The following is a 69171-nucleotide window of genomic DNA, read 5'->3' as shown; positions in this document are numbered from 1 at the left end:
GGCGAGGGCCGTCGCACCGCGGTTCTTCGGTCAGACGCACTCCGAATGTCCTTGGACGTTGTTTCTGTGGTGAAACGGCCCCTGCCGTTCAGGATCCCTCCAGGGCTACTCAGGGCCGCGTCAGGTGATTCCAGCTCCGGGAGGGGTTGGAGGGGGCCTGTGAGCTCCTTGGGAGATGACTGACGTCAGCTCCCGAGTCCGTTTTAAAGTCAATAGCCGTGCCATGAATATTCAGGTTCGTTCTCCGGGCAGGCTCCGTGTCGTCACACGTGATAGATCCCAGAAACGACGACTCGTGATTGTCTGGACTATTGCTTCCACGCAGCAAACGGCTGGCAAATGTCGCTAGTTTGCCCAGTTTTTATGACCTGTGCCTTTGGCGATACCTCCATCCACCAGGCTCTGGTTTTTTCCCACACCTTGGGCACAGAGGCGGAAAGTCTTTCATTGTTGCTTGGAATTTGTCCCTCTTAGCGTCAGAGAACTCACGACAGTTATTTTTAGCAAGGAGCGCCCCCCCCCCCCCAGAGCTGGGGAAAGTGCCCCAGGTGAGACAGAGCCAGGGGGCTGAGGAGCCAGCGGGCAGGGTGGGGGGATGCCTAGCAGGGCTGGTGTGGGGGCAGCGTGGCCCAGGTTATCCACGTCGGGTGACGAATGTCACTGCTACATGACGGTGGATGGGATTAGGGTGACCAGATGAGAGATGTGAAATACTGGGACATGGGAGGGAGGTACCGGTGGAGCAACAAAAAACAAACCCACCAAGAGCCACCGGAGCATAGGAAAAGTTGGTGGGGGCTGAGCACCCCACCGGCAGCTCCACGCCCCGCCCCCCCCACAGCTCGCCTTCACTCTGCCTCCACCTCCCCTGAGCTGGCTGCCGCGTCCTGCTTCTCCCCCCTCCCTCCAGTGCTTGGGCCGCCATACAGCTGATTAGTGCAAGCCTGGGAGGGACGGGGGAGGAGGAGGAATGTGGCGTGCTTGGGGAAGAGGTGGGGCCAGGGCGGGGATTTGGGGAGGGATCCAATCAGGGCCGCCCGGGGTTTTTTGGGGGCCCTGGGGCAGGGTCCTTCACTCATTCCAAGGGCCCCGGAAAACTCTTGCGGGGCCCGGGCCCCCGGAGCTTCTTCCGCTCTTGGTCTTCGGCAGCAATTTGGCGGTAGGGGGCCCCCGCCGCCGAAGACCCCAGACCCACTGAATCCTCTGGGCAGCCCGAAATGGGGGAGGGAGGGGTGGAGTCGGGGAGGGGCCGGGTGGAGTTGGGGCGGGGGGAGCGAGCCCCCTCCGCCTGTGCGCTGGAGGGTAAAATATCGGGACAATTCATGTCCTGGCCGAACATCACTCGGGACGCGGGACAAACAAGTAAATATCGGAACAGTCCTGATAAAATCGGAACGTCTGGTCACCCTACATGGGACAGACAGGGGCATGGGAGGGGGAGGGAGCTGCCATGTCAATGGGCACAGGCCCATTGCCAGCAGGACGCTCCCTTGGGAGGGGTGACCGGTGCCTGGAAGGGTCACACTGAGCATGCCACGCTCAGGGCAGACCGCAGCCAATCCCCAAAACTGGGGGGTTAGTCTATAAGTAGAATCACCAAGTCAGTAACAAAACAGCTTCTGCAGCACCCCACTTGATTAACCAGAAGCCGAATGCAGCCCCCCCATAGGCATTCCAGCCCCTGCCTCCCATCCAGATGAACAAGGCTAATATAGTGAGAGGTTACTGAAAACCCAATTCGCCATATGTGAGGTTCTTACTAATCCCAAAGGATTAGACACTTACCCCCAGGTCAATACGAATCTCAGATCTTACCCAACCATCATGCCGTCGGCCCAGAGAATTAGAGCAGGAGAGAGGCAAAATGGAGGGGAGTCGAGGGTCTTTTGTATCCTGTGCCATGTGCATGGAGCTGTACTGTCCCAAACAGGACAAATTGCTGGAACAATGTGTATAGTGGAGGTGCTGTGAGCCATTGAACCAAACTGTCAACCCTGGGTATGATGGAAACCACTTCAAGCCAGCGGGTGCGGCTGCCGCACCCTCAGTACCCCTAGTTCCAGCACCTCGGGTCCCAAACAAAGCCCACAGCCCAGGTGCATGGCTGTATTTTAAAGAAGCCTTATTGGGGGCACAGGAACAAACCATCCCGATGTGCAGAAAGAACAGCAACTATGGCAGGCGACCAGCTTGGCTTAACAGAGAAATCTTCTGTGAGCTTAAACTCAAAAAGGAAGCTTACAAGAAGTGGAAACTTGGACAGATGACTGGGGAGGAGTATAAAAATATTGCTTGAGCAAGCAGGGGGTGTAATCAGGAAGGCCAAGGCGCAATTGGAGTTGCAGCTAGCAAGGGATGTGAAGGGTAACAAGAAGGGTTTCTACATGTACGTTAGCAACAAGAAGGTGGTCAGAGAAAGTGTGGGCCCCTTACTGAATGGGGGAGGCAACCTAATGACAGATGATGTGGCAAAAGCTGAAGTACTCAATGCTTTTTTTGCCTCGGTCTTCACAGACAAGGGGAGCTCCCAGACTGCTGCACTGGGCAGCACAGTGTGGGGAGGAGGTGAGCAGCCCTCAGTGGTGAAAGAACAAGTTAAGGACTCTAGAAAAGCTGGACATGCACAAGTCCATGGGACCAGATGTAATGTATCCCAGGATGCTGAGGGAGTTGGCTGATGTGATTGCGGACTCATTGGCCATTATCTTTGAAAACTCGTGGTGATCGGGGCAGGTCCCGGATGATTGGAAAAAGGCAAATGTAGTGCCCATCTTTAAAAAAGGGAAGAAAGAGAACCCGGGGAACTACAGCCCTCACTTCAGTCCCCGGCAAAATCATGGAGCAGGTCCTCAAGGAATCCATTTTGAAGCACTTGGAGGAGAGGAAAGTGATCAGGAACAGTCAACATAGATTCACCAGGGCAAGTCATGCCTGACCAACCTGGATACCTTCTATGATGAGATAACTGGCTCTGTGGATTTGGGGAAAGTGGCAGGGCCACCCAGAGGATTCTGGGGGCCTGGGGTCTTCGGCGGCGGGAGGCCCCGGCTTCGGCGGTAATTCGGCGGTGGGGGGTCCTTCCTCTCCGGGACCTACCACCGAAGTGCCCTGAAGACCCGCGGCGGGGACCCCCTGCCGCCGAATTACCGCCGAAGCGGGACCCGCCACAGAAGTGCAGCCCGGTCTTGGGGCTGCTGTGTGTTGCAGGAGGCAGAGCATGGGGCAGGGGGACCCTGCAGGGGTGGAGCCTGGGGCAGGGGGGCACCCTGGGGGCGGTGCCTGGGGCAGCCGGGTGTTGCAGGAGGCAGAGCATGGGGCAGGGAGGAGCCAGGCAGCAGCCAAAAGCCAGGTCAGCTTCCTGCTCCAGGCCGCGCCCAGCCCCTCTGAGCCAGAACCCGCCTGAAGCATCGGAGCTGTTCGGAGTCACATCCTGGTGGGAACAATGGGCCATGAATCACTGGTATCCCTGGGAGGACGCCCTGCCGGGAACCTTCTGCTGTCTCATGGGACCCACTGCGGGTGAATACAGGCTCGTCCCTTCCGGTTCTGCTGCATCGTGGTGCTGGACGAGGGTCTCTGTATAAACACCCCATGCGCCCTACCCCAGAGGTGGCTGCATCAGGGCGTAGGGTCCCTATATAAACAGCCCCACCCCAGAAGTGGCTGCATCTCAGCACCATGCCAGTGGCTGTATATCAGATATCAAAGCCCTTTGATGGAATGGGGAGATCCTGAGATGAAATGTCTGAGACCCTTTGCCACGGCCCTTCCGGGGGGTGGAGGGGGCCAGGGAACAAGCCTCACCCCAGGGACTCCCCCTCCCAATGTGGCCAGGCCTAGAGAAATGCTGTTTAATAATTAGCAGTGAAGCTGACGGTGGTGGGGGAGTCCCTGACAAGGCCTCAGCACCCGCTGGGCTGGAGCCGGATTTGTGGTGCCGAGCGGTCTCCGGCTCAGAGGTCACCATCATGGGGCTGCCCCGGCCACTTAGCACCGGGATCAGCACGCGGCAGCATGGCCTGGCGTTCCCTCGGCCAGCTCTGCCTGCGCGGGCATGGGGAGCAGGCAGGCGAGAGTGGGGCGCAGGTGCCACTGATGGGCTCCGATGGGTCTAACAGCCCCTAAGGGCGTGTGGCGCTGGGAAAGCGAGTGCGGGCTGAGGGCGGGTGGGAATCGTCAGAGCTCCGGGCGGCTGCTCCTGCTCTGGGATCCGCGTGGGCTTTCCTGGGTCGTTTTCATGCAGGGAGCTGGGGCTGGGGGCGGCGCTGGCTGGGATTGTGTTCAATGAAAGGGGTCTGGGGTTGGTTTGTTCGCTCAGCAAACGACGTGACACTTTTCACACGCACACAAGCCGCACTTTGCGTCCAATTTGTCAGGTTCGGAACCAGTTTCTACATGAGAATTTCTGGGGGACTTTTTTTCTAAGGTTTGTGAGGCAATTTCCAGGCTCGCTTGCTCCTTTTTGCTTCCTGGCTGAGATGGACGGGGCAGGCCTGACTTTTACTGTCCAAAGGGGAAAAGAGCCGCGGGGGGGGGGGGGGGGATTCATTTTTTGTTTGAAATGAGTGTTTTATGCAGCACTTTTTTGGCCTGTGTCCTTGTTTGCGTGGGACGACCAGTTTCACCAGGACTCTCGCGCTTTGGAGGGTCTGTGCCGCAAACAGAGCTGAAGAACTGGTCGCTACGGGCACTGGGCTGGGAGCCAGGACCCGGCTCTGGGAGGCACGTCCTGGTGCAAGTGACCGGCCCGTAGCCCTTGCACACAAATGCCACCCCGGGGCTGCGAGTTCGGGTACCACCCTGCGCCGGTGACTGTCAGCAGCGGCTGGGTGACGAGGGGCTGAGCGCAGAGGGGGTCTGTGGCAGTGACAATCTCCGAAAGTTGCTCTAAACTCCGCACACTGTTGTGACAATGGGTGGGTCTTGACAGGGCAGGGTGTGTGTGTCAGTAATGGGGACGGGGGATGGATTTGGTGAAAATCTTCCTCATGCACAGACTGTCCCGGCCACTTCAACCTATGGAGCACTCAGAAATCCCCATGCTGCGGGGGATTGGCTTGGAAATTGGTTTGGCGCCCCAAGGCCAGGGCGCGACTCCGTGGAGCAAATGTTGTGGCATCTACTCAAGGAGCTCCTGAGAACCAGCCCCCTCCGCTGAGCGGCCCCCGTGCTCTCAAAGCCAGTTGCCTAGTAGCCGGGCTTGCAAAGGGGCAGGTTGCTGGCCGCAGCTGGTGCCATAGAGGTCATTTGGGGCCAGGCTTCCCCAGACACAGCCCAGCCCCATGTCCTGTGCAAAGCACCTGAAACAGCCACACGCCTCGGGAGATGGACCAGGAAACCCGGGGGGACGGTCAGAGCACGGGCTGGGTAAGTGTTTGGGGTGCACATTTGACACTCTTTGGTCAAGGGGCTGCTGAAAGACCCCCCCCCCCGCTGATTTGAAAATATTCAGTCTTTCGATGCAGGAGGAGGGGAAAATGCAGCCCCCCTCCCCCAATTGCTGTCCCCGAGCGCGTCACCGGCCCAACGGGGCACGTTAGAAATATTGCCTAAGTCACTGCCCCACCCGCATGTGGGCCCCTCTGCCAGCCACAGCCCACCTCTGCCAGCTGCCCGTCTGGGGCCCAGCCCGGCCTGGGCTCACGCGGTGGCTGAAGGGGGCTAGAGCTGCCCTCCCCCCACAGGAGATCTAGGCTTGTGGCCCCCTGGGCAGGGTGCGCAGGTCTCACACTGGTCTGAATGTCGGGGGTCTCTCATCACCCCCACAGCTGCCTGCCCCCTTGCCCAGGAAATGCTTCTGCCCCACTGCCCCACCTCTACCGCCTGGGGCTCCTCCCCCCAGGGGCGGCTCTACAAATTTGGCCACCCCAAGCAGTCATGCCCGGGAGGCGCCCCTGAGCCGCGGGAGCAGCGGACCTCCCGCGGGCATGACTGCGGAGGGACCGCTGGTCGCGCGGCTCGGCTGGACCTCCCGCAGCTACGGGCGGTTCGCTGGTCCGGCGGCTCCGGTTGAGCTGCCGCAGGCATGCCTGCGGGAGGTCCAGCCGAGCCGCGGGACCAGCGAACCGTCCGCAGTCATGCCTGCGGGAGGTCCACTGGAGCCGCCGGCCGAGCATCCCCTCCGCAGTCATGCCTGCGGCAGGTCCGCTGCTCCTGGGCCTCCGATGGACCTCCTGCAGGCATGACTGCGGCAGGTCCGCCGGCCCAGCCTGCCGCCCCCCCCGGGAAAGGGCCGCCCCAGGCGGGTGCTTGCCCCGCTGGGCTCTGGAGCCGGCCCTGCCTCCCCCTCCAGTGGGCCGAGGGGCTGCCCTGCTCCAGGGGAACAGGCGGGGACCCCTGTGCTGGGGCCAGCTGGGTGCGTGTACGGGGGAGCTCTCGCCCGGCGGCACTGGGGCTCCTCACCGAGGGGCCGTCGAGAGGAAGCTGCCCGGGTCCCAGCCGTGGGCCGTGCTGCCCCGTGGTATCCTGCTGGGGGTGACCCCGCCCGAGCCTCGGGGCAAGCAGCGATTCATGCCATGGCGCTGCCAGCGGGTGGGAACGGGGAGCCCACAAGGGCTGGGCAGGACGGGCTGCAGCCGAGCGCCTACGCTCCCTTCGCGGATCCCTGGCGGGGACTGGATGTGGCTACACGGTGCCCCTTGCACTCTTCCGCCTGCCCAATGCCCATGGCACTGCCAAGGGCAGGGGCAGCTGGTGCAGATGTTCCCTGGGGGGCAGAGGGGTACGCGGCACCTGCTCTGTGCTCTGAACGGCCCTGGCAGGGCGGGCTGGAAGCCGGCTGGCAGCACAGACAGTAAATCGCCACCGTCCCGAGATCTTGTGCCTCAAAACCACTGCGGGTCCCTGGGGTTCATGCCAGGGCCCATCACCAGGGTCTCTGGGCAGCACCGGCCAGGAGCCGTTTCCCACCACCCTACTGGTTTGTGTCTCACAGGCCTGGCAGGACCCGGGGGCTGCGATACCATAACCCCCTGCAAGGGGGTGGCACCATCACTCAGCTGCCCCCGCCCCCCAGAATCACCATACAGCCCTGGTCACACTCCAGAGGGGCCCGGTCCCTGCTCTTGGACGGGACCCAGCCCCCTCTGGGTTTTGGCTGTGTGGGGTGCCACGGCCGGAGGGTGCCAAGCACCCAGGTGGCCGGGCTGCGGGTACCATCTTGTGCCCCCCCAGCACTGAGCCCCAGAGGGGCTGGCCCTGCAGGTCTGGGCCATGGGGGTGCCGGAGGCTTTGTTCCCCTCTAGTGGCTGCAGGCTCAGCTCCATCCACCCCCTGCCCCAGCCCTGAGCCCCCTCCTGCGCCCCAGCCCAGTGACAATGAGTGTGAGTGGGGGGGGGGGGAGAGCAAGCCATGGAGGGGGGAGGGGGATGGAGTAAGCAGGGGCGGGGCAAGGGCGTTCGGTTTTCTGCAATCAGAAAGTTGGCAACTCTACCCCCCAGGACAGATGCCCCCCACCCCGGGTTGCCCCCCTGGGTTCTCAGGGTCTCCCTGGCAACAAGGGGCCTGGATTCAAGTACAGGGTGTGCGGGGGGGGGGGGGGAATCACCCCTCTCCCCCCAGGCCTGGAGGCCTCCACGGGTGCAGCCCCTGGGCCCCTGCCAGCGAGGGCATCGCCCACGGCCGCTCCAGCTCTGTTCCCCCAGTGCCGCTGCTGTGGGGCCTCACCCCGTTTCCTGTCACCAGGGCACCCCCCATGTGAGGGGCTTGTGAGCAGGGGGGCGACTGACCCCCCCATGTGAGGGGACTGTGGGCAGGGCCCCCCCGGCAGCCCCATGGCCGGCAGGTCGCGTCCCTCCCCGAGGGGGTGCAGGCCAGTGCTCTGCCGCCAGCTCTGCCCAGCCCCTCACCCCACAGCCGGGGGGGCGGGGGTGAAAGCTGCCCCGGGGTTTTTTCTTTTCTCGGAGGGGAGTCGTGCAGCTCAATGGCACCACCTGGGGGCTGCGGCTGGGACGTCGCTGCTCGGCTCAGGCTACAATGGGATACGCACCGGCAGTTCCACCCCCACCCACCGCGGTGCATGGACCCGAGTGCGTCCCCCCCAACACACACACACACACAGAGCCGGCCCCTGAGTGCGTCCGCCCAACACACACACACACACACAGAGCCGGCCCCTGAGTGCGTCCCCCCCAACACACACACACAGAGCCGGCCCCTGAGTGCGTCCCCCCCAACACACACACACACACACACACAGCCAGCCCCTGAGTGCGTCCCCCCCAACACACACACACAGAGCCAGCCCCTGAGTGCGTCCCCCCCAACACACACACACACACACAGAGCCGGCCCCTGAGTGCGTCCCCCCCAACACACACACACAGAGCCGGCCCCTGAGTGCGTCCCCCCCAACACACACACACACACACAGAGCCAGCACCTGAGTGCGTCCGCCCAACACACACACACAGAGCCGGCCCCTGAGTGCGTCCACCCAACACACACACACACACACAGAGCCGGCCCCTGAGTGCGTCCCCCCCAACACACACACACAGAGCCGGCCCCTGAGTGCGTCTCCCCCAACACACACACACACACACACACAGCCAGCCCCTGTGTGCGTCCCCCCCAACACACACACACACACACACACACAGAACCGGCCCCTGAGTGCGTCCGCCCAACACACACAGAGCCAGCCCCTGAGTGCGTCCCCCCCAACACACACACACAGAGCCAGCCCCTGAGTGCGTCCCCCCCAACACACACACACACACACACACACAGAGCCAGCCCCTGAGTGCGTCCGCCCAACACACACACACACACACACACACACACACACACACGTTCAATCACTTGGCCTTTATTGGCTGGGCCGGGGTAGAGGAGCCTGCAGCCCCACCCCCGCTCTTTGGAAATACAGGTTCATGCTTTGCCCCCCCCACCCCGCCCCCCCAGCGACACCAGGACCATCCCCACGTCCATCCCCACGTCCGCTGGCCGGGGAGGGGGGCGCGACCCACAGGCCCAGCAGCCTGGTGGGGGTGGGGAAGGGCAGAGCCAGCCCCAAGCCTGGCTGGGGGGTAGAGTCTGTGTCCCTCTCCCATCCCCCGCAAGAAGGGGGACGTGTGACCCTTGATCCCCCCCCCCCCACACGCAGCCTCCTCCCCGGTCCTTGGGGAGCCTGGCCCCCTAAGAAAGGGCAGCGCCAGGCACCCTCCCCCACAAAGTGCCCCCCAGGCCCTGTCCCGCCCCAGCCTTTCGATATAGCTCTGGATATAGACTCAATACATATATAGATCTCTCGAAAATACAGCCCCCCACCCCGCCCCCCCTGCCGGCCCCCCCCCCGCCGGCCCCCTAGACGAGGCGCCACTGCAGGACGCTGGTGTCGGTGCCGCCGGTGGAGAGCAGCCGGCCGTCGTCGGGCAGGAAGGCAACGTTGGTCACGTGGCTGCTGTGCCCGCCGGCCGCGTGGCTCGGGGCCTGCCAAGGAGACGGGCGGGGGTCAGGGCCGGGAACCTGCGGCAGCCGGGGCCGTGGCTGGGGGGGGCCCACGGGTGCCGGAGGGGCTGGGTTGTGGGGGAGGGCAGGGAACGACCCAGAGGAGCCTCAGCCTGGAGAAGGGGCCCCCCACAGCTGGGGCAGTGAGAGATGGGGGGGCACTGCTGCGGCACAGGGGACAGGGCTGGCACTGGGGGGCCAAGGGCACTAGGGATGTGGATGCCACCCACCCACAGCTGGCGTGGGGCACCAGGGGGTGGGGCACAGGCTGGCACTCACCCATGCCTGGCATGGGGCACTGGGGGGGTAGGTATGGGGCTGGCACTCACCCGTGGCTGGCATGGGGCACCAAGGGGTGGAGCACTGGGGGGTGGGCATGGGGCTGGCATTCACCCACAGCTGGCGTGGGGCACCAGGGGGTGGACACGGGGCTGGCACACACCTCCAGCTGGCGTGGGGCACCAGGGGGTGGACACAGGGCTGGCACACACCTCCAGCTGGCATGGGGCACCAGGGAGTGGGGCACCAGGGAGTGGGGCACAGGGCTGGCACACACCTCCAGCTGGCGTGGGGCACCAGGGGGTGGGCACGGGGCTGGCACTCACCTCCAGCTGGCATGGGGCACCAGGGGGTGGGCACGGGGCTGGCACACACCTCCAGCTGGCGTGGGGCACCAGGGGGTGGGCACAGGGCTGGCACTCACCCGCGGCTGGCAGCAGGGGTAGGAGAACAAGTGCACTTTGCCGAAGTCGTCGGCGGAGGCCAGGAGTTTGCCGTCGTGGGAGCGGCACACGGCGTTGATGTCTGTCCCGTCCGCGCCCTCCGGCCAGATCCCTGCCAGGGCAGCCAGGGCAGGTCAGGCCTGGCCTGAGCACGGGGCCACCCAGAGCCCCCACTTCCGCTCCGACTGAGCCCCATCCACTCCCAGCCCTGCTCCCCGACCAGCCCCCCCAGCCTCACCCACACCCCAGCCCCACTCCCCGACCTTCGGCCCCACACCCCCAGCCCTCTGCACTGCTCCCCAACCTGCCCCCCGAGCCCCACTCCCCGACCAGCCCCCCAAGCCCTGCTCCCTGACCCCACCCCCCAAGCCCCCTGCACCGCTCCCCAACCTGCCCCCTAAGCCCTGCTCCCCAACCAGCGACTCCAGCCCCACCCCCCACCTCCTGACCAGCCCCCCAATCTGCTCCCCAACCTTTTACTCACCTGCCACCCCCAGCCCCTACAGCCACCCCCAGCCCTGTTCCCCAAACAGCCCCCCAGCGCAGCCCCACAGGCAGGGGGGATGTCCCCGGAGTGGGGCTGGCCCCCAGCTCCCTGCTCCCCGGCACTCACCGAAGACCCCGAAGCCCAGCACGCAGCTGGCCGTGGCCCACTCCAGGTTGCGCACGGCCCCGGCGTTGGGGATCTGCCGGCAGGTGGTGGGGTCCCCTGGAGACAAGGGGGCCGGATGAGCAGGGGACCCTGCCCCACAGAGCAGCCCCAGAGCCCCCAACCCCAACAGCCGAGGATACTTCCCTGGCCGTGGGGGTCTCCCTGTGACACCCTGGGGGGACAGTCCCATAATCCCCCCATTATGGGGGGGACACCAGGGTGCAGCCTTGTCACCAGCCAGTGCCAGGAATGGAACCCAGGAGTCCTGGCTCCCTGCCCCCTCCAGGTCAGCCCAGAGCTGGCTGCACCTTGGGCCCCCCAAGTACCTTCCTGTATTAACCATTTACTCCCCAGGCTGAGGATGTGGGTGTCTCTGGGCCCCGCAGGGAAATGGGGGGCCCTGGGCTACCCACAGCAGAGAGGCCCCACTGGGGACACGGGACTATTTCTCTCTTCCCGGGGGGAAGAACACACCTGCCCCTGGTTTGATCGGTCACTGCCACCTTGAGGCCAAAGCACCCCAGCCTTTACCAGGGTGGTGCCCAGCAGGACCCAGCTCCTGGCATGGTGCCCAGTCGGGCCAGGCTCCTGGTACAGCCCCCAGCAGGGCCCGGCTCCCCAGCCGGATGCCCAGAGCCTGGCACAGTGCCTGGGGGGGGGGCTGGCCCCCTGGCCCGATGCCCAGAGCCCGGCATGGCGCCCAGGGGGCCCGGCTCCCCAGCCCAATGCCCGGAGCCCAGCGGGGGCCCAGCAGGGCCCGGCTCCCCGGCCCGATGCCCAGAGCCCAGCCCAGCGCCCGGGGGGCCCGGCTCCCCGGCCCGATGCCCAGAGCCCAGCCCAGCGCCCGGGGGGCCTGGCTCCCCGGCCCGATGCCCAGAGCCCAGCCCAGCGCCCGGGGGGCCTGGCTCCCCGGCCCGATGCCCAGAGCCTGGCATGGCGCCCAGGGGGCCCGGCTCCCCGGCCTGATGCCCAGAGCCTGGCGTGGCGCCCAGGGGGCCCGGCTCCCCGGCCCAATGCCCAGAGCCCAGCGGGGGCCCAGCAGGGCCCGGCTCCCCGGCCTGATGCCCAGAGCCTGGCGTGGCGCCCAGGGGGCCCGGCTCCCCGGCCCAATGCCCAGAGCCCAGCCCAGCGCCCGGGGGGCCTGGCTCCTCGGCCCGATGCCCAGAGCCCAGCGGGGGCCCAGCAGGGCCCGGCTTCCCGGCCCGATGCCCAGAGCCCAGCGGGGGCCCGGCTCCCTGGCACACCCCAGGCCACACTCACAGTACAGGATCTCGTAGTCCCCAGAGTTGGTGACGAAACAGCTGCTGTCAGCTGCCCAGTCTAGGTGAGTGATGAAACTGGAATGACCCTGTGGGGGGAGAGGCAGAGGGGGTTAATGAGGGGGGGAGGGTGACTGACCCTGGGGGGCAGGGCAGGGGGCTAGCGGGGGGTGTGACCGACCCCAGTGGGAGATCGACCTGGGGCTCTGGGGGTGCCCGTGCTACAGAGAGAACGAGCGTCTGGTTCCAGAGGGTCCCCGAGAGGCCCCCGGCTCGCTCCCCGCCCCCCGCCTGTGGTGAGCCTCGTAGGGCACACGCTCGGCAGCGCCCCCCGTTGGCCGCCCCCTGCGCTGCAGGGCGAGTGGCTCCGCCAGCCCCATGGGCGCCCCTCCAGCAGAGCCCCGGCGAGGGCCCCTCCTTCCCTGCCCCCCGCCGGCCCCCACCTACCGAGCACTTGCCCACGCGGCTGTACTTCCTGCCGCCCTCGGAGACGCCGTACACATAGACGAAGTTATCGTGGGAGCCCACGGCCAGGTAGCTGCCATCTGGGGGCACAGAGAGGGGGAGCTGGGCAGAGCCACACGGGCTGCGGAGCAGGGCCCGGGCCAGGGACGGACGGCGGGACGCCCCTCACGGGAGCCGAGGGGCTACTGGAATCGGGGACGGGAAGGGCTGAGGATGTGGGGTCAAGGCAGGCACGACAGGGTCCCCTCCCCCAGCTCTGCCGGTGCCTCTCACTCCCGACCCGCAGCCCCCTGCCTGCCCAGCCCTGGGCTCCCCTCCCACAGCTCTGCCAGTGCCCCTCACTCCCGACCCACAGCTCCCTGCCTGCCCAGCCCTGGGCTCCCCTCCCACAGCTCTGCCAGTGCCCCTCACTCCCGACCCACAGCTCCCTGCCTGCCCAGCCCTGGGCTCCCCCCAGCTCTGCCAGTGCCCCTCACTCCCGACCCGCAGCCCCCTGCTAGCCCAGCTGTAGCTGCCCCCTCAGCGTGCCGGGGGTCCCGTACCTGGTGAGAAGCTGACGACGGAGATGGGCTCGCTGCCGTCCGTGTGGATTGTGACCAGGTCCCGTGTCTCCGTGTCCAGCACCAGCCACCTGGCGGGGAGAACGGGACTGTGGCCCAGGGACCCTGCACCTGCCCAGCATCTGTCCGATGGGTGACAGATACCCGGGGGTGGAGGGAAGGGCCTGGCACCCCCTCCTCCAATAATCCATCTTGGGGTCTGGCCCTCTGTGGGGCTGGGATCTCGGGAGGGCAGGCGCGCTAGGCTGCAGGCCCCCGAGTTGGAGCAGCGGCAGCGCGTCCTGCCCGCAGGCAGCACGGCCAGAGCCGGCTGGCGAACCCCACCCTGGGGGTGCCCAGGGACGGGGGGTCACTAGAGCGCCGTCTCCCAGGCCAGGCCTGAGCCCCGCCATGCACACCCGGCTCCGCCAGGCACTTGAGCTATGCGGGGCGCTGCTACCGCCAAGGGGCTGCCAGCTCGGGGGCAGCGGCACGGACCCTGTGCCGTTCCCCACCCCACAGGAACGAGGCTCTGTGCCCCACTCCTCACCTTGCCCTGGGCTCCCCATAGGGCTGCAGTGCCCCCCGCCCCCAGAGCCAGCCCCTTCCACGCCCCACCCCCATACCTTCCCGTCACCGTCCCCACCGCCAGCACGGAGCCGCTGGGATGGAAGCCAGCCGAGCGGGCCGCGTCCTGGGGGGCAGAGAGAGACAGGTTTACTCCAGGCCTAGGACAGCTGCAGCCAATGCCCCACCCCAACCCTGTGGGACCCTCCCAGCCGGTGGGGCCCCCCAATCCGCTCACCTCGATGGCTTTGCTCCACAGTGGCCGCCGGGTGGCCACGCTCCACAGATGAACCTGCCTGTCCTGGCCGCAGGTCAGGAACTGGTCCAGGCTGGGGTGGGTGGCCAGGCCCCAGAGCTCCTCCGTGTGACCCTGGGGAGAGAGAGGCCTGCTGAGTGCCCAGCCCTTCCCACCCAGGGCCCCCCGTGCCTCAGCAAGGGGGGCATGATCCCCTCAGAGATGGGGAGAGAACCCAGGAGTCCTGGGCCCCTCCCCTCCCAGAGCTGGATAGAACCCAGGAGTCCTGACTCCTGACCCACAAACCAGGTTGCAACTGTTTTCTGTGTGTCCTGTGTATGTCACTATGGCTGCGACCCCCACCTTGCCCTGCTCCCAAGTGCTCACCCCCACACCCAAGGCCCTCATGCACCCTCCCCTCCCCCCAGGTGACCACAGAATCACAGAAGGGTAGGACAGGAAGGGACCTCGAGAGGGCACAAAGTTCAGCCCCCTGCACTCACGGCAGGACCAAGTAATAACTCGCCCGCCCCTGCCAGCTGCTCGTCCAGCCTGCTCTTAAAAACCTCCAGGGACAGAGATTCCAACCCTCCCTGGGCGATTTGCTCCAGGGCTTAGCTACCCGGACAGGAACCTGTTCCTAATGTCGTACATGAACCGCCCTGGCTGCAGTTTAAGCCCATTGCTTCTTGTCCTGTAAGATCTGTCCCCACGAGCCTAAACCGTGGCTCGCGGACAGGGAGGCGAAGGATCTGCCCAGTGCTGGCTGGCAGAGCGGGGGGTGGGCAGCAGGGCTGGATATGGAAAGAGACCCCAAGGGGCCTGGCCTGAGCATGGGTCTGGGGAAAGGGAACCAACGGCGGCATCCCAGGAGGGGGACTCGGGGAAAGCCACAGCTGAGGGAGTGTCTTGGGGGGGCGGGTCAGACCTCCTCCAAGGGACCTCGCTGACCTGAGGGTAATGCCTGCAGGCGGACAGGGTGTAAGGGGTTTGGCCAGGCCAGAGGCTGGTTCACACGCCGGCAGCCCGGCCCCCAGACTGATGCCCTGTGACTGAGCAGGGGAGGAAGCGGTGACCCAGCCAGCCCCTGGGGGCACGGACAGGCTCCCACTCCACCCGTCCGGCTGTACTCCCCGCGGGCTCACACACGCCGGGGTGGTCGAGGGAAAGACATTCCCGGGGTGGAGAGATGCTGGGACAGAGAGAACCCTACTCGAGCCCTGTGTGGTGCAACCCCACCCGACGCTGAAGGGCTGAGACCTGGGGCAAAGGATCCAGACGTGACCCCGTTCGCCCTGCCGATGGCTCAGCTCCCCGCAGCTCGGGGGGGGGGGGGGCTGGTCCTTGGGGCTCTCCAGGGTATCAGGTTTGAGGCCCTCGAGGGAATGACTGTGTTGCTTTAAGACAGGATCCAGGCCCAGCTTCTGTAACCGCCAGAGCTCTGAGTCACGCCAGCCAGGTGAGATGCAGCTATGGAGAACAGCAAACAGCTGGGCTCGCGGGGGGGGGGTCCCCCCTGGCTCAGGACACCTGCCGGTCTGTAACCAGACACCTGGATCCGGTCCCTGCCCAGCTCCACACAGGCTCTGAGGCCAGCTCCCAGGAGACCCCAGCTGAGCCTGGGCACACACAGGCGGGGCAGGGGGCAGCCAAACCGGTTTGCCTTGTCCACGGGTGAGAGAAGCCCCAGGGAAGGGGGAAGCAGCTGGAAGGCTCTGGCTGTGGCTGGGAAATCCCAGCCCTCCAGAGGGGGTGGGGGGAGGGACGGGACAGGACAGGACTGGACTCTGCCCTGGGGGCAATGGCAACAGGTTACCCCAAGAGGTGGGACGGAAACCTTGCAGATGAACAGCCCTGGGGTTGGGACCCAGCTCCAAAGGGGGAGCCCCCTGCATCCTGGCCTCACCAGCCCCTGGGACACCAGAGCCCCCAAGATCCGGCTGGGGCAAGGAGTCCCACCTCAGCTGCCCCGGAGACGGCTGCACATGGCAGAACAGGGGTCACTGCCCTCCTTGCTCGCTGGCAGACGAGGGGGGCAGGGAGTGGCAGGACCCCAGACCAGTTTCAAACCCGAAAGGTCCTGGCAGGGCAGCCACCCAGGGGCGGAAAAGGTGGGGCTGAACTTCCCCAGGTCACTGGCTGAAGCGACCCCGATCGGTTCGGTCTCGAAGCGGGAAGAGACGTGACCAAGTGGGAATTTTCTGCAAACATTTGGTATGAATACTGTGCGTGCCTCAGTTTCCCCCCTACGCTGCATTGTCACCGAGGGGGTGGGAACGGGCTGGTCACTCTCGGTGGAGGCCTAGAGATGCCGGTGTGAATGGTGCCGGGCTGTCTGGGGGCCCTGGTCCATGGAGAGTCCCCGAAGACAACGGCCAATCCAATCAGCAGCACATTTGCTACCTAGCACCTAACGACCATGGAGACCTCCCACTGCAGGACCCCAGCCTGCTCTGAGCAGCTGGGAACAAAGGACTGAGGAGAGGCCGGGTGGGACGCCTGGAAACGTGAACAAAGATGACACACAAAGGGGGTCGCACGGCTGGGGCTGTGACTTGCTCCTCTGCTGACCAAGGACTTTCTACGCTGGGGCCGGTTGCCTAATAACCCTGCCTGTGCCCGCGCTGTACGAGTCTTCCCCAGGGCCTGCCTCAGTGGGTCTCGCTGAGCGGAGCTCACAGTGGGGCTGGCAGCCCAGGGGTCCAGCCTAGACAGGCGGTGAAGCCGCGGGGCCTGTCCCGGAGGAAGGGTGAGACCCCCGGGGTCCGGCGCACTGATGGGGCCTCCCAGAGACTCTTCCAAAGCTGGGGCCAGAGCCCTGACCCTTTGGGTCTGTAATGATGAGTCCTTGCACTGGGGGAGGGGAACCTGCACGGGAGAGGGGGGAGGGGTACCTGCACCAGGGAGGAGAAGCCGGTGGCCAGAGAGCCCTGCAGCACGGAGTTGCGGGTCGTCCCCACGAAGAGGGTGTCGTCTTTGCCTTCTGCGATGGTGCGCACGGGCCCGAAGCTCTCTGGGACCTGGGGGAGTGAGAGCACTGAGCCACGGGCATAGCTGGGGAGAGAACCCAGGTGTCCTGGCTCCCAGCCCTGCCCCCACTCAATGCTCTGACCCACCAGACCCCACTCCCCTCCGAGAGCTCGAGGCAGAATTCCAGAGTCCTGGCTCCCAGCTCTCACCTGCTCTAACCCAGTAGCCCCCCACTCCCCTCCCAGGGCTGGGGAGAGAACCCAGGAGTCCTGGCTCCCAGCCTCCCCCTGCCCAAGCTGGGGAGAGAACCCAGGAGTCCTGGCTCCTGGGATTCTGCCCACCCTCCCTCCTGCCCCGTGGTGCCTGCGTGGCGGCAGGAACACTGCACCCTAATGGGGACCCCCCACTGACCCCCCTCACCTCGTTCTCCTGCAGCTTCTGGTAGTCGCGCCCCCAGAGCACGACCCGGCGGTCCTTGCCGCCACCCGAGACGATGGTGCCGTTGCGCAGCACACAGAGCCCGAAGACGCCACCCTCGTGGGCCCCCAGCACCGCCTGGCTGATCCGGTTCCCCCCTGCCGGCAACGGCACAGTCAGCAGGGAGACCCCCCCGCTGGGACCTACCACCCCCCCACCCCTGCAGAAACACCTCCCCCCCGCTGAGACCCCCCACACCCCCGCCCCTGCAGAACCCCCTGCTGGGACCCACCCCCCACTGGGACCCACCACACCCCCGCCCCTGAAGAACGCCCTGCTGGGACCCCCCCCACTGGGACCCACCACGCCCCTGCAGAACCCCCCCAGCTGGGTCCCACCATGCCTCTGCAGAACCTCCACCCCCCCAGCTGGGACCCACCACACCCCCGCCCCTGCAGGACACCGCCCCCCCACTGGGACCCACACCCCTCTCCCCCACCCATGACCCAACACCCCCCTCCCCCACCCTTGCAGAGGGAAGGCAGCTGTAATTTAGGGTCCCCAAGGGGTGGTTACATGGTCACTTGTGCTGCTATGACTCCAGCCCCCACCCACCCCCATCCAAATCCAGATGCTCTTTCTGGTAGCCCCTCCCACCTGGAATTCTCCCTCCCCCAGCCAGCTCCCACTGCCCCCCCCCCCGGCGCTGACCTTTGCCCCAGATGTAGAGGTTGCCCCCGGAGTCCCCGGTGACCACGTCCCCGTTCTCGGTGAAGGCCACGCACAGCACGTACTTGGGCTTCTCGTGTTTCTGGGAGAGGAGGAAAACGCAGGTGACCCACCTGTAACCGGCCTCTGCGGGCTCGGGACCGAGTCGGAACTGACCAGCAATGGGTGGGGCCCTCTGCCAAACCCAGCCCTGACGCACAACGTCTCGTCTAGTGGGAACTGTACCCCATGGAGCAGCCCGGCCAAGCTCAATAAGGGGCCTGTGCTGCCGGTGTAGCTGTCCCTCTAACCAGCGAGCTCGGAGAGGAGCGGGAGCGGAGCGCCAAGCTGCCTGAGAACACTCAGACTCATAGACTTTAAGGTCAGAAGGGACCATTATGATGATCTAGTCTGACCTCCTGCACAACGCAGGCCACAGAATCTCACCCACCCACTCCTGTAACAAACCCCTAACCTATGTCTGAGCTATTGAAGTCCTCAACTTGTGGTTTAAAGACTTCAAGGGGCAGAGAATCCTCCAGCAAGTGACCCCATGCTGCAGAGGAAGGCGAAAAACCTCCGGGGCCTCTGCCAATCTGCCCTGGAGGAAAATTCCTTCCCGACCCCAAATTTGGTGATCAGCTAAACCCTGAGCATGTGGGCAAGACTCACCAGCCAGCACCCAGGAAAGGATTCTCTGTAGTAACTCAGATCCCACCCCATCTAACATCCCATCCCAGACCACTGGGCATACTTACCTGCTGATAATCAGAGATCAATTGCCAAATTAATTGCCAAAATTAGGCTATCCCATCATACCAAAGCCCAACCCTTCTAGCCAGGAAACAGCCTGACCCTTCAAAGCACCTGTCATAAACATACAGCTAAGGGTAGCATAAAATACCTTCCTTTACCTGTAAAGGGTTAAGAAGCTCAAGTAATCTGGTTGGCACCTGACCAAAAGGACCAACAAAGGGAGAAGATACTTTCAAATCTGTGGGGGAAGGTTTTTGTTTTGTGTTCCTTTGTGTGTTCTCGAGGAACCAGGGCAGGGAAAACACATCCCCCAAAGCCGTACCTGAACTAAAGGCCTCCAAGATTACAAATTGTAAGTATTAGGAAGGAAATGCGTTAGATTATCTTTGGTTTTAGCTTGTGAATTTCCCCTGTGCTAAGAGGGAGGTTTATCCCTGTTTTTGGAACTTTAAAGTTTTGCCTAGAGGGGAAATCCTCTGTGTTTTGAATCTTTTAGTTACCCTGTAAAGTTATCTTCTGTCCTGATTTTACAGAGGCGATTTTTTTATCTTTTTTAAAATAAACTTTTAAGAACCTGATTGTTTTTTAGTGTCCTAAAGGCCCGGGGGGGTTGATCTGTGCTCACTTTGTAACCAATTGGTTAGGATGTTATTCTCAAGCCTCCCCAGGAAAGGGGGTGTAGGGGCTTGGGGGGATATTTTGGGGGAGGCAGGGCTCCAAGTGGCCCTCCCTGAATCTTTGTTTAAATCACTTGGTGGTGGCAGCCGTACTCATCCAAGGACAAGGAAGGATTTGTGCCTTGGGGAAGTTTTTAACCTAAGCTGGTAGAAATAAGCTTAGGGGGTCTTTCATGCAGGTCCCCACATCTGTACCCCAGAGTTCAGAGTGGGGAGGGAACCCTGACAGCACCCGTATATGAAATAACCCAAATTCTACCTAGAGAATACAAAGAGCGCTCTTTCCGCATCCACAGAGCGTGATTTAAAATCCATTCACTGGTACGAGGTTTAGGAAAAAACCCAAGTAAGGTTACACTTTGATTAACCCGGAAATCCGAAGCTGCCTTCAGAAGGGATGTAGGATGTGGTCTAAGAACTTCTTTGTCTGGGGAGTGCACCATCAATGCATGCAGAACAAGGAGTAATGGTCTCAAGTTGCAGTGGGGGAGGTTTAGGTTGGATATTACAAAAAACTTTTTCACTAGGAGGGTGGTGAAGCACTGGAATGGGTTACCTAGGGAGGTGGTGGAATCTCCTTTCTTAGAGGTTTTTAAGGTCAAGCTTGACAAAGCCCTGGGTGGGCTGATTTAGTTGGGGGTTGGTCCTGCTTTGAGCAGGGGGTTGGACTAGATGATCTCCTGAGGTCTCTTCCTACCCTAATCTTCTACGATTCTGTGCAGCTCACTGATTCTCCTGGTGGAAGCGATTGCTCATATAAAGGCTGTCTTGGCAGAAAGATGAAACAGGGAACAACCGTAACAGCTCACACGGGGGAAGACGTGAGCCGAGTTAATACCCAATTCAGCTTCCACGTAGGGACAGGAGGATAAAGATTCAATAAACCTTCTACAACGCCACACACCAGCTTGTGTGAGAACACGGATTTACCCTGAAGAGGAATATGGACTGATGCAAAAACTGCTAGATGTACTTTCACAGGAGAAAGATAAAAGAGAGAGTCTAAGCGCAACAGGTATTCTAAGATCAACTGAACATGGATTGAAACTGGGTCCGCATTTCTATTAGCTGCTCGTATAACAAATCTTTCCCATTTAAAGTCATAACTTCTCCTAGTAGCGGGTTTTCCAGCATTAATGAAAATTCGCTGGCCGTCAATGGAACGTAACTTTTCTAGGTCCCTCAAATTCCTATCGCCCTGGCTGTTAGATGTCCGATTTGAGATCTAGAGATAGGACTCTCCTCTCCTGCTGTCGGAGCGGGTCTGCTGAGAACTGCGGCTTTGTGTATTTGCCGTTGGCTAAGTGGAGTAGCTCGGGGTACCACTGTTGTCCCCATCACGCTGCAGCAATCAAGATAATCCAGGCAGAATCCTGTGTCCTTCTCTCTAGAACTTTGGGAACTGGAGGGCAGATGCAGACACAAGACCTTTCCCTCAATCTAAGAGGAACCGATTTGCCAATGATTGTCTGTCCAGACCCGTTCTTGAGCAAAAACAGGGTCATTTCTTATTGAGTCTGGTGGCAAACAGAGCAATGTCCAGAAATCTCCAGTCGTTGAAGATACACCAAAATACTGAATCCTTTAGAGATTAGAGTACTTAGAGAGGTGATAGTCTCTTGTGGGAAGGATCCTGAAAAGGCATGGGATGCATGAGGAAGGCTGCAGGGAGGAAGTGATTTGAACGGGATGGTATAGCCTTCCCTCGCTGTATCTAATGCCATCTGTCCGAGGTGACAGCTGCCCATGCGTTGTCAAATTTGGACAGATGGTCTCCAAAACCATAGGTGAGACCTTCCGACTTTGCTTCGAAGCTCTCGACTAACACGTCGAACCTGTGTCCTGTTGTTCAATAAGGAAGATGTGACTGAGGAAATCTTTGTTCTCAAAAGGGGATTGCTGGGTTTCTTTCTGTCTTGGTTCTGAAAAGACATTCGCTGTTGACCGTAAGGCTGTCTCCTCTGATTCGGGCGAGAGGAAGATGGTGAGATATGTTGCCTGAGATACATGCACTTGAGTGTAGACATTCTCCTTCTATAAGGAGGTAGAAGTTCTTATCTTCCTGTGCATCAAGTCTCTCTCAGTCTTGCCACTGTCTCATCTGTTTTTGCACCAAATATGCCATCCCCTGCAAAGGGTAAGGCCTCTATTTTCTATCAAATGGGACAGAAGATGAACATAACCAAGGATGTCTTCAGAGAGCTACTGCAGATGCCACCGAAGTGGAAGTGGTATCGGAGACACAAAATGATCATGCCCTCATGATCTTTGGCCTCGTTTTGGCCCTCCTTAATAGGGGCTGAGGTTAATTTCCTCTGCCATTCTGGTAAATGTTCAATAGACATCTGCTCCCGTAACTGAAACTGACGCCGAGCCATCACGGCTTGGTAGCTAGCTACGCGCGTGTTTAAGGATGCAGGAAGAAAATGATTTTTTGCCCAGAGTCTCCTATTTCCCCCCGTCTTTATCCATGGAGGTGGAAAGTTGAAAACCTCGATCTAGATGTTCAAGAGCTGCTGCTATAACCAAAGAGTCGGGCTGAGGGTGCACATGCAAACAAGGGAGAGGGAGTTTGTTGTTACAGAGGGCAGATGAACGGCCTGGAGAATGGATACCCCAGCGACTGGTGACCTGCTGACCAGGAGCCCAGCTCCAGCCGATTCTGGTCAGTGGGAGGACAATGTGCTGCGAAGAGAGGACCCCAGTGACCTGACCAGCCGGTTCCAGCCAGAGGGGAAACAAAGGATGGATGAGAGGAGAGGCTGGGAGGAGAGGAGGCCCGGTATGTTTACCTGGGACAAAAGACAAAGGACAGAGGCGTGACTTGGGGGATGGTGATATCGGCTGCCCAGCTGGAAGGAGGCGGTCCTGGGCTGGGAGGAGGGAGCAGCCAGAGCCCACCCGGAGGCTGGACAGATGTAGATGTCCTGTGCTGAGGGAGGCCAGGCCTGAGGCCCAGAGAGTTTCCTATGCTGGGTTCAGATGCTCAATAAACCCTCCTGTTTTACGCTGGCTGAGAGTTGCTCCGGTCTAGAGATCGGGGTGGCATTATTCCCTCTGGGAGTGGAGGCCCTGGGGGTCCAGAGTGAATGGACTCCCTGAGGGGGCTCACGGCGAGAGACGGGCGTGCTGAAGGCTCAGAGAGGTGCGGTTCCAGGAGGCAGAGGGGCTTAACCCCCGAGAGAGAGTGGACCCCCGAGAAGGGCTGTCGCACTGAAGCGGGCTCCCCCCAGGGACTGTACGGAGCCAAGAGAGAGCATGAATCCTGTGAGTCTGTGACAGTAGGACCCAGAATATTTAAAACTCGATGGGAGGTCTCCTCGAATGCTACTGATGCCATCCTACCAACCAATTCGTAAAGCTGAATTGCATCCTCAGAGGGAGACAATGCTGTCGCTACTCCAACGTTGTCATCAGCTGAGCCCCTCTGAGTCTGGAGTATGATGTCGCGTTCAAGGTCACCCCGTGGAGATCCCTCCCAGGAACCCTCTTCCGAGAATACCTCCTGGTCTGGGGTGGGGGGTGAGGGAGCTGTGATGAAGTGGGGGATTTTCTCAGGTGCTTTGCATGAATACTGTGTGTGTCTGATTCCCCTGTGTGCTGCGTGTTTAACAAGGTGGTGGGAGAGGGTTTGTTGTTGCAAAGGACCAGGTGTGACCTTGCCTAGCATCCGAGACCCTGGACAATGGCCCGGAGATTTGGGACCCCAGCAACTGGTGACCAGGAAGCCCACCCCAGTTTGGAAGTCAGCCGGTTCTGACCAGTGGGATGACAATGGGCTGAGGAGAGAGGACCCCGGTGGCCGGTTTCAGCCAATGGAGGAACAAAAGATGGAAGAGGAGGCCCAGACGGCCTGTTTACCTGGGACCGAAGACAAAGGCTGTTGCGGGAGGTGATACAGGATGCTCGGCTGGAAGGAGGGGGCTTCTGGACTGGGAACAGAGAGAGCAGCTGGAGCCCATAGGGACGGAGACAGACCCAGTTGGACTGGGCTGAGGGTTGCTAGGCCCCAGGGCCCTGAGAACTTCCTGTGCTGGGTCAGTCGTTCAATAAATCCTTCTGTTTTACACTGGCTGAGAGTCACTGCAGGCAGAGAACAGGGTGGCATTACTTCCTCTGGGCGTGGAGGCCCTGGGGGTCCAGAGTGCGTGGACTCCCTGAGGGGCCCACGGCAGAGACAGGAATGCTGAGGGCTGTTCCAGGAGGCAGCGGAGCCCAGGGCTTAACCCCAAGAAGTGCTGTCACACTGAAGGGGGTTCCTCTCATACGGAGCTGAGAGAGCCCAGGCCTGTGAGTCCGTGACAAATGTTCTGAAACTCTGATCCGAACGGCCTAGATCCACAGACTGCTTTCCGGCACCGGAGAGTCTGGCCTTCTAGTCTGGTAAGGGGGGAGAGAGGAGTTGGCCAGTGCGGTCAGGCCATCCGAGGAGGCCAGTCCTGCCAACATCCCCAGTATGACACACCGGCAATCCAGTATTACCTCATGCATGAAAACTTCGCTTGGGGAAAGACCGTCTCTTCGGCATAGGCACACAACCTCGTTCCCCGTCTGACAGCTGATCCAATCCTGAAGCCGATAGTGTTGGTGAGTGCTGTGATGTAGGGATCCTAACCACAGAACGGTGGAGGAAAGGTCTCTCCTGGCAGCCCAGGAAGGATGCAAGGCAGTGGCGGTAATAACCCTGGAGACCTCTCTCTCGACACCTCTCCTCTCGATCTTTTGCCCGGCAGGAAATACAATCCGATTGGATCTGAAGAGGGGCGAGAAGCCAGATGAATTTAAGCCATAACCTTTATCGTTGGCTTTGTCCAACCAGACCTGAAAATCTCTCCTGAGTCTTCAGATCTGTGAAATGTGAGTGATCCAAGGAGCTGCTGGAGACAGGCTGCAGACTGGCCTCTCTCTTCTGGGGAACGGAGGGAGATGTTCCGGAGACGCTCCGAGGATCCATCAGTCGCTTGTCCAGACCCGGGCCAGTGGAGAATGTACCGAGGTTAAAGCCAGATTTGAGGATGTGAAAGTAGAATGAATTAAAGAAATGCTGTATGTTCCTTTAAGCAGGAATGAAGAATGCTGAGATAAAGTTGTATGGAACAATGGGTCCACTTAAGCTAATGGTGGGACATTAACAGGAGAGCCATATGAGTTAATAAGGTATGTGTGTCTAGCCCCAGGTAAACTTATCACTTCTGTTCCCTTTGTTATCTTGTTAAGTTCGGCCCTTTTTATCTGTATAAATAAAGCAGTTTAAGCCTTGCATGGCACTCACACACTGTCTGGGTGTATTGGCAGAGCGCTTTGCTAATAAAACAGAGTGGTCTGACCAATTGTGAGTCCTGAGTCTAACTTTGACAAGGATGAGCTGGGACAACAGCTTGGCACCGGAACCAAGCTCTTGTTTCTGATCCGGAGGGTTTCTTGGCGCCGGACATGGTCAGAGCCAATTCCAGTCTCCTATTCTTAGCCGCAGATCCCTTAGAGCTATCGGGTCCCAACGTGTTAGTGACCGAGGCCTCTTGTAAACGCAAGGGCCTGCCGCGTGTTCTGCCTCCCGCTCCTGGCACGAGGCGCGAACGTGCTGCACACCTGACAGCCTGCAGGGAAATGATTTTCACGCCAGAATTTCAGGCACCCGGCGTGGGTGTTAGAGGATGGGAAGACCACAGGGCACGATAAACGTTTCTTAAACCCTGCTTCTTCGCAGGGACCTGCCTCGCCCGGCTGGGGGCAAACACCCCCCCGGCCTGGGACCAGGGACCTGCCCCCCAGGCCAGGTCCCCCAAGTCCCCATTATCAGCAACTTGACGCGCTAAAAAACCCCATTACTAGGACACAAGCCTCAGTACCCCTGACCTCCAACCTTGAGGGCAGAGAAACTGAACCCCCTCACCCGGGCAAAGGCCTCCCGACTCCCTCTGGCGCAGCCCCAGTGGTCCCCCAATTCCCAGCCCCGGCTCAGCTCCCCCGGGCTCCCTCACCTCGAAGATGCCCTGCCGTTTGCTCAGGCTGCCCCTGTCCAGGCTCCAGAAGTAGATGTGCGACTTCCCGCAGGTGATGAGCAGCGTCGGCTCCGTGGGGTGGAAGGTGGCGGCCAGGACCGACTCGTTTGAGCACTGGAGGGGAGAGAGAGCTTGAGGGGGGGCAGGTGCCGGGGGAGAGGGGGAACGTGGGGGGAGATCTCAGAGGGGGGGTGGTTACCTTGACGTCAGCGATTTTCTGCTCCTTCTGCCAGTCCCACACTGACAGCACGTGCTCGTTGGACTCATCGACGGCACACAGCAGCCCCCCGCCGTTCTGCGGAGAGGTGGGAGGCTCAGATGGGGGTCAGCCCCCACTGTACAGATGCCCCCTGCTTGCTGACCCCTCCCACTGTGCACATAGCCCCCCCACCCACTCCCCCCCCCACTGAGCCCTCTGACCCCTTCAATGCTGCCCCCATCCCGCTCACCCGCCATTCTCCTGTCCCAGCCACTCCCAGCCTTCAGATCCAGCCCCCTTCCCTGCTGGGGGGGGGAGGTGCAGTTGGATCATTGGCTCCCTTTTCAAGGGGGGAAGGCGGAATCCCCCCCTCTAGTGCAAGGCAGTTGCCCCTTGTGTCCCCCCAGGACCCTGCAACCAGGAGACTCACCCAGCTGAGCACCAGCAACTGCCCACCAGGACTGAGAGACAGAAGGGAGCCCCCCATTCCTTGCACCCCGGAACCCCCAACCCAACAGACTCCTCCTGCACCCCCAGAACCCCTAGCCTCATGCATCCCCTGCCGCGCAATGCAGTCCCTTGCACCCCCAGACAGGGGGCAGAGGGAAAGGGACGGCCCGATGGGGCAGGCCATGGGGGAGGGGTCTGCAAGGGAGGGGGGAGTGGCGAAGGGGCCAAAGGGAAGGGTCAGGGGAGGTCGAGGGCACAGCTGAGGTGATGGGGCAGTGTAGGGCCAGGTCACCGGCAAAGGGGGTGGGGCCAGGTCACTTACAGACTTGGAGAATCCCACACAGCTCACGGCTCGGTCGAAGACCCCCAGGCCCAGCACGTGCAGCGTGTTCAGGCTGACCGAGTCCCAGACCCGCACGTGGGGCGGCAGCGGCTGCAGGGGAAGCCGGGGTGGGGGAGACCATCAGCCTGGCCCAGCCCCCGCACTGCTCACTGGGGGCGGGATCAAATCCCCCCAGCAGCTGCTGGGCCCGGGGAGACACCCCCCGGGAGACCCCCCCCAACAGCCCAGACAGCCTGGGGTCTCCCCCTTTGCTATTGCCACCTCCATGACCCCACACCCAGGGACTGGCATTTTCCTAGCACGAACCTCCCCCATAGGCATCTGCCCAGTCCCCACTGCAGACCCACGGTGCCCCCCCATCTCCTCACCTTGCCGTCCTTGGATGTCCCGGCCACCTGCCCGGTTGCTATGGTTACCATGTCGGGGTGCACAGCCAGGCTAGGAGAGAGAGGAGCAAGTTCAGGCCCCACAAGTGACACGAACTGCTGGGTCTCAGCTCTCCATGGGCGCTGGGGCAGCTCTCCCTCCCCCGCCGTCCAACCCACTTTGGGCCAAGACGAACGGGGGTGGGGGGCAGGGATTGATGTTCTGTCCTCCCCTTCCCCTTCATTTGCTGTCCCTAACGCCCTGGGGGGGCTGCTTGGGGGCGGGGGTGGGACACGGGGCCTTTCCCCTCTAGGGGGCGCTGGCTCTGATCCAGGACGGAGCTGCCTGTGACCCGCCCCCCCCAGCACATCCACCCACCGGGGCGCTGGGGCCCTCCAAGGAATGGCTCGCCGTGGCCCCCCCTCACCACTTGATGTCGTCGTTGTGGCCCAGGTAGTGGCGCTGGCGCTGCTCCTCCACGCTGTACAGCACGGCCACGGCTGCCACGAAATAGACGATCTCCCCCGTGGGCAGCAGGAAGAGGTTGGCCCGGCAGTCGCGGCCCCGGTACCCGTAGCTGGGGCGACGGGTCAAGGAAAAGAGGGCAAGGCGGCTCCCCATCCCCTCTGCCCACCCAGCACCTTCGGGATCTTCGGTCTGCAGCCAATAACCCTGCAGCTCCCTCAACTCCATGAGAGGCAGAAACTGAGGCACCAAGTGATGCCCCTTCCCAGTCACCCAGGAGTCCTGGCTCCCATGCCCCCAGCTCTAACCACTAGCCCCCACTCCCCTTCCAAGGCCAGGAATAGAACCAGGAGTGCTGGCTCCCATCCCCCCCCCCCACCATTCTAATCACTAGACCCCTCCCTCCCCGCCTGAGCTGGGATAGAACCAGGAGTGCTGGCTCCCATCTCCCCAGCTCTAACCACTAGCCTCCACTCCCCTCCCAGAGCCAGGGATAGAACCCAGGAGTCCTGGCTCCCCCTGACCCCGTTCTAATCACTAGCCCCCACTCCCCTTCCAAGGCCAGGGATAGAACCAGGAGTCCTGGCTCCCATCCCCCCCACACCATTCTAATCACTAGACCCCTCCCTCCCCGCCTGAGCTGGGATAGAACCAGGAGTGCTGGCTCCCATCTCCCCAGCTCTAACCACTAGCCTCCACTCCCCTCCCAGAGCCAGGGATAGAACCCAGGAGTCCTGGCTCCCAGTCCAGCGCCAGTTGGTAAGCTCGGTTTGCTGCCCCAGGCTATCCCGCAAGCATCACAAAGCATGTGGCCCCAGTTCTACTGGTGTAACCGGTCGGACGTTTGTGTGTAAACAGGGCTCCAGGGATCAAAAAAGTTTTGCTTCCAAAAATTTCATTTCAAACTTGTGGTTGTTTCCCCCACCTGCCCCCGTGGGGCCAGCCATGGGGCCCAATCCGCCCAGCCGTAGCGGGGTGGGGGCCCGCCAGAGGCACCGGCTGCCAGCCCCCCAAGCCGCGGGCCAGGGCTCACGAGCGGCGGATACACCCAGTCCAGCTTCAGCTTCTTGGGCGGCAGCTCCAGCTTGGTGTCCAGGCTGTAGGTGGCGATGAGGGCGTCGGGGACGTACATGGGGACGGGACGGCCCCGCAGGAACATCTTCACGTAGCCATCCTCTGCGGAAGGGCGGGGCTCGTTGGGGGGCAGGGAGGGAGCCAGTGCCCTGCCCCCCGGCACCCCCCGGCTCAGCTCTACCCGCCCCCCACGCCCTGCAGCCAGCCCCCTGCACACCGCTCCCCCCCGGCCCACACAATCCAGGGCACAATCTCCTCCCCACACCTGTTCATCAGGGGCCTCCCCACCCTGCCCCCTCCCAGCTGCCCCATAACTCTCCCCCGCCTCCCCCTGCCCAGCCATGGGGCACCCACTCACCAGCGCTGAAGGTGGCCTCCTTGGGTTTGCTGCAGGTGAGAACCGGAGATATTACATCCAGGGACCCCGACTGGCGCCCCATCACACCACCCCTCCCCCCCCAGCAGGGCGCGGCATCCCCACCCCCACCCCGGCTTGGGCCATGTCCCCGGCACTCGGAGCCGGCACAGCTGGGGATCAGGACCCCCCAAAACACCCACGGCCCCCTCCCTCAGGCCCCTAGGGGCCAATGCAAGAGTGTGGAGGGGAGGGGCCCCCTCTTACTATAGGGCTCGGCTAGCCTGTCCCAGAGATCCCCCCCCACCCCACAGACACGCCCACCCCCCCTGTGGCCAGGATGGAAACTCCCAGCAGAGAAGGGGTTAAGGCTCCGAGCACGGGGCGGCGCCGGCTCCCTGCCCATCTGCCGCAGCTTTTATCTAGCTCCACCGCTGCACCGGGCGCAACAGTTGGCGCTGCCAGCAGGCCCCACTGCCCCTCCCCCCTCCCGCCCCACAACTCTCCCCCACTGCCCAGCCTGCCCCTCCCCCCTCCCCAGCCAGCCCCACAACTCTTCTCCCACTGCCCAGCCTGCCCCTCCCCCCTCCCCCAGCCAGCCCCACAACTCTCCCCCACTGCACCAGCCTGCCCCTCCCCCCTCCCCGGCCAGCCCCACAACTCTCCCCCACTGCCCAGCCTGCCCCTCCCCCCTCCCCGGCCAGCCCCACAACTCTCCCCCACTGCCCAGCCTGCCTCTCCCCCAGCCAGCCCCACAACTCTCCCCCACTGCCCAGCCCGCACCTCCCCCAGCCAGCCCCACAACTCTCCCCCACTGCCCAGCCTGCCCCCCCCAGCCAGCCCCACAACTCTCCCCCACTGCCCAGCCCGCCCCTCCCCCAGCCAGCCCCACAACTCTCCCCCCCTCCCCCAGCCCTCCCCTCCCCCCTCCCCCAGCCAGCCCCACAACTCTCCCCCACTGCGCCAGCCTGCCCCTCCCCCAGCCAGCCCCACAACTCTCCCCCACTGCCCAGCCTGCCCCTCCCCCAGCCAGCCCCACAACTCTCCCCTACTGCCCAGCCTGCCCCTCCCCCAGCCAGCCCCACACCTCTCCCCCACTGCGCCAGCCTGCCCCTCCCCCCTCCCCCAGCCAGCCCCACAACTCTCCCCCACTGCGCCAGCCTGCCCCTCCCCCAGCCAGCCCCACAACTCTCCTCCACTGCGCCATCCTGCCCCTCCCATCCCTGGCACCTTCCAACCCCACTGCCCCTCCCCTGCCCTATCCCCATTACACCAGCCTGTGCCATTGTCTCTCTTCTGCCCCACCAGCCTGCCCCCAAGACCCAGACTGTGCCAGTCCGCCCCATAGCCCCTCCCCCGCTGCACCCATTGCCCCACATCATCACCCCCCCCGCACCAGCCTGCCCCACGACCCCTCCCCCACCCACCAGTCTATCCCATCAGCCTGTCCCCCCACTGATCCCCAGTGCACCAACCTGCCCCACAGCCCCCACCTGCCCTTCCCTGCTGCACCAGCTTGGCCTGCTCTCCCCACCTGCCCCACTTCCCCTGCCCCACTCCCGACCCCGGCAGTCTCTGGAAAGGCGCACTGGGGCCAGCCCCCGCTGCACCCCGATGCGGGGGGCAGGAGCCTGAGCTCCAACGATGGGGGGATGTGGCTCCCTACAGGCTGCAGGGGCAGCCCGGGGGGGGGGCCGTGACCCCGCCCGAGGCAGGGAAAGGGAGGGCCCGGGGGCCCATCAAGGAAGCGCGGGCAGGCGGGGGGAGTGGTGGGGGTCCGGGGGGGGGTTACCTGGGGCTGGCCCCGGCCCCTGCCGCTGCCCTTCGCATGGTGCCGGCTGCGCTGTGCTGGGGTCCCGGGCTGCGGGGCGGAGCTGCGGGCCCGGCGCTTCCCGGACGGGCCGAGTCCGGCTCCACCCCCGGGAGGCTGGAAGGGAGCCCCGGCGCGGTCCCTCCTCCCGGCCCGGCTGCAGGGCGGAACGGGACCCCCCCGCCCCAGCGCCGGGACCCCGAGTCCCCCCCTAGCGCCGGGTCCCCAAGTCCACCCAGCACCCGGGTCCCGCCCGGGCCGAGACCCCGAGTCCCCCCAATGCCCGGGTCCCCCCCGGGCCGGGACCCCGAGTCCCCCCCCCAGCGCCGGGACCCCGAGTCCCCCCAACGCCCGGGTCCCCCCCGGGCCGGGACCCCGAGTCCCCCCCTAGCGCCGGGTCCCCAAGTCCACGCAGCACCCGGGTCCCCCCGGGCCGAGACCCCGAGTCCCACCCCAGCACCCGGGTCCCCCGCGGGCCGAGACCCCGAGTCCCACCCCAGCACCCGGGTCCCGCCCGGGCCGAGACCCCGAGTCCCCCCAATGCCCGGGTCCCCCCCGGGCCGAGACCCCGAGTCCCCCCAGCACCCGGGTCCCCCCCGGGCCGAGACCCCGAGTCCCCCCAGCACCCGGGTCCCGCCCGGGCCGAGATCCCGAGTCCCCCCAACGCCCGGGTCCCGCCCGGGCCGAGACCCCGAGTCCCCCCCCAGCACCGGGACCCCGAGTCCCCCCAGCACCCGGGTCCCGCCCGGGCCGAGACCCCGAGTCCCCCCAGCACCCGGGTCCCCGCTACAGCGCCGGGACCCCGAGTCCCACCAACGCCCGGGTCCCCCCAGCGCCGGGACCCCAAGTCCCCCCCAGCACCCGGGTCCCCCCGGGCCGAGACCCCAAGTCCCCGCTACAGCTCCGGGACCCCGAGACCCCCCAGCGCCGGGAGCCCGAGTCCGCCCAAAGCCCGGGTCCCCAAGTCTCCCCCTAGCGCCTGGAGCCCGAGTCCCCACAGCACCCGGGTCCCCGCCACAGCGCCTGGACCCCGAGTTCCCCCAACACCCGGGTCCCCCCCGGGCCGAGACCCCGATTCCCCCCAGCACCTGGGTCCCCCCCGGGCCGGGACCCCGAGTCCCCCCAGCAGCCGGGTCTCCCCTGGGCAGAGACCCCAAGTCCCCTCAACACCCGGGTCCCCACTACAGCGCCAGGACCCCAAGACCCTCCCGGGCCAGACCCCGACTCCCCCCAGTACCTGACTCCCCCCAGTGCTGGGACCCCGAGTCCCCCCAACATCCGGGTCCCCCCCGGGGCTGAGACCCCGAGTCCCCCCAACGCCTGGGTCCCCCCCCAGCGCCAGGACCCAAGTGCCCCCAGCGCCCGGGTCCCTCCTGGGCCGAGACCCCAAGTCCACCCAACGCCCGGGTCCCCCCCAGCGCTGGGACCCCAAATCCCCCCAGCACCTGGGTTCCCCCTGGGCTGAGACCCCAAGTCCCCCCCAACGCCCAGGTCCCCCCCAGCGCCGGGACCCCGAGTCCCCGCCACAGCGCCGGGACCCCGAGACCCCCCCTGGGCCGGGACCCCGATTCCCCCCAGTACCTGACTCCCCCCAGCGCCGGGACCCCGAGACCCCCCCGGGCCGGGACCCCGACTCCCCCCAGTACCCGACTCCCCCTAGTGCCCCAACTCCCCCTAGTGCCCCGACTCCCTCTGGGTACCCCCCCGGATCCTCCCCAGTGCCCAGATCCTGAGTCACCACCAGCACTCAACCCTCCCCCCCGCCCACTTCCAGCGCTCAGATCCAGAATCAGCCCCAGCCCCTCACAACCCCAGTACACCAGTGCCTGGACTCCGAGTTCCCCCAGTTCCAGGCCTCCCATTCCCCCCCACACCCCCTGGGTCCCCCCCAGCACCCATCATCCTATTCCCCTCTACCCCCTGGGTCCCTCCCCCAGTGCCTGGACTCCTGCACCCCAAGTCCCCCACCCCCAGGAGTCCCCTAGTCACCCCCAGCACCTGGACTCTGAGTCACCCCCAGTGCCCGGACTCTGAGTTCCTCCCCAGAATCTGGATCCTGCACCACCCCTAGCGCCCGGCCTCCCAGCCCCTGAGTCCACCCCCACAGGCACCCGGACCCTGCATGCCCCCCGTAGCGCCCAGCCTCCCAGCCCCCCCTCACTGCCCCCTGTCACTCCCAGCACCCAGACCCCAAATCCCCCCCATCACCTGAACCCTGAGTCACTGCCAGCGCCCAGATCCAGAATTACCCCCAGTCCCTGACAACCCCAGCCCCTCAGCACCCTGAACCCAAATTCCTCCAGCATCCGGCCTCCCAGTCCCCCCACCAGCACACGGGTCCCTCCAGCATCCGGCCTCCCAGTCCCCCCGCCAGCACACGGGTCCCTCCAGCATCCGGCCTCCCAGTCCCCCCGCCAGCACACGGGTCCCCCCAGCATCCGGCCTCCCAGTCCCCCCGCCAGCACACGGGTCCCCCCAGCATCCGGCCTCCCAGTCCCCCCGCCAGCACACGGGTCCCCCCAGCATCCGGCCTCCCAGTCCCCCTGCCAGCACACGGGTCCCCCCAGCATCCGGCCTCCCAGTCTCCCCGCCAGCACACGGGTCCCCCCAGCATCCGGACTCCCAGTCCCCCCGCCAGCACACGGGTCCCCCCAGCATCCGGCCTCCCAGTCCCCCCGCGAGCACACGTGTCCCCCCAGCGTCCGACCTCCCAGTCCCCCCGCCAGCACACGTGTCCCTCCAGCATCGGGCCTCCCAGTCCCCCCGCCAGCACACGGGTCCCCCCAGCATCCGGCCTCCCAGTCCCCCCGCCAGCACACGGGTCCCCCCAGCATCCGGCCTCCCAGTCCCCCCGCCAGCACACGTGTCCCTCCAGCGTCCGACCTTCCAGTCCCCCCGCCAGCACACAGGGCTCTCCAGCATCCGGCCTCCCAGTCCCCCCACCAGCACACGGGTCCCTCCAGCGTCCGGCCTTTCAGTCCCCCCGCCAGCACACAGGGCTCTCCAGCATTCCGCCTCCCAGTCCCCCCGCCAGCACATGTGTCCCTCCAGCATCCGACCTTCCAGTCCCCCCGCCAGCACACAGGGCTCTCCAGCATCCAGCCTCCCAGTCCCCCCACCAGCACATGTGTCCCTCCAGCGTCCGACCTTCCAGTCCCCCCGCCAGCACACGGGTCCCTCCAGCGTCCGGCCTTTCAGTCCCCCCGCCAGCACATGTGTCCCTCCAGCATCAAGCCTTCCATTCATCTCCACCCCCTAGTTCCTCCCACTGCCCAGACCCCTGCACCCCCAGCACCTGGACCCCTGCACTCCAAGTCACCCCCAGCCCCCCGGTGCCTGGCCCCTCACAACCCCAGTGCCCCAGCACCTGGCCCCTGAGTCACCGCCAGTGTCCAGACCCTGACTCACCACCAGTCCTGGACCCCCACACCTGGACTCTTAGTCACCCCCAGTGCAAGGCCCCCCCCACACATTAAGTCACCCCCAGCCTCCAGTGCCAGCCCTCCAGTGCTGGACCCCCACATCCTGAATCACCCCCAGTTTTCAGACCCCCTGCTTCCTGTGTCACCCCAGCCCCCCCAGAGCCTGATCCCCACGCTCCAGGTCACCCCCAATTCCAGCCCCCCAATGCTGGCCTTAGTCACCCTAAGTGCTAACCCTCTAGTGCCAGGGATTCTGCTCCCCAAGGAATCCCGACCCCATCCCAAACATGCACCCTGTCCCTCCCATAGTGCTGGCCCGCCCACACTGCCAGTCACCCCCAGAGCACCCCTACTTCTCTGGACACGCCTAGCAGCAACCCCCCAGTGCTGGGCCCCACCTCCCTGGCCCTCCTGTAGTGCCAGGTCCCCAGGCCCCCAGCCACCCAGTGTCAGGCCCCCCACACCCGTGAGTCACCCCCAAGGCCCTCAGACATCCCTAGGACCAATCCCTCAGTGTCAGGTCTTCCTGGCTCACCCTCAGCCCCCCATCCCTGAATCACCCCTCCCAGAAACCCTCCAATGCCAGGTCCCCAGCACCTTCAGATATCCCTTCTAGACACCTCCAGTGCTGGACCATCCCCAACCCCAGGGCCCCCAGCTCCCCTCAGCCTTAAGTCAGCCAAGGGCTGAGCCCCCAACCCACTGAGCACCCCTAGGCCCCTCCCAACCCCTGCAAAGGGCCCCTGGCACCGTCCCTCCAACTCCCCCAGAGTCACACTGGGGCCCGAACCCCAATGCACCCCACCATCCTGACCCTCCCCAGAGCCACCTCACTCCTGAGCTCCCCCAGCCTGGTGCTGGGGCCAGTACCCCACCCGCACAGTCTGCCCTGAACCTGCCCCCCAACACGAACACCAGAGCCAACCCGGCACTGGGGCCCGGCCTCCCCCCGGACGGCCCCAGCTCTGGGGGCTTCACAGAGTCCCAGGAGAGGTTTCTCTCAACCCGTCTGGCTGGGTTGTCCCAGGGCCCATCCCTCTGAGCCTGGCCCACCCCAGTATCCCCGAGCTCAGGCAGGGCCCGGCTCCTAACCCCAATTCCACCCTGCAGCCTGGCTCCGAGCCGCGGGCCTGGCCTGGGGCTCTCCCTCTCTGACCGGCCTGGGTGCCACTGGGTGACTGGCTGGCTGCCCGCCCTGTGCTGGAGCCTGCCCTAGTGCAGCCTGGCCTGCCCAACGCCCCATCCCAGCCCCACCGGGGGGGCTCTGGGAGACAGGTCCCAGGGGTGCTGCCGGCCCGACTGAACCACCCCCTTGCCGCTGGACCCCTTCCAGGGCCAGGCTAGTGCTCGGGCCCTGCAGCAGGAGGTGGGGGGGGGGGCTGTCCCCAAAGGGTCTCCCTGGGCATCAGGGCTAGTGCAGGGCGGCTTGGCGCCCTCTAGTGGCTACAATCCGTGTCCGGCCGCTCTGGGGCCTGATCCTGCAGCTCCGGCCCAGGGCCTCGAGCCGTCAGATCCCGAGGTCGCAGGTTTGGTCCCCGCCGCGTGGTCCAGCAGTGCCGGCGGTTCCTTGGGCGCAGCGCCACGGCACAGCCTAGATCCTGGCGCGGCGAGGAGGAAACCCAGCCGGCACTGCCGCCGATAGCAAGGAGGACGCAGGGTTCAGAGCCTGGCAGAGAGGGGTGCAGCCGGGGGCAGGGGCGCAGGAGGAAGGGTGGGGTCTGAGACACGTACCCTTCGCGCTGCCCGCTGCAGGAGCTGCTGGACGAGGTGGTGCGGCTCCTCTGCTCTCTGAAACAGTCGCGTCTGAGCGCGGCCGGCCGCTCCAGGGAGGGGCACCTCTGCCCGCTGCAGGAGAGAGAGCATCAGCCAGCCGGAAGGGGGCCAGCCAGGGGGTGGGGGGCAGCCAGCCAGACAGCAGGGGGCACAGGACAGGAGCGTGCAAGAGGCACGGTCGGGGGAGGGGGGAGGGGTGGGCTGAGTACCGGGATGGGGCCGGAGCCCCGTGTCATTGCTGGGGGGCTGCACAGAGGGACTCCCCCATTACAGCTGTGAAGGCGCCGCCCCGTCTGTGTGTGACCAGGCAGCAGGGGCCATGGTGAGACCCGCCTAGGGTGACCAGATGTCCCGATTTTATAGGGACAGTCCCGATTTTTGGGTCTTTTTCTTATACAGGCTCCTATTACCCCTCACCCATGTCCCGATTTTTCACATTTGCTGTCTGGTCACCCTAGACCCGCCCCCACCCGCAGGAGCGACCGGCCGCGGTGCAGGAGCAGCGGGTGCAGCGGGAGAGCAGGCGGCACAAGGCAGGACGTGAGCCCAAGGCTGCCGGCCCCGGGGGGTGCGACAGAAGCCATGCCACAGCGACGGGGGGCCTGGGCACGTCAGCGCTGACAGACGGAGACACCCCCCCTCCCCAGCTACACACCATCCCGGAGCCCACACAGCAACCTGCCCCACCCCCCAACACGTGCCGGACACACAGACGTTCCCAGACACACACTGCAGAGATACAGACCCTCCAAAGCTGCTACAGCCCCCCATGCACTGTACATACACAGCCAGCCCCCCAACCTAGCGCCCCCTGCGCCCGCCTGGGTCCCAGCTACACCCCAGCGTCCGACACGTGCACCCCCGCTCGGCAACCCCCAAACGCTGCCCTTTGTGAGCGGAGAGCCCCCAAGGAGCCGGCTGGCGCCAGGCGGCATTAACCCCTGGAGTACCGGGCGCTGGGTTGCGGGGATGGGGAAGCCGGTGAAACCGAATTTCCCTCCCTCCTGTGGCTGGGGCTGAGAGCACGTGAAGGGGCAGCCTGGCTGGAAACGCAGGCCCAGCCAGGATCACACAGGATCTGCCCCCCCCCGAGGAACTCGCACGCTGGCTGTGCTGGGAGAGAGCAGCAGGAGCAGCTGTTGTGTGGAGGATTTGGGGCCCACTCCTGCCCCCACCAACTTGGGGGGGGTGGCGCTGCTCACCCCCATGGGAGCAGGACAGGATGCCAGCTGGGGGTTGTCACCCCCCGCTTGCTGCAGCACCGCCTGGGCGTCTGGAGCTGCTCGGTCGGTTCTAGGCCCATTAGCAGCTGGCCCAGCCCTGCTGCTGCCGCTCCCAGGGGAGCAATGCAGGCTGGGTCTGGAGAGACGGGGAGACCTTCCGCCCACAGCCGTTGGGTGCTCCCAGTGTCTGAGCCCTCATCTGCCCAGCCAAACCCCAGTACCTATACTGCAGCCCTCAGCCCCTCCCGCAGGACCACGCTGCAGCCCCCAGCCCCGCCCGCAGGACCACGCTGCAGCCCCCAGCCTGGCCTCCTGGGCCACGCTGCAGCCCCCAGCCCCGCCCGCTGGGCCACGCTGCAGCCCCCAGCCCGGCCTGCTGGGCCACGCTGCAGCCCCCAGCCCCGCCCGCTGGGCCACGCTGCAGCCCCCAGCCCGGCCTGCTGGGCCACGCTGCAGCCCCCAGCCCCGCCCGCAGGACCACGCTGCAGCCCCCAGCCCGGCCTCCTGGGCCACGCTGCAGCCCCCAGCCCCGCCCACTGGGCCACGCTGCAGCCCCCAGCCCTGCCCGCTGGGCCACGCTGCAGCCCCCAGCCCCGCCCGCTGGGCCACGCTGCAGCCCCCTACCCCTGACCACTGGGCCATGCTGCAGCTCCTAGCCCCGCCCGCTGCACCACGCTGCAGCCCCCTAGCCCCGCCCACCGGGCCACGCTGCAGCCCCCAGCCCCGCCCACCGGGCCACGCTGCAGCCCCTAGCCCTGCCCACTGGGTCACACGACAGCCTCTAAACCCTGCCCCATGTTGTACCCCAGCCCTGTAGCACTGCAGCCCCTAGCCCTGCCCCCCAGGCCGTACTGCTGCCCCTAGCCCCCATCTCTGGGGCTGAACTACAGCTCCCGCTTCCCCAGCGCCCTGATGCAGAAGGTTCCTTGCCGCTCAGTGTCCCAAGGGGCTTCCCAGCCCAGGAGGGGAGCGTGGCCTCCGCCCCAGCAGCCATCTCAGCCCCCCACCCTCCAGCGCAGGGTGGGCGGGGCCCAGCGCCTACCTCCTGGCGGCGCCATGGGCCGGCTCTCTCTTGGGGGACGACGGGGAGGTGGCGTAACCCCCGGATCTCTTCTGCGGCAGGATCCCGTTGCTGAGGATGGGCTTGGAGGGCAGCCCCTTGAGCAGCTGACACACTGCGGGGGTGGGGAGACAGAGCGGGGTGGGGGGCGTGTCACTGATCAGAGCCTCAGCCCCCCCCCGGCTCTCCCGACTGCTGGGCTCCCTGGGGGGCTGGCCCCTCCCTGCTGGCTCAGCCTCACAGGCTGTGATGGGCTCACCCGACAGCCCTCCCCTGCCCCCGGCACGGCCTCAGCCCCAGGGTGCTGGGTGTGGGGAGCGAGGGCAGCGCGAGGAGCCCTTACCTCCTTCTACAGCAGGAGGGGTCCAGGCTGGGAGCTCGGGAGCAGGGGGGCTGTCAGAGCCGCCCTCCTGGTCTGGCTGTGGATCTCAGAGGCGTGAGGGAGGGCACGCACCTTTGTCCAGGCCCCAGGGGGCTCGGCCCCTCCCTCCGGGCGCCGGCGTAACCCCCCAGCCCTCCTGGCTCTGCCCTGGCTTCGAGGACGGCTCCTTTCAGAGCTGCTGATGGGGAAGGGGGCCGCTGCATAGGCGGCAGGGTGGGCTCTGGGGCTGCAGTGCTGCCTGGCCTGACCCAGCCCCCTCGGGGCTCTCAGTCTGAGCTGAGCATGTGGGACAGCTGAGCCGGGGCAGGGGCTGCCGGATGCTCCCCACGGCAGGGATGGCTTCAAATGGGGACGACGGTGCTGATCCTGCTCGGATCAGGCTCAGTGACTGGATCCAAGGGAAGCGAGAGGGGCTCTCTGGGAAGAGAGCACCCAGGGTGTGGGCTGAGCAGCCCGGAGGGAGGAGCTCTGCAGCCCGGTACCTTTTGTGGGGCCCTTCCTCTGCAGGCTGAGTCCGTTCTCTTCACAGGCGCTCAGGCGCCGCAGCACGTCGGCCAGCGCCGCCTTCAGCACCTGGATCTCGTCTTCCTGCAGCTGCAGCCGCTGCTCCAGGTACGAGATGCGGTCGTCCACCTCCATCCCGCTGGTGCCTGACAGGTTATCATCTGGGGGGGGGCAAGCGGAGGGACCGATGAGCCGCTGCCCTGGGATCTGGGCCCCTGCTCCCCTCCAACAGAAATGCCCCCTGGGATCCCCACCCACAGCATAATGTCATCGTCAATGCCCTGGAAGCGGGGGTGGGGGGAGGAGCTCAGACTCTCAGCTGATGTGAGAGTGCGAGGAGTTGCCGGCTCAGAGGTGGGAACATTTGTATCTGTACCCCAGCCTGTCGCACGGGCCCGGTAAAACATGACGCAGGCTGGACACGAGGGAGCCCTGCGGCCCGGGGACGGGCACTGAGCTGCCAGCCGGCAGCCTGGGGTCTCTGATGCCAACTCCTCATATTCTGTGCCTATAACTGTAATTGGCACGTGCACCCCACACTTGGCAGCTCTGGGGACCTGTTGGAAAGGAGCGTGCAGGGGGGTGCAGCCCCCCAACCCGGCCCTGGGGAGACCCCAGCTGAGATGGGGGAATCTGTCTTGATCGGCAAACGCAGCACACCTGTGAAGGGGGTGACCCCCATCGGGGGAGGGGGAGGCATGGAAGGGGGGACTGGAGGGCAGAGGTTGGGAGGGGAAATCGAGGCTGAATGAGATGGATCCAGTGGGGGAATTGTCCCCCGGCCCTGAGGAGAGAAGGGCTAGAGCTGGGGGAACTGACAACCAGAGAGGGCAGAGTCCTGGGGATCGGGCTGGAGGGGCTGATCCTGTCCTCGGGGATGGAGGGGGCGATCCTGCCTGGCCCCATGGGGATGGGGGGGTGATTCTGCCCCAGGGGGATGGAGGGGGTGATTCTGCCTGGCCCCATGGGGATGGGGGGGTGATTCTGCCCCAGGGGATGGAGGGGGCGATTCTGCCTGGCCCCATGGGGATGGGGGGGTGATTCTGCCCCATGGGGATGGAGGGGGTGATCTTGCCCCAGGGGGATGGAGGGGGTGATTCTGCCTGGCCCCATGGGGATGGGGGGGTGATTCTGCCCCAGGGGGATGGAGGGGCTGATCTTGCTTAGCCCCATGGGGATGGGGGGGTGATTCTGCCCCAGGGGATGGAGGGGGCGATCCTGCCCTGGGTGGTGATGGAGGAGGCAATTCTGCTCCAGGGGGAGAGGAGGGAATGTTTGTGCCCTGGGGGATGCAGGGGATGATCTTGCCCCAGGGGGAAGGAGGGGCTGATCCTGCCTGGCCCCATGGGGATGGGGGGGTGATTCTGCCCCAGGGGGATGGAGGGGGTGATCCTGCCGGGCCCCATGGGGATGGGGGGGTGATTCTGCCCCAGGGGGATGGAGGGGGTGATCTTGCTTAGCCCCATAGGGATGGGGGGGTGATTCTGCCCCAGGGGGGAAGGAGGGGCTGATCCTGCCTCGCCCCATGGGGATGGGGGGGTGATTCTGCCCCAGGGGGATGGAGGGGGTGATCTTGCTTAGCCCCATGGGGATGGGGGGATGATTCTGCCCCAGGGGATGGAGGGGGCGATCCTGCCCTGGGTGGTGATGGAGGGGGCAATTCTGCTCCAGGGGGAGAGGAAGGAATGTTTGTGCCCTGGGGGATGCAGGGGATGATCCTGCCCCAGGGGCAGTGGAGGGGGCGCTCCTGCCCGGGCCTGTGAGGCGGCGGTGGTGGAAGGGGTCAACCGGTCTGAGGTGAACAAGATGAAATTCAATACAGACAAGTGCCAAGCACTTCACTTAGGAAGGAAAAATCCAACACCCAAGTACGAAGTGGGGCCTGGCGGCTACATGACAGAGCTGCTGGACAGGATCCGGGTTCGCAAAATAAATATGAGCCAACAATGGGATGCAGCTGCAGAAAGGGCCAATCTCATTCTGGGATTGCAGGAGTGCAGGTAAGACCCGGGAGGTACAGGCAGCCCTCGACTTTACGACGTTCAAGTTATGATGAACGGCACTTATGATGCTTCTACATTGATACCCTGATTCAACTTACGACTACAGGTTTCGAGTTTACGACACTCGGTCCCGCAATGGAGTAGATTGCGGTTCCGAGTTCCAACGTTCCGACTTACAGAATCATAGAAGATCAGGGTTGGAAGAGACCTCAGGAGGTGTCTAGTCCAAGCCCCTGCTCAATGCAGGACCAGCAGCAGGTAAATCATCCCAGCCAGGGCTTTGTCAAGACAGGCCTTAAAAACCTCTAAGGAAGGAGATTCCATCACCTCCCTAGGGAACCCATTCCAGTGCTTCACCACCCTCCTAGTGAAATAGTGTTTCCTAATATCCAACCTAGACCTCCCCCACTGCAACTTGAGACCATTGCTCCTTGTTCTGTCATCTGCCACCACTGAGAACAGCCAAGCTCCATCCTCTTTGGAACCCCCTTTCAGGTAGTTGAAGGCTGCTATCAAATCACTCTTCTTCTACAGACTAAATAACCCCACTTCCCTCAGCCTCTCCTCATAAGTCATGTGCCCCAGCCCCCTAATCATTTTCTTTGCCCTCCTCTGGACTCTCTCCAATTTGTCCACATCCCTTCTGTAGTGGGGGGACCAAAACTGGACGCAATACTCCAGATGAGGCCTCACCAGTGGCGAATAGAGGGGCATAATCACTTCCCTCCATCTGCTGCCAATGCTCCTACTAATGCAGCCCAATATGCCGTTCGCCTTCTTGGCAACGAGGGCACACTGCTGACTCATATCCAGCTTCTCGTCCACTGTAATCCCCAGGTCCTTTTCTGCAGAACTGCTGCTTAGCCAGTCAGTCCCTGCCTGTAGCGGTTCATGGGATTCTTCCTTCCTAAGTGCAGGACTCGACACTTGTCCTTGCTGAACCTCATCAGATTTCTTTTGGCCCAATCCTCCAATTTGTCTAGGTCACTCTGGACCCTATCCCTACCCTCCAGTGTATCTACCTCTTCCCCCACTTTAGTGTCATCTGTGAACTTGCTGAGGGTGCAATCCATCCCATCATCCAGATCATTGATAAAGATGTTGAACAAAACCGGCCCCAGGACCGACCCCTGGGACACTCCGCTTGATACCAGCTGCCAACTAGACATGGAGCCATTGATCACTACCTGTTGAGCCCGACAATCTAGCCAGCTTTCTATCCACCTTATAATCCATTCATCCAGCCCATACTTCTTTAACTTGCTGGCAAGAATACTGTGGGAGACCGTATCAAAAGCTTTGCTAAAGTCAAGATCTATCACATCCACCGCTTTCCCCATATCCACAGAGCCAGTTATCTCCTCATAGAAGGCAACCAGGTTGGTCAGGCATGACTTGCCCTGGTGAATCCATGACTTACAATGCAATTGTAAGGAACTGCCCGTAATTGTCCCCGGGGGGTGGGGGGGTTGCTCAGCTGGAGGGCTGGGCCCAGTTCTGTTTAGGGCTGTTACAGAGCGGACGAGGATCGACTGTTTGCCATGCCCACCAACGGCTGGGCAAGCAGCAATGGCTTTACGCTGCAGCAAGGGGGCTCTAGGGTAGAGATTAGCACAAAATCTCTAACGCTCGGGGGAGTCCAGCTCTGGGACGGACCCCGAGGGAGGTGGGGGGATCCCTGTCACTGGAGGCTTTTAAGACCAGGTCGCACTGACCTCTGCCAGGGCTGGACTAGGGTGACTTGCTCCAGCCTCATTGCAGGGGGCCAGAGCTGGTGATCTCTGGAGGGCCCTTCCAGCCCCACATTTCTATGGTTCTGTCCTGCCCCATGGCCTGGGGCAGGGGAGCTAATGGCTAGTCCGGGCACAGACCCACACCAGCTGCTCGTTCTGAGATCCCATTGGATAGTGGCTGCCAGGTGTGCGGTGCGACATGGTGCCCATCGTGGAGGGAGGCGCCTCGGCCCTTCGTTCCTAATCTCAGTTCTCAGTCGGGATTTCGGATCCCCGCTACCCGTTCTAGGGAAACACCTGCTCTCTCCGTGGCTGCTAAGGGGACATGACCCCCGCAGCAGCCTCTGCCCAGCCTGGAACGACAGCTCCGAGCAGGCGAGCTGCCCCCCTTCAGTTCCATTGGGCGTTAACTCTGAAACCTGCTGATGACACGTGAATGGTCGGTAGCGATTTCACTGCAGACACAACAGTCTAGAGGGTTGGTTTGTAAGTGCAGGATGCACTGGCAGATGGACGGGAGGCAACAGCTGGCTACAGGCAGATCTTGCTGGGGGTCGGATGAAGAATTCATCTCCTCCGCCTCATTAAGTTTTAAGTCCCCTCCACCTAGCCCAAAATGGGAAGAGAGAGACCCCCCAACTATAACCCCCTGCTGCCCCATGGATCCCAACCCTGCCCTGAGAATGGAAAGCCCCGATTGTACCCTCCCTGGCCGGCCTGGCACCTTCTATGGGGGCAATTCCAGGCCAGATCCATCCCATCAGGGAGCGACCGGGCCCCTGTCCTGTCCCCAGAGCTATTTCGCTTTGACCTGATAGTCAGCCTTGGTTTCCCATTCTAAACACCACCCCCATGGGCTTTACACCCCGCCCCCCAGCTGAGCCACGCCAGGGTCATCCACTGACTCCCCTCACCCCGCGTGTGCCAGGACCCTGTCCTTTGCCGCCAGGCTGCCCCTCCCCTGCTCGTGGGGCGTCTCCATGGCCCCGTGGGGAGGGGTTTGGCCTTGTGGGGGAGACGCCATCTGTCCCGCTCCCCACCGGGCATGAGACAAGAAATAATCCCGACTCCTGCCCTTCCCCTGCCAGAATCCTGCTGCTCAGTGGGAAGTGCCAGCCCCTCCCTGCTGAGGTTGCGCTGGCCCCACACTCATCGCTCACCCTGCACGGGGACCCCAGCCCTAGGGTCCACAGGCCGGGCAGAGAGCGGCCTCCCTGCACCTGGGACCTCCATGCCAGGAGGGGCCAGATGCTGCGGGGGCACAAAGCGGAAACTGTCCCACAAGATCTGCCACCCTGAGACAGACAGACACAGAAACCCCCCGGGAGACCCCCAGACACTCAGCTGAGGAGCACCCATGGGCCATGCCCAGCCTAGATGGGAGCACCCATCTGAGCCAGCCTTGCCTGTCCCCAACACCCCCCCGACCGGCCATGCCTGTCCCTGAGCGACTCCCCCCGACCCACCATGCCTGTCCTCCCCCCCTCGACCAGCCATGCCTGTCCCCGACACCCCCCCGACCGGCCATGCCTGTCCCTGAGCGACTACCCCTAACCCACCATGCCTGTCCTCCCCCCTAACACCCCCCCCACACACAGGCCATTCCCACTCCCAAGTGTCCCCCCTCCTGGACTGGCCGTGCTCATCCCCGAGTGCCCCCCGACCGGCCGTGCCCATCCTCAAGCCACTGCCCCACGGCTGCTGGGCTCATTTCACGTGAGGGGACTATGATCCTGGCTCATCCTGCCCCAGGGGCGGGAATCTGTCTCTTGCAGGGGCCGGTGCCCTGGCTGAGATCAGCGAAACCAGACGCTGACGCCTCCCCAGAACGGGGCAGCCGGGTCCTTGGGACGCCTCCCGGCAGTGACTTTGGCCCCCAGGCAGTGACACCCACAGAGCACGCGAAGGGAGCAGATGGGTGACAAGCGGGGTCAGACCAATGGGCCCAGCTAGCCCAGTCCGGCCCCCCGCCGCCACCCCAGCAGTGGTGGATGATTGTGGGGGTGGGGGGCATTTCCTTCCTGCCTGAGTGGGGGTAGGTCTGGGCCCTGGCGCCCAGGGGGCGATGGGGCAGGGTGGGGGGTTTCTGGTACCTCCCAGCCTGGCTGGAGACCAGTTCATCTCTCTGCAAGGTCAGGCTCTGCAGAACTTTACAGGTCCCCATCCGCGCCGGAACCAACCCCGCTCCTTCCCCCTCCCCTCTGCAGACCCCCCTCCCCACTGCCACCCGGTGGGCAGAGCCCGCTAGAGCCTGGCATCCCCCCATCCCCTAGAGATGCTGCCTCCCCAGGGCCCCCATCCCTGGGAGCCCCCCTCGACATGCTGCAGCTCTTTGCAGAGTCCGCCACAACCCAGGCGCTGGGATGGGCACAGGGGCTGACACCCACCTGTTGGGCTGGGAGCCACCCAGGGGCCTCGTGGGGGTAGTCGCTGCCCGCCCCCAGTCCTGCTCCTGGCTTCTGCAGTGGCGGTTCCTCCGTCCCTGCCTGCTCTCTCCTCTGCAATCGTATTTCACTCCTCGGCCCGCCCTCCCTGCAGCATCCCGGCAGCCGGCCCAATGGCAGCCGCCCGCTCCTCTCCGGCTGGCACCGCTCCCGTGGGAACAGCTGGGGCTGGGCTGGGGGCAGCACCGCCCGCCCGCTGCAGCAGCCAGAGTGCCTGAGCTGGGCACCGCTGGGCTCCACCTTGGCCCTGCCATGGGGGAAATCAACTGCAGGGGGGCCGAGGAGGGGGCCTGGCACTGGGGGTTGGGATGCCAGGCAGCCCAGGGCATAGGAAGGGGCTGGTATGAGAGAGGATGGGGAATGGGCTGTCACTGGAGGGGCAGGCAGGGCAACTGGTGGCCCTGGCACCGGGGAGGGGAGTGCCAGGCACTCCAGGTGCCAGGAGGGAGTGGCTGGTTCCTGGCAGTGGGAAGGGGCAGAGATGGACTAATAGCCGGGTGCTGGAGCCGGGCCAGGCCTCACTTGCACTGCTGCCTATGGGCGGGGGGCCCATGTGTGCCAGCCAGGGGGTGGCAGCCCCAGAACCGTCTCCTCTGGGGGAAGGTGCCCCCACACCCGGCCAGTTTGCTCTGTAGATCAGGAGGCTGAGGCCAGGCTCCCAGAGACTGGCATTGGTGAGGGGCGCTCCCTCCCCTCGGCTGGGCACAGCAATGCCCTAGGCCTGGGCACAGAGCCATCAGCCCCCCAGCTAGTCAAGAATGTGGCAGCGTCTCCTCAGTGACCCGGGCTGCCGTGAGCCCATCGCCCTGCCCTGCCTCCCTACGCTGGCTGCCCGCAGGCAGGAGACGAGGCCGAGGGCTCAGTCCCGATCCCTGGGGCCTGCGCCTGGGGATTTACAAGAGCCCAAAAGCTCCCGCCCCTCTGGTCCAGAGGGACCCGCCCCCATCTGTGCAGGAGCAGAGCTGCCTTGGAGGCCTGTCCCCCAGGAGCTAAGGACCATCCCAGCCCTCCCACCTCCCAGGCCCAGGGGCCCTTCGCTGAGCGGCCGGCACAGAGCAGATGCCGTGGGGACAAGCGCGGTAAAGGAACGTGTAAGGGATAGAGCAGCTCTGAGGTGCCCCCTCGGCCAGCCCCATAGCCCCCCTCCCTCCCCTGCTCTCCCCACTGCTGGGGCTGGCAGTGCCCCAAGGAGACGGGCAGCGCCGGAGTCCTGGCAGAGTCCTTCCCCCATCGATCCTGGCTCCAGGCCCAGAGCCCCAGCCCCGGGGAGCCCTGTGCTGGGCACCCCCACGGGCTGCATCACTGCCAGGGAGGTGGGGTAGCATGACAGTGCCAGGCAAATGGCTTCCCCTAGACAAGCGCTGGGGGGGGGGCACTGGCATCCTGAGGCCTGGCCACCCTGCGAGCCAGGAGTGGGGGGGGCAGGTATTCCCTGTAGGGACCAGGACTGGCCCTATAGACACTGGGATCAGGGAGGGGGGGGTCATATCATGCCCAGGCCCGTCCCCTACTCCAGGGCCTGCTCTGTAGACCCTACTTTGGGTTTGTTGCCATGGGAATCAAGCCAAGGTGCCTGCCCCACCAGAGAGCGGACAGAGCCCCAGATCCAGCACAGGGGAAATACCCCTGCCTCACACACCATTACACGCCTCCCCTTTTCTCTTGCCCCTGGAGTGTCACCGCAGGGTGGCACCAGGGGGCGCTGTGTCACAGGAGACGCCGCCTTCTGCAGAACAAGGCCAGAGGAGGGTCTGCATGCTAGAGGTGTCTGAAGATGCCAGGACAGGTCACTAAGGATTTAGCCCCAGGATCCTCATCAAATCCCAGCCGCCTGTGCCCCCCTGCAGTTTCGACTGGATACGGGGCCCTTCTAGACTTCCTGCCCTGTCCTGTTGTGCAACGGGGCAGGGTGGCTGTTAAATGGTTTGTGCGCCCCACCCCAGAAACAGCCACCACCCAGCAGCAGGTGAGGAATCCCTGTGTACAGTCGCTGTCCCCCTCCCCACCACACAGGCAGCTGCATCTCAGTGTCCGGCAAAGGACCCCTTTCTAAACAGCCCCCACGCCACACCCCAGAGGTGATTGCATCTCAATGCCGGGGGAAGGATCCCTGTAGAGACACTGCAGCCTGTAAAGGGCTTAGAAATGGTGTAAGCCAGGGGTAGGCAACCTATGGCACGCGTGCCGAAGGCGGCACATGAGCTGATTTTCAGTGGCACTCACACTGCCTGAGTCCTGGCCACCGGTCCCGGGGGCTCTGCATTAATTTTAAATGAAGCTTCTTAAACATTTTAAAAACCTTATTTACCTGACATACAACAACAGTTTAGTTATATGTTATATAGACTTATAGAAAGAGACCTTCTAAAAAACGTTCAAATGTATGACTGGCGCGCGAACCCTTAAATCGGAGGGAATAAATGAAGACTCGGCACAGCACTGCTGAAAGGTTGCCGACCCCTGGTGCAAGCTGAGAAAAGCCATCGAACGGGGCCGAATTGCAATATTCTAATCACAGTGGAGTCTGGGGCAGTGCCAGGCAGCACGAGCTGCACCGTCGGCTCCGCCACTTGGGACCCCGGCAATGGGATCTGAGGGAACCAGGTTACATTGTCCTCAGCAGGATGCGAAAGAACCTAGTGGCTGGCAGCGGATGAGCCCCCACTGTACCCAACAGGGAGGCGCTGAGGGTCCTGCGCCATCGCGCCAGGGCCAGATGGAATTTCCAGGCTGCTTGGACATGGGCCCTGAGTCCGGCTGGGGAACGGGGGCGCTGCAATCCGCAGAGTTCTGGGGAAAGGCTGGCGAAGGGCACATGTGCAGCGAGTTTGGTGGGTCTCAGACGAGCCCCCCACAGGACGTTTATTCTGGCCGTTAAGCAAAAGCAATCCAGCGTCCAGACAGGATCGGCAATGTGAGATCAGCGCAGGAGAGGGCCCGGGCTGCAACAGCAGTGGAGCTGTGGGTCGGGAGTGAGGGGCACCAGCACAGCTGTGTGCGGGAAGGTTGGAGGGAGCCCCGAGCTGGGATAGCAGGGGGCTGGGGCTCAAGATTGAGGGGCACCCACTGGCAGAGAAGCCCCTTTCTCTACAGCTCTCTGCCCAATGCTGCGAGCAGCTCTGGTGCTGCCCGAGAGCGAATCCTGCCCAAATGCCATTCTGCCACATCGTCCCCATAAACCTGCCTCCTCTGCGACCCAGCACGTCCCCTACATGCAGGGCAACACTGGCCCCCTGGAGTACCCGTGGGGTGATGGGGGGACTCACAGCACCGGGTGGATGGATCTGTGCTCCGTGACCTGCATCCACAGCAGGGCAGAAGGGTGCCAGCCCTGGGCACAGCTGGGTGGGTGCTTGGTGCCAGCCCCGGCACGGCTAGGGGCTGCAGGGAGCCAGCACTGGACATGGCTGGGGGGGTGCTGGGTGCCAGCCCCGGGCACGGCTCGGGGGGGGGTGCTGGGTGCCAGCCCCGGGCCCGGCTCGGGGGGGGGGGCTGGGTGCCAGCCCCGGGCACGGCTCGGGGGGGAGGTGCTGGGTGCCAGCCCCGGGCACGGCTCGGGGGGGGGTGCTGGGTGCCAGCCCCGGGCACGGCTCGGGGGGGGGTGCTGGGTGCCAACCCCGGGCAGGGCTCGGGGGGGGGTGTGCTGGGTGCCAGCCCCGGGCACGGCTCGGGGGGGTGCTGGGTGCCAGCCCCGGGCACGGCTCGGGGGGGGGGGTGCTGGGTGCCAGCCCCAGCGAGGGGCAGGCTGGACGCGGGGCCCGGATCGCGCTAACTCACCGTTGCAGAACTGGAGCAGCGTGGCCGTGTCGTAGGGGCCAGCGCAGCCCGGAGCCCGCTCGGCCATGCCCGCACCCGGCCCGGCCCGGCCCCGCCGGCCGCTGCCCCCAGCCCCGCGCCTCCCTCCCGGTCCCTCCCTGCCTCCCGTTCCCATGGCAACCGCCTTCCTCCTGCATCATCTCTGCCTGGAAGGGGAGACATCGCGGAGCGCCCCGCCCCTCTCTCGCCCCGCCCCCCTGAAATGCGCCCTCACTCCCTCAGCCCCCCCTTCCTGCCCCCGCCCCCTCACTCCCCTGCCCCCCACCCCCTATGGAGTCCGTCCCGCCCCCTTCCTGCCCCTCTCAACCCCCATGCGGTTCGCCCCCTTAGCTCCGCCCCCACTCCAGCCCCGCCCCCTCCACCCCCCCCCGGGACCCTCTCACCCACCCTTAGCCCCCCACTGCCACTGCACCCCCACCTCCCCGTCAGTCCCCCAACTGAGCTCCCCCCACCCCTCCTGTCAGCCCCCCCAGAGTCCCCAGGGCGGCTCCCCACTCAGCCCCCCCCAGGTCCCCCCCGCGTCCCCATTCCCGGCGGGGGGACGGACGGCCAGAACTTAGAGCGGGGGGAGGGGGGGGCGGCCAGACCAGATGGTGATTGGCGGATTCCCGCCCTCCAGCCCCACTGAGCCCCAAGGGGCAGGGGCCGGTGGGGCGCCAGGTGGGGGCTGGCTTGAGATGCCGCGGGGACCCACCACACTGATTGGAGAGTCACTGGAGAGGCTCCGCCCACCCACCAGTAGCAAATGGGAGGAGCAGCTGGGGGGGGAAAGGTCTGAGGGGGCGGAGTCAAAGGCGAAGGGGCGGAGTCAGCAGGGGCGTGTCAGGTGTCGCCCAGTTTTTGACGCCTTTTCTGTCGCCGATTCCCTTGCCGGGCTTGGTCCCCGTTCCCCCTCAGCCCCTCCCCTCTCAGCCTCCCTCCGCCCCGCCCCTCTAGCCCCGCCCCTCAGCGCCCTTCAGCCCCCGTTTCCCCTGCATCCCCTTCCCCCCAGCCCCCCTCAGCCCCTCTGCATCCCCCTCAGCTCCCAGCTTCAGCTCCCCCTGCATCCCCTCCCCCTTCAGCCCCCCATGCCCCCCTCAGCCCCCTGCATCCCCCTCAGCTCCCAGCTTCAGCTCCCCCTGCATCCCCTCCCCCTTCAGCCCCCCATGCCCCTCTCAGCCCCCTGCATCCCCCTCAGCTCCCAGCTTCAGCTCCCCTCCCCCTTCAGCTCCCCATGCCCCCCTCAGCCTGCCCACATTCCCCTCAGCCCCTCTCAGAATCCCCATGCCCCCTTCATCCCCTCCCCCTCAGCCCCCTGCACACCCCTCAGCCTCGAACCCCTCAGCCCCCTGTACCCCCTGCATCCCCTCCCCCTCAGCCCCTGCCTCCCCCTCAGCCTCTCCCCTCTAAGCATCCCCATTCCCCCTTCAGCCCCTCCCCCTTCAGCCACCCTGCACCCCCTCAGTCCCCAGCACCCCTCAGCCTTTTCCCTGTCAGCCCCTCGAACGCTTCTCAGCCCCTCCACTCAGCCCTCTGCACCCCCTTCAGCCCCCCCAGAGGGGAGGGGGGACTGAGGGGGTTGGGGTGGATCAGGATGCCCCCCCTCAGTACAGAGTTCGAGCTGCTTCTGTTGTGCTCCCACTGCCCCCCCCCAGGTCACCTTGTCACCATGGGGGGCCCCCACGGGGTCAGGAGGCTTAGATCCATTACACGCCCCAGCCTGGTGGGGGGCACAGAGTCCATGGCAGGCAGGCCGGGAGTGCCAGGCCAGAGGCAGAGAGGCTGCAGCGCGGGTGCCAGCCGGAGGCAGGCGGGGCTGCCACAGCCCCTGCATTCACTGGGAGCAGGGACGGGGTGGGGGCACGGGGAGGGAGTTGCTGCACCAGGCGGAGATTCCCCCATCTCCAGGGCCAGCATCCATCCCTCTGTCCACAGCGTCTGACTGTCCTTCCCTGCACAGTATCTATCCCTGTAACCGCCCCACCCCCCCACACACACACTCTTACTCTGTCGCTATCCCCCTAGACTGACTGACTGTCTATCTATCCATCCCCATACACCCCATCCATCCATCCATCCATCTCAGGGCATCCATGCCATTCCCCATGGACCCCCGGCCCTGCCTGACACATCCTGTGGTGACACACAGTGCGGGGGCGCCATTTAGGGACTGCAGGGCTGGAGGAGGCACCTGCCCTGAGTTTTGTGCCACATTTGGAGAAGTTTGCAGCAGGAGGGGAGATGGGACAGCCCCCCACTCCCACTGCCAGCTCCACTGTGTCTGCAGGCTCCCCGGTGCCCCTTGCCCCCCCACCGCCATGGAGCCGCCGCTGGCAGCACTGCTCAGGACCAGAGCCCGTGGGGGCTGATGGGGTGTCCCCCTCCGTCCTGCCCCTCGTGCACCCAGGCAGGCGGAGCCCACCCCTTACCCCAGCCCCTGCCCCATGGAACTGTCCCCACTGTACCAACTAGGCACTGAGCATACAGCTGGCTTTTCAGCAGCAGCTACTCTCCTGACGACACCCCGAGCTACCCCCTGCCTGCACCCTGAGCTACCCCTGGCCTGCACCTTCACCTACCCCCTGCCTGTACCCTGAGCTACCCCGTGCCTGCATCCCGAGCTACCCCCGGCCTGTACCCTGAGCTACCCCCGCCTGCATCCCGAGCTATCCCCGGCTTGTACCTTGAGCTACCCCGTGCCTGCATCCTGAGCTACCCCCCACCGCCTGCACCCTGAGCTACCCCCCACCGCCTGCACCCTGAGCTACCCCCTGCCTGTATCCTGAGCTAACCCCCTGCCTGCACCCTGAGCTATCCCCTGCCTGCACCCTCACCTACCCCCTGCCTGCACCCTGAGCTACCCTCTGCCTGCATCCCGAGCTAACCCCCTGCCTGCACCCTGAGCTACCCCCTGCCTGCAGCTCAAGGCAACGTTCACAAAGTTTGGGGGCAATTAAATACAGCCACTGCCAGACACCCGGGAACATCGATTCCCAGACAAGAACTGCCCCCATTGCTAGGAGATTGCAATCAGCCCAGAGCCACAACCACAATCTTGACAGTTAAGGTGAAATTTAAAAAGTCCTGAGACATTAAGATCTGGGAATGCACATGCCGGACACCCAACAACCTTAACTCTGCCCTGCCGCAAAACCTGCTTGCCCAAACCGCCTGACATCTTGTGTGCAGGCTGTACGTAAATACTTCGGCCTTAAGGGTTAATGAGCAGTTCCCCTTTATGCATAACGGAAAGCGTCTCCTTCGGCAAGAACCTTGACTCACCCCAGCTGATGCAACCCCAAACCCGCTGATTACGGCATTTCGGTGTCTTTGGGACCGCGTTAGCTAAAGCACATCAGGTATTTCATTCCCTCTCCCCCAGCAGTATCGCTCCAGCTGTGCGTTTCTAGACGCCAACACGTTGGGATTTCTTTGGCGTTGGATGGGAGCTCAGAAAGTTTTGGGTTTCGAACGCACGGTGCTGGGATAATTAGCGCATCCCCGTCAGAGCTCACCCTTAATGGCTGATCCGGGCACTCACCGAGCAATTCAGAGAGACGGTCACCTCGGGCTATTGACGTCATGAAGTACCAGCCTTCAGTCATTTGTCGTGTTTGAACATTCATGGAGAGGGGATGTGACAGAGTCCCAGGCCCGATGCTCTGGCACTGCTCTGGTTGAGGCCAGCCAGGACTCTGGGGAGCGGGATTCCCCTCGGGACACGTTGTCCTGGGCAAGGAGCATCCTCGGCTATGGCCTTTCTGCTCTGAGCTCAGAGCATTCAGCACCCCTGTTCTCACCGTGCTCTTCCAGTGGCGGGACCCCACCTGGAGGGGACCCCGCACCCCCACTCCGCAGGCAGCCGTGACTCTCAGCCAGCGTGTAAAACAGAAGGTTTATTCGTCGAAGGAACACGGCATAGAACAGGGCTTGGTAGCACAGAAATCGGTGACTTTCAGCAAAGTCCATCTTGGGAGAACCCTGGGCCATATGCCCTGGACTCCCCCGCATCTCCCAACAGCCGACTTCCCAGCTTCCCATTGCCCCATCTCCGGGCTTTGTCTCGCTTCCCAGGCAAAGTGTCACCTGGTCACACCCCCCTCCTGGGTCTCAGCTTACGAAGGGCACAATCCATCGTCCATCACCTACATGCAGGCAGCTGGGCAGCCTCACTTGCCCTCGAGGGCCTCAGCAAAAGCCACACACCCATATTCCCGCCACTGAGGCACACACAGTATTAATGCAAAACAGTAAGACTCACGTACAATATAACAAGGGGGAAAACCCCATTGCGTCACACAGGGTAGTACACAGGTGCCAGAGCAGACTGGCCAAGTCTGTAACAGGGGTGTTTGGTGTCTGGCCTGCAAAGTCCCCTGAACCTCGTGCACCTGTTGTGGGGAGACGTCTGGAGTCCAGGCGGAGTTGAGTTTTGCACTGACAACAGGGAGTTGAGGTCCACTCCATGGGGAGAATAAAGCCTGGTCCCTGACCTCCCTAGGATGGCTCCTTGAGACCGGACTCCGCCTTCTGAGCGTCAACAAGTAAATCCGCAAACTGGTTTATGAGTTCAAATGGGTCCTTTTGGAAAAGGAGCTTCTGGGGCCAGTCGGGAGTGGGCTTGGAGTGATGGGGTTAATGGAGTTAGGTGCAATGGTCTTTATTAGCATGGCTCTTCATTGTCAGAAGTTCCCTCCTCACCGGAGGGTGGCGAGTAACGTTCTCCTTAAGACAGGTTTCAGAGTAGCAGCCGTGTTAGTCTGTATCCGCAAATGTTGCAGCGCAGGCGTGCGTGGACAAAGCTCAACAATCAATTTGATTTGAAGCAGAGTCAATTTATTTCTCTCCAGCATACATCTTTATACTCTTGAAGCAGGCAAGCAAGCAATTGCTAATTGGTTAACAAAATACACACAAGCACTGCTATAACTTCATAGGGTAACATCATCCTAAACAGCCTTCTAATTTATTATCCTATTATTGCCTGCTAGAGAGAAGTTAGCCAAGGCCAACTTCTCATAACAAAACTCACAGCCTAATTAACCCAACCTAAAAACCTAAACATCTCAAACTTCCCACACTCTCATGCACAACAATCCCACACGCAAATACATAAATACCACCCTATACCGGAAACCCACTGACCGCTATACTTACTTACATGCCTCCAGCTTCCATCCCGGACACACCACACGATCCATTGTCTACAGCCAAGCTCTAAGATACAACCGTATTTGCTCCAATCCCTCAGACAGAGATAAACACCTACAAGATCTCTATCAAGCATTCTTAAACCTACAATACCCACCTGCTGAAGTGAAAAAACAGATTGACAGAGCCAGAAGAGTACCCAGAAGCCACCTACTACAGGACAGGCCTAAAAAAGAAAATAACAGAACACCACTAGCCATCACCTACAGCCCCCAACTAAAACCTCTCCAGCGCATCATCAAAGATTTACAACCTATCCTTAGAGATGATCCCTCACTCTCACAGATCTTGGGAGACAAGCCAGTCCTCGCTTATAGACAGCCTCCCAACCTGAAGCAAATACTCACCAGCAACCGCACACCATACAACATAAACACTAACCCAGGAACCTATCCTTGCAACAAAGCCCGATGCCAGCTCTGTCCACATATCCATTCAAGTGACACCATCATAGGACCTAATCACATCAGACACGCCATCAGGGGCTCATACACCTGCACATCTACCAACGTGATATATGCCATCATGTGCCAGCAATGCCCCTCTGCCATGTACATTGGCCAAACCGGACAGTCTCTACGCAAAAGAATAAATGGACACAAATCTGACATCAGGAATCATAAAATTCAAAAACCAGTGGGAGAACACTTCAACCTCTCTAACCACTCAGTGACAGACTTGAAGGTGGCAATTTTGCAACAAAAAATTTCAAAAACAGACTCCAAAGAGAAACTGCTGAACTTGAATTAATATGCAAACTAGATACTATTAACTGTGGGTTAAACAAAGACTGGGAATGGTTGGGTCATTACACCAATTGAATCTATTTCCCTATATTAAGTTCTCCTCACACCTTCTATGGGCCATCTTAATTATCACTTCAAAAAGTTTTTTTCCTCCTGCTAACGATAGCTCATCTCAATTGATTAGACTCTGCCTGTTGGTATGCATACTTCCACCTTTTCATGTTCTCTGTATGTATAAATATCCCCTGTCTGTGTGTTCCATTCTATGCATCCGAAGAAGTGAGCTGTAGCTCACGAAAGCTCATGCTTAAATAAATTTGTTAGTCTTTAAGGTGCCATAAGTACTCCTGGTTCTCCTTAAGAGACATTCATAAAGAACTGGCCTCCTTTGACATGGCTGCCGTCCCCTGTGGTTTTGAATAGGACTGAGGCCACAGGCTGGGCCAAAGTGGAGACCCCCTCCCGGCTCCCTTATGCGGGGGGAGCTGAACTCCAGGGCTGGATGGCTGCAGAGAGCCCCCGCCCCTCTGGTACCTGCCTCCGTCTGGGCGATTCAGAGCAATGACCGGGATTCTGGATCCTCTCCGGTGCTTTGTGCAGCTGGGACGTGGGCTGGAAAAGGAACCGGCTCGGTGACAGCAGTGGAGCTCCAGGGGATGGGCCAGAGCCCGCTTCTTCAGAGACATGGGTGTCTCCGTAAAGCCGGGGAGCCCATGAGGGGTACCCCAGTGTGGTGACTGGACTCTGCCGGGGGTACCCACCGTGCCGACCTGTGAGTGACCCATCCAGGGGGGTGGCCAGGGGTCTACCCCAGAGCATCTGTGAGTGGGTGCTAGCGGTGGGGGTGGGAAGCGGAGCCCTACTGGAATGACCTGTCACAGTGAGATGCCAGGAGCTCACCCTCTTTAGTGTAACAGAGAGAAAGTTAAGGGGTGACTTGGTCCCAGCCTAAACGTTCCTACAGAGGGAAGAGATATTTGCTAATGGGCTCTTCAGTTTAGCAGAGGAAGATGTAACATAGCGATTCCCCAACTTTTCACAGTCGCACCCCCCTTACTCCTGTCCATCCCACCCCCCCGAGCCGGGGGCTGGGGCATGGCTCAGGGGAGGGGGGACAGCAGGGCCACCCAGAGGATTCAAGGGACCTGGGGTCTTCGGCAGCGGGGGGCCCCCGCTTCGGCGGTAATTCAGCGGTGGGGGGTCCTTCCACCCCAGGGCAGAAGGACTCCTCACCACCAAAGACCCGGAGTGAAAGAAGCTCTGGGGGCCTGGGGCCCACCAGTTTTCCGGGGCCTCCGGAGCAAGTGAAGGACCCCACTCTAGGGGCCCCAAAAACTCTCGTGGGGGCCCCTGCGGAGCCTGGGGCAAATTGCCCCACTTGCCCCCCCCCTCTGGGCGGCCCTGGGGGACAGGGGTAAGGGGGCTGAGGCTGGGACCGCAGCTGCGGGTGTGTCTGAAGCCCGGGCCGGGAACAGAGCTGAGGCTGGGGGCCAAGGTTGGGGGCGGGAGTGGAGTTTTCTTGCTGTTACTGTTTGAGTCTTTGGCTAGTTGTCCTTTGAATTCTTTTTTGGCCTTATTATACTTTTACACGTGACTTGCCAGAGTCTATGCTTCTTTCTGTTTTCTGCAATAGGATTTAACTTTTAAAGGAGGCCTTTTTGCCTCTAACCACTTCTTTTACTTTGTTGGTTAGCCACAGAGGCACTTCTTTGGCCCTTTCACTATGTTTTTTCATTGGGGGTTTGCATTTAATCGGCGCCTCAGTTATGGCATTTTTTAAAAGTTTCCATGCAGCTTGCAGGCGTTTCACTTTGGGGGACTGTATCTTTTAATTTCCATTTTCCTCATGTTTGGGTCATTCCCCTTTCTGAAATGTGTGGATGGCTCACAGGCATCTTTGCGCTATAGACAGTTACGGAGAGGGTTGAAGCTACAAGGTCGGCTAACCAGGCCATATGGTGCCCATTTTCCCCGCCTGGTTTTCCGATCTTCCCTCAGATCAGGAGGGTTTTGCCTCAAACATCACCTGGAATTCTGGAAGTGGCGTTCGGAAGTGATTGCGTAACAGACACATGCTGTCGAGTTGCGTGCAGGACCTTTCTGCGCTTGGCCAATGAGCAACCAAACACCCTGATCCACAGCCCAGGAGTGGAATCAGCCACCCCAGCTTAATTGTGAGTGTCCGGCTGCCGGAGGGCCAGAAAACCTGCCTCACCACGAGGCTATGTCCGTGGGGCATCAATCTCCAGCAGTCTCCACTGCTCTGCCCCTGTCTGGAGAGACCCACCCCACCAGATCCCTCCCGCACAAGCAACCTGGTCGAGTTCAGCTCTGTGCCCGCAGGCTGGCTGGGCCGGTGCGTGGTGCAATGGGTCACCGCTGCACTGATGGAGTCAGCTCTGCTCTGCTGTCGCCCCGACCTGGGCAGTCCTGCTGGAATCCTTTGCACAGAGACCAGACTCTTCAGAGAACCCAGTGTGATCCAGGCCTTCGGCTGGACCAGACCCCTCACTGCCAGGACAAAGCTGTGTCCCCTTTATTGCGTCAGTACCGGAGCTGGGCAAATACCAGATTTTTCTGGTTCATTGGAAATTTCCAAAAGAATTTTTAAAAACTGGTTGCGTTTGGATTTAAACCAAACCTTGCTGGCATTTCTGGGCAATGGAAAAGTCAAATCTCTGTTTTGAGTTGGACAAAATGTTTACTTTTGATTTCTACCATTTTTTAAACAGTTCTGAATTTTTCAAAACTAAAATGAGAGGAAATTTTGCAACAAACCAAAACATTTTATCTCAAAAACACACACACAAGTTTTTTTGCGGGGGGGAAACCTTTCATTTGCCAATATTTGTTACTAGCCCAAGTCTGATGCTTGTACAGTCAGGGTGACCTTCATCCTGGCCATATCCAGCACAAATCCATCTGTCCTAGCAAGAGCACATCACAAATAACCCTCCATTATCACAGTCACACACCAAAATGGAAACAAAACTCAGCCAAAACCACAACCCCAAGTCAGTGGAATTATGGGTAAATCCTATTTGAATTCATGTAAACGAGCTGGCAAGGCTGCCTTTCTCCTTTTCTCCAGTAGAGGGAACAGAAGGCACTGTCTCTCGATGTCTTCTAGCTCCTCTTCTAGCCATGGTATTGGCGGCTGGATACAGTTCGGTCAGTAACAGCTGTCTCCCCTGGGAGTGTCTGAGAAAACAGATGCAGCCCCCCAGAGACATTGGCCCCCAGCGTGGATGGTAGGAATACCCTCTTGGTAAGAAGACAGTTCATAAGTGATTACTTTGCAGTGCTATTCATGATGAGTCCTACACCTCTCTCATGTTGGGTTCCACCTGATTATAACACTGTTTTTTCTTCAGATGTTATCATGCCTTGATCTTTCCATCTAACTTCACGAAGTCCTCGGATGACAATTTTATATCTATCTATTTCTTGGGTTACCTGTGCTAATTTTCCTGCACTATTCAGAGTTCGTACACTCCAGGTAGCAATGGATGTACTCTCTTTGGCCGTCCGAATTTGGACCATCGAGCAGGTGACTTCCCGCTGGATTTGGCCATCTGCTGTCATATGCCATCAGAACGCTTCCCATCCTCCTCAGGCCGTGAGCTTTGGTTTATGTGAGTAGTTTCTGTAGCTAGAATTTTTTTTTTTTATGGTGACAGGAAGCTGCCCCATTGACCAACCCTCCTCCTTTTTGATCCAGGCTTGGAGTGAGCAATTCAGCATCAAGACAGGTGTAAGCCCTGTCTCCTTTTTTGTTTATGCTAGTCATTGACTATGGATTAAGACAACACAACATATGGCCTACAATGGAACAATCCAAAGCTATTTGAGCTAGACTTCGCTGACGACATCGCTCTTGTCAATGAAGATGCCAACGGGCTACAAAAAATGCACAAACCAAGTAAAAGAAGTAATGGAGAAGATAGGTTTGAGATACGATGCAAAGAAATGTAAAGTCCTGTTAATGGGGACTAGGGGGGATGGGATAGCTCAATGGTTTGAGCTATTGGCCTGCTAAACCCAGGGTTGTGAGTTCAATCCCCCTTGAGGGGGCTACTTAGGGATCTGGGGCAAAATCAGTACTTGGTCCTGCTAGTGAAGGCAGGGGGCTGGACACAATGACCCTTCAGGGTCCCTTCCAGCTCTAGAAGATAGGATATTATTTTTTATTTAAATCAAAATTGAAAAAGAGAAACTGGAGAAGGTGGACAATTTTACGTATCTTGGAAGTACCATCAGCCAAGATGGTACCAGTTCTGAGGAAATAAGAAGAAGAATTGGGAAGGCAAACACTGCATTTGGAAGACTAAAAAATATCTGGCAACTCAAAAAACAGCTCCCTCGAGACAAAACTGAACGTGTACAAAGCAATTGTTATCACCATCACAACATGTAGCAGTGAGACATGGCAACTTACCAAGAAAGAGACGCAAAAGCTGGATGCATTTCATCACAAATGTCTAAGGAGAATATTGGGAATAACATCTAGAGATAGGAAGATGAATGAAGGCTCCCTCTCACAGATCATCTACAGAAGGAGACCTCAGTGGCTGGGACATGGGCTGAGAATGGAAAAAGACGCCTACCAAATACCGCCCTTGAATGGAAGCCAGAAAACGCAAGAAGAAAGAGAGGAAGACTGAGAATAACGTGGAAACGAACAGTTCTGAACGACATCAGGCGCCTCCACATGAAATGGGAAGATTTGGAGAGAAGGGCAGTTGACAGGCAAGGATGGCAAATGTGGGTAGCCCAGTGCGCAGCAAAGCACGGGATGGACCCTTGGTCTAAGCCAGGGGTGGGCAAACTTTTTGGCCTGAGGGCCATAATGGGGTTCCAAAACTGTATGGAGGGCCAGGTAGGGAAGGTTGTGCCTCCTCAAACAGCCTGGCCCCCGCCCCCATCCGCCCCCTCCCACTTTCTGCCCCCTGACTGCCCCCCCTCAGAACCCCTGACTCATCCAACCCCCCCTTCTCCTTGTCCCCTGACCGCCCCCTGGGACCCCACCCCCTATCCACTTCCCCACTCCCTATCCCCTGACCGCCCTGACCCCTATCCACACTCCCACCCTCTGACAGCCTCCCCCCCGGGACTCCCACACCTATCCAACCATTCCCTGTTCTCTGACCACCACCCCCCAGAACCTCCTCCCCATCCAACCACCCCCTGCTCCCTGTCCCCTGACTGCCCCCCGGGAACCCCTGCCCCTTATCCAACTCCCCTGCTCCCCACCCCCTTACCATGCCGCTCAGCCCGGGCCAGAGCCAGCCCCGCCACTGCGCTGCCTGGCAGGAGCTCGCAGCCCCGCCACCCAGAGCGCTGGCGGCACGGCGAGCTGAGGCTGTGGGGGAGGGGGGACAGCAGGGAGGGGCTGGGGACTAGCCTCCCCGGCCGGGAGCTCAAAGGCTGGGCAGGACAGTCCCACAGGCTGTAGGTAAGAAGACAGTATGGTGGGAGTGGACCAACACCTTCTATTAGCAGATCTGCTGTCACCACCAGGCATCTGCCTCTCTCCATGCTGTGTCATTTATAGCTCGTATTATTATTAATTGTGCCTCACAGGTGCCAGCCGGGACCAGGGCGCCCTTGTGCAAGGTGCTGTACAAAGAGAGATCACAAGCTGGTGACCCGACACGCACAGTGTGGGGGAAGGGAAGTAGCCCTGGACTGAGCTTGCTGACCTTTCGGTGGATGTGGGAAGAGCACCTTGCTGGTTAGGTTAGGACAGATGCTGCCCTCTGATGGTCCCCAAGGAATGGCATTTTGTTAGTACCAATTGCAGAGCAGGGCTTGAACAGAGAAATCTTATTTTCGCCTGGCAAGGGCTGCAAAGGAGCGAATCCGTTTCCGTTTCAAAGTGATCCAACTTGACTGTATTTTGGGGATTTTTTCCCACAAACATTTAGACCCAACTCAACTTTGAAATTTTAACCAAACCCATTATCAGAATAGTCCTATGCGTTAAAAATGGGTGGGTTTGTTAAAAGTTTAGAACAAACAAACAACCCTTCACGAGGCACTGAACTTTTTGAAACAAACCCCTAAAAAAAACAACCCACAACCCCCTGAACTTTCCCCCAAAGGCCATTCGTCTACCAAACCCAAAACGTTTCATTTGAAAAAAATGTGGCCAGCTCACAGGAAACCTAACACAAGGTCCGCGCCTCCCCGGGGTGAATTGATATTAATCAAGGAGTTATTCCCAGAGACTCCCCTGGTGCTCCGGGACCATCTCTTTGTACAGCACCTTGCGCAGTGGGGCCCTGACCCTTGCCAACGCTCAGGCATGATTGTAATAACCAGCGGTTGTCAACCTGTGGCCCAATCCGCATACAGCTGTGGCCCACGTGACATCCTCAGGGCCATACAGGTAGTATATATAGCGTGTGGCACCCACAGAGCGGCATACGTGGCTCACGCCGGTACATAGGTTGAGAACCACTGTAATACACTCGATTATTAATACAAGGTAAGCAAGGTGCTATTCCCATTGCCGCCCCAGGAGGGCAGCATCTACCCGTATGCTCAGCCATCAAAGTGCTGTTCCTCCTGTGCCCACCAGAGGCCAGTGCCTACCCCGGGGGATCCCTGTTCACCAAGGGGCTATTCCCACTGGGATCCCCCTGATGCCCGTGGGTTGTTCACTTGCTGGATCGATGCATCGCAGGGGGGGAGGCAGGTGCCTGCAGGCTCCGGCTCTGCAGGGCAGGATGGCAGGTGCTGCCTGCGGCATGGCACCGGGAATCAGTGTTACCCGAGCCGCCCTGCAGGCCTGTCCCACCCCCGGGCTCTGGTGTAAATAGCCGGGACTGCGCCCTGGGCCCCGGGGTCCTGCTGGTGTCAGGGAAAGGGGAGTTGGGAGCAGAGACACCTGTGCTCCGCACATGGGAGGAGGCTCTGAGCAGGGAACGTTCAGGGACTCAGCACCACAGAGACAGCATCTGCCTGCACAGGGAGGGTTTGGGGGGCCAGGGGGGCTTTACCCACTCGGGGAGGGGGCAGAGTTAATGAATTTTAAAGCATCTGGGGCACGATCCAGCCGTAGGTCCGGCGAGATCTGGGCTGTTCTGGGGGTGGCTGCTGTCTGTGTTGGGCGCAATGTCAGGGAGATTCATGGCATCGCACTGGAGCACAGAGCTTTTCTTTCCATTTCCTCCTTTCCAAAGAAAACTTTTGGTTCAGCTTCAACCCCAATTTCCCAGCGCGCCGTCGTCTCCAGCCAGGCCCGTGAAACTCATCGCTTGGTGGCTGGCCACGGGGCGGGCTCGGCCCTTTCCAAGCATCCTGCCCCTTGCGCCTGGAGGTCTGTCGGCTCCGCCCCCTCCCCGCGACCTGCGTCAAAGGCCCCAGTGCAGACCCCGAGGCTGGGAGCTGCTGGGGCCAGGGCCGGACGCCGGTGATAAGTGTTCGTGAAGCACCCAGCATGCCAGAGCCCTGATCCCATCCCTGCTGCCAGACACCCAGCGATCACAGCAGCCAGGACACTTCTGATCTCAACACCCCAAGCCCGGCTCATGTATCCTGTCCCTTTACTGGTGGTTCCACCCCTTCCCCTGCAACATCCCACCTCCCTCCTCTCTGGCAGATGTTTGCAACCTCTTCCCAGCTCCCCAGAGCCCAGCACTCAGTCTCCAGCGCCCGGATCGTTCTGCTGCTCTGGGCTGTCTTGGTGCCTGGAGCAGGGGCGGCTCTAGACCCCAGCGCGCCAAGCAGGCGCGTGGGGCGGCCCTTTTCCGGGGGGGCGGCATTTGGCTCCAGTGGACCTGCCGCAGGCATGACTGCGGCGGGTCCCCTCTTCCCACGGCTCCGGTTGAGCTCCCGCGGGCATGCCTGCGGCAGGTCCACCGGAGCCGCGGGACCACGGCACCCGCCGCAGTCATGCCTGCGGCAGGTCCGCTCCTCCCGGGCTCCGGTGGACCTGCCGCAGGCATGCCTGCGGGAGCTCAACCGGAGCCGCGGGAAGAGGGGACCCGCCGCGGGACCGGGGAAGGGCGGCGCAGCGCACCGCGCTGCTTGGGGCAGCCTAATTTCTAGAGCCGCCCCTGGCCTGGAGCCAGAGACTCTGTCCTGGGGGTCTCCACTGGGAGTGAGAGGCAGGGTCAGGGCAGAGATGATGGCACGGTTGGGTGGGGACCCTAAGGCCTGGAACGTCTCCCCACTCTGAGAATGGGCAGAACGGGCGAGGCGTCAGCACAGGGTGCTGCAGACACCCGAGTATCCCGCTCTGTCTGAGGGGGCAGCGCCAGCCCCAGGCCTCCCGTTTGAGAGGGTCCCCCGCAAACCGAGTGGTGTTGCAGCCTGGCACGCCGGGTCATGATGCCACTCACTGACACTTGGCCCAGCGGCCCCTCCAGCGTGACTGAGGGGCCGCCGGCCCAAAGCTGAGTGGGATCGTGCTAAGTGAAAGTGAGAGTGGCCCAGCTGTGGGTACCACGTGCAAAATTTCTGGGAGTGCCCCCTGCCCTTTCCCCTCCCCCAGAGCAGCCAGCAGCAAGACCCGCTTTGCAGAGATCGCCTGCCCCGTGCAATCTCAGGGAGCCCCCCCCCCGCCTCTGGCTCAGGGGAACATGGGCTCCTCTGGGGCTAGTCTCATGAGCAAAGACCACCCGCCTCTCCCTAACTGTGGGCTCGACTTGTGGTGCAGATGCCAGGGACAGGAGAATGTCACCTCTGGCCCAGCCTCGCTCTCTGAACAGGCACCGGTCTATTCTGGATGGATCTCGCTGGTGCCTCAGCCCCTGGGTCTAGGCAGTGACCAATCGCTGCCCCTAGCTCAGGGGCTCCCGGGGCAGACACCTTCCTCGAGCAGGAGAACCCCGAAGTCTGACCACCTGGGCCCCAGAACCAATGTCCCAGCCCTCCTGAGCCCCCAGCTGCTTAGACACGTCCCTCCGGTGTCCCTCTGGCTGGGGAACCCCTTTGGGGCGAGGTGGCACCAAAACAAGGGACATCCAGCAAAGGGATTTCGGAGCCTCAGACACTTGACTCTCAAAAAAGCACCAGGGAGTCACGGCTCTAGGGAAAGCAGCAGACTTTGGAACGCAGCCCCCCCCCTGTGTCCTCACTCCAGGTTGCTGGGGTTGGACCAAGTCCTTAGGGGAACCCGATCCCAAGCTCCAGTCGTCCGTAAACCTCTGACTGCCAGAACCTGGGACTGGATGAGTCCATAATTGCCCCTGTTCTGTTCATTTCCTCTGAAGCATCTGGCCCCGGCCAGCGTGAGAGACAGAGCACTGGGCTGGAGGGATCATTGTTCTGACCCAGTTTGGCCACTTCTATGTTCCAAGCTAACTCCTTTCTACCTCTGCTCTCTCCGGCGGGGGCAGCTGTATCTGGCGATAGCGTGGCCCCCTCCTTTCCAGCCCCTGCACATCACTGGGGAATTCCCAGGCACCAAATCCCCCATCGGCTCCTGGGCAAAGAGTCATTCACATCAGGGCCCATTGTCACTTGGGGGTAGACCATTCAGTTCTCCTCTGAAGTCATCCTTTCTTTGAAAGCCAGGCCCCTGGCCAGCGTTTACGGCAGAGGAGCACATCAACATTGCTCAGAATGGGGCGTAAGGATCTGGGGGCCTCGAACCCAGCACATCGGTGCCCAGTCCAGCCTCGGTCCTACATCGCCAGCAGCAGGCCGTGCATCTGAGAGTGAGAGATCCCTGATCTGAATGCCCAGGGACCAGACGGAGAGCTGCATTATGAGATCCATTGCCTGACAAAAGTAGACCCAGCCCTGCCTGACACCAGACACTGATTTAAAAGGCGCCGACATCCGGTTCCCCGGACGTCCACGGGCAATGGGTCTATTATGCAGCTCGCTAATCAAGTCCAGCAGAGTGGTAGGGACACCTACGCTCTTTAAGGCTTTTCATAACGCGACTCGGTCAACTGAATCAAACGCAGCCTTAAGATGGACATAGGCCATGTGCGGGGGCTTCCTGAACTCACGGTGTATCTCCGACAACAAGCGGACCTGTTCCTTGTAAAGCCTGACAGTTGCGGGTGACACCTCCAATGCAGCAGAGGCTCCAAGCGTGCCAGCAGAACATGCGCAAACACCATCCCTGGCACGGACAAGGTGACCGGCCTGTCGCTCTGACATTCGCTGTGCGATTCCTCGCCCTTACAAAGGGAGATCACAACCCCGTCCTGCCAGGCAGTTGGCGAGATCCCAGTTCTCCACCCCAGGAGAAAGGTGGCCAGAAATGATTCCACTCTAGGGTCAATAGTAGCCTTTAGCAGCTCTGGGGGGATGCCGTCAGCGCTGGCTGCACGTCCGTCTCTCAGTTTGCAGCGTCGGTGCGGCAGTGCAAGTGTCTGGATCCAAAACCACAGGGGCTGGCAGATTGTCCGGCTCTGGGGAAGCGGCAGCTGGCGGGTGGTTCAGGTGCTCTTATGACGTTCCACCCAGCGGGAGAGGATGTCGCCAGCTGATTTACACGGGTTGTCGTTCTAGATGCCATTCGTAGTGATTACCTCGTGACTGCTGAGCTTGCGGATCGCATGGAGTGCCGGCTTTCAGGCTCCCCGGCTAAGCCGAGTTCAACTGTAATATGGAGCAACAGCGTCTCCTTTTCCTGCTCCGCCTGCCTGCGAGCGCTTTCCCGTTTTCGATGCCCCTCGTGGTGTTTGCTCAGTGGAAGCCGCGCTCCGAACGCTCCCGCCAGGGCGAGGGCTGGCTGCCTCGTACGCGGCCCAGACCTGGCGACTCACAGAACGAGGTGACCCACCAGCACCAATTTTAGTGTGGACGTAGTGAGGTGGTGGATAACGAGCTCACCCACATCCAGAGCCACCCAGAGGGGGGGCAAGAGGGGCAATTTGCCCCAGGTCACAGGGCCCGCAGGGGCCGCCACGAGACTTTTTCGGGGCCCCTGGAGCGGGGTCCTTCATTCGCTCCAGGGGCCCTGGAAAACTCTTGCGGGGCCCGGGCCCTCGGAGCTTCTTCTGCTCCGGGTCGTCATCAGCAATTCGCCGAAGACCCCAGGCCCCCTGAATCCTCTGGGCGGCCCTGCCCGCATCAAGACCGTTGTGACGAAGTGGGGCTGTTCTTAAAGTTTCCTCTGAATACTGTGTGGGTGCCTCAGTTTCTGGCCGACACTCTGTCTCTTGGCAACTAATGGCTCAGGCCCTTCTGCCCTGCAAGGGGATGCTAAAGGTGTGGGAGAACAAAGAGGTCAGGTGACCTCCTGGCCCAGGAAAGGAACTCAGCAGAGAAGGAGGAGCTGGAGGGGGTTTCAGTTTGGAGCTGGCTGGGGACGGGAAGTGAGGGCACAATAAGTGAGGTTTGTGTTGTGAAGCACTAGGACATGCCCTGGCTTCTTGTCCATTATGCCCAGCAAGGAACAGAGAAATGAGCACGCCCAGGGTGTCTGGGTGGCCAGCCTGGGTACCACTGGGGCTCTGGAACGACCCCCCAGCCCTCGAAAAAAAACCCACGCGGGGTCTCCCCGCACTTCCAAGTACCGAGACAGACCCATACCATGAACCAAACGGATTCCCCCTCACTGGGATCTGGACAATGCTGGCGCTGCCAATAATGTCATAGACACTGAAGCCACTTGAGCCCTACAAATCCCCCTCCGGTTAAAGTCTACCTCGGTTCTCGTGGAGACGACGGCTGGTCCCTCCTGTCCTCGGGGCTAGTGATGCAGGACTCACAGTGCCCCTAGAGGCCACTCTCCAGGGGCATCGGGATGTGCCACACTTCGCTGTGATCCTGGGACTCACTCCTGCAGCGCCTCCTGCTGGTACCTTCTGGGAATTAGCTCTCCAGCCATCGGAGCGCCCTCTGCAGGCCGATGTCCCACTTGTCCCTGGAACCCCAGTATCCTTTCATGCCGGGGTGCTGCCCCCTGGCAGTACACCCCTCAGTCTCTGGGTCTCCCCTCCCCGGGGAACCCCCACCCACTTTCCCCACCTCGCCTCAGTCTAGGGCTACTGCCAGTCACCACCTAGCCCCCGTTCACTGGGGCAGACTCATCACAGGACCTGCTGCCTTTGCCTACCCTGGGCTGTCCCCTGCAACCCCAGTACCTATTTGGCCTGCCACTAGGCCGCAGCCTGGGTGGGGGGTTCCAGGCCGGAGCTCCCCAGCTCCCTTGGCCTTCCCGCAGCCCTGCTCCACCTCAGGTACCTTGCAGGGCTGCCCAGAGGATTCCGGGGGCCCGGGGTCTTCGGCGGCAGGGGGGGCCCTTCCGTTCCGGGACCCGCCGCCGAAGTGCCCCGAAGACCCGCGGCAGGGGCCCCCCCGCCGCTGAATTACCGCCGAAGCCAGACCCGCCGCCGAAGTGCAGCCTGGTCTTCGGCGGTAATTCGGCGGAGGGGGGGCCCCCGCCGCGGGTCTTCGGGGCACTTCGGCAGCGAGTCCCGGAACGGAAGGGCCCCCCGCCGCCGAATTATCGCCGAAGACCGAGCTGAACTCGGCGGTGGGACCCGCTCCGTCTTCGGCGGTAATTCGCCAGTGGGGGGTCCTTCCGCCCCAGAGCGGAAGGACCCCCCCACCGGCGAAGACCGGGAGCAGAAGAAGCTCCTGCGCCCGGCCCCGCAAGAGTTTTCTGGGCCCCCCGGAGCGAGTGAGGGACCCCGCTCCAGGGGCCCTGAAAAACTCTGGTGGGGGCCCCTGTGGGGCTCGGGGCCTGGGGCAAATTGCCCCTCTTGCCCCCCCCCTGGGCGGCCCTGGTACCTTGGTACGCTCCCAGCAGCCAGCTCCCTCCCTCTCAACAGGCCAGAGCAAGAGTGCTCCTGCTGCTGGCTTCCCTGGCTTTTATAGGGCCAGCTGGGTCTGTTTGGGGCGTGGCCCCAGCTGAGACTGCCTCTCAATCAGCCCAGCTTTTCCCCTGCCCCAGCCCTCTCCAAGGGCTGAGCACCCCGCCACACCCACACTTCCCCCTGGTTCTCAGCAGCCCCTGGCTGCAGCAGCACGGCCCTGGCTTCGCTTGGTGAGAGAAGAGGATCAGTTTCCCCTCCGAGTGTTGCCTGTATGCAGCCAACCCCAACCCTCCGGTGCTGGGCTCCTGCTGCTGACCAGAAGTGACAGCACCTGCAGCCGAACCCCAGATGGCAGCGGCTGGCCGGAAGGAAGCACCGCCAAGCCCGAGGCCCCGGCGCCCTGACAAGCATTGGGATTATGTGGGTGTTTTTGAAAAGAAAAAGGTGGTTGTGCTACCTCCGCCCTGGGCCTACGAACGCCCCACAGACCTGCAGCCCAGGGCGAGGGGCCCTTACAGATGAAGCTAGGCCATGTTGGAGCCAGACCTGGCAACCCGTCCTGCATACATCTAGGAAACCGGCCAAGGGCTTTATCTGATCTTCCGCCTCCCAGAAGGGGCTCTGGTCCTTTCTGTTCAGAAAAAGGCTGGGCCGCTAAGCCTCCGTATAGACTATCGGGCCCTACACCAGGTGATGCCGAAACCAGTATCCCCTGCCCCAAACCTGGGAGTTACTAGAGCATGTGTGGGCTGCCAGAAATTTCACCAGACTGGACCTCTGGGGGGCTTTCAACCTCGGGCGCATTCGGGCAGGGGGGGACTGGAAGTCCAGTCCGCCTTTCGACCCCACTTTGAATCGGGACTAATGCCATGTGGGCTGGCCAGCGCTACTGCAGCCTTGCAACACTTCACAAACAACGTATTTTGGGCCATCCCGGACCAGTGCGCAGTCATGGAGCTCAGTGGCGTTCAGGTGTTTTCAGAGAACCCCGAGCTGCGTTGTTACGACGTTCGTTCCCGCCCGGAAAGGCGACAGAGCCTGGCCCGTACGGGAAATGGGAACAATGTACCTTTGATCAGCCTTTCACCATTTTTGGTTATATCCTTTCCCCGGAGGGCGTTAAGGTGGAGCTCCAGAACGTGGAAGCCACCCACAGGTGGGCAGTGCCCAGGTGCCCCCAGGAGCCGCAGTGTTTTCTGGGCTCTGTGAATTTACCAACCTCCTCTGCCGGGCTGTGAGGTTTGTTTGGACACCTGCCGCGTGCTGTGCCGCTCCTGTTCCAGCACCTCAGGACCCTGCCCAGGCATTCAGAGAGGAAGTCGATGCGTCCAATGTAGCCATGGGGGTCCTGCTCTCTCAGGGGTGCTGGCCACCACCAGGGCTGCACCCCTGCGCATAGTACTCCTAAGACCTTGCCTCCCGCAGAACGGGGTTATGGGATCTTCCGTAAAGAGCTGCTCTCCCATTTCTTCTGGTGGCCCCTTATGAGAGCCAGAGTCCAGGCCTTCTGGCCTGTGTGCACACACCAAGACCCCCGTGCTAAGCCCCTCGGCACCCAGAAGACCCCACCTAGACCCTGGGCCTTGATCATCCTGGATTTCATAGTGGAAATCCCTGTCTCTGATGGCCACATGGTGGTCTTGATCACTGGAGCCCAGCTGAC

The 69171-nt window shown here is 62.3% G+C and overlaps 1 protein-coding gene across 4 annotated transcripts; it reads right to left on the bottom strand.

Annotated features, from left to right (window-relative positions):
* Positions 1-9280: 9280 nt before the first annotated feature.
* Positions 9281-48931, bottom strand: EML2 (EMAP like 2). 4 transcript variants are annotated; one of them, XM_044989178.1, is made up of 22 exons: positions 48803-48931; positions 38824-39006; positions 37942-38074; positions 35635-35748; positions 28675-28703; positions 28289-28418; positions 27205-27354; positions 26780-26849; positions 26391-26501; positions 25619-25714; positions 25399-25533; positions 17988-18087; positions 17280-17434; positions 16784-16909; positions 13893-14024; positions 13714-13781; positions 13091-13179; positions 12531-12628; positions 12085-12172; positions 10786-10881; positions 10154-10284; positions 9281-9432 (listed from the first exon to the last, which is right to left on the bottom strand). In XM_044989178.1, exons 1-22 carry the CDS (start codon positions 48867-48869, stop codon positions 9307-9309), a joined length of 2427 nt encoding a protein of 808 aa, XP_044845113.1. In that variant the 5' UTR covers positions 48870-48931; the 3' UTR covers positions 9281-9306. The 4 variants fall into 4 exon arrangements, with proteins under 4 accessions (XP_044845113.1, XP_044845116.1, XP_044845114.1 ...); XM_044989181.1 differs by lacking the exon at positions 48803-48931 and adding an exon at positions 44969-45072; XM_044989179.1 differs by lacking the exon at positions 35635-35748 and having other exon boundaries at positions 48803-48930.
* Positions 48932-69171: the final 20240 nt, after the last annotated feature.

The sequence above is a fragment of the Mauremys mutica genome, chromosome 15 (assembly GCF_020497125.1).
Source record: "Mauremys mutica isolate MM-2020 ecotype Southern chromosome 15, ASM2049712v1, whole genome shotgun sequence".
Lineage (NCBI taxonomy): Eukaryota > Metazoa > Chordata > Testudines > Geoemydidae > Mauremys > Mauremys mutica.
Note: the sequence above shows the minus strand (reverse complement) of the source record. Positions and strands in the feature narration are given on the sequence as shown.

What these genes read in the sequence shown, in the direction of transcription:
- EML2 (XM_044989178.1), bottom strand. Translation starts at nt 48,869, where the DNA reads ATGGCCGAGCGGGCTCCGGGCTGCGCTGGCCCCTACGACACGGCCACG. An exon ending in GCCCATGGCGCCGCCAGGAG is followed by an intron (nt 35,749 to 37,941) that starts GTAGGCGCTGGG and finishes TCTCTCCTGCAG; the next exon opens with CGGGCAGAGGTGCCCCTCCC. An exon ending in AGAAGCTGCAGGAGAACGAG is followed by an intron (nt 16,910 to 17,279) that starts GTGAGGGGGGTC and finishes TCACTCCCCCAG; the next exon opens with GTCCCAGAGAGCTTCGGGCC.